This window comes from Thamnophis sirtalis, unplaced genomic scaffold (genome assembly GCF_051295495.1).
Source record: "Thamnophis sirtalis isolate CommonGarterSnake01/CBP01778 unplaced genomic scaffold, rThaSir2_p1.2 scaffold_16, whole genome shotgun sequence".
NCBI classification, from domain to species: Eukaryota; Metazoa; Chordata; class Lepidosauria; order Squamata; family Natricidae; genus Thamnophis; species Thamnophis sirtalis.
The window spans coordinates 6487346-6556075 of NW_028261396.1; the positions used below are offsets into that span (position 1 = coordinate 6487346).

At 41.5% G+C, this 68730-nt stretch overlaps 1 protein-coding gene across 1 annotated transcript; it reads right to left on the reverse strand.

The window, feature by feature from the left end:
* Nucleotides 1–4429: 4429 nt before the first annotated feature.
* On the reverse strand, nucleotides 4430–26647 carry TPO (thyroid peroxidase). Its single transcript, XM_087702799.1, has 7 exons — nucleotides 26569–26647; nucleotides 24347–24862; nucleotides 15257–15515; nucleotides 13074–13244; nucleotides 10658–10895; nucleotides 8894–9102; nucleotides 4430–4647 (listed from the first exon to the last, which is right to left on the reverse strand). Exons 2-6 carry the CDS (start codon nucleotides 24830–24832, stop codon nucleotides 8898–8900), a joined length of 1359 nt encoding a protein of 452 aa, XP_087558925.1. The 5' UTR covers nucleotides 24833–24862; nucleotides 26569–26647; the 3' UTR covers nucleotides 4430–4647; nucleotides 8894–8897.
* Nucleotides 26648–68730: the final 42083 nt, after the last annotated feature.

The window sequence follows — 68730 nt, forward strand, 5'->3', positions numbered from 1 at the left end:
TCTGTTCTACACCTTTAAATTATATCAAGAGATAGGAGAAATCTATCAAGTAAGATGTGTCTTTTTAGTGCAGACCTTGGAATGGACAAATTTAGTTTACATTTCCATTCACTAAATATATATCATATATATATGGCTTTGAATTGGCCACTGTGCTTCAACTAACCTTCTCGTAGACATTTATTTTCTCTCTGATAGACTTTAAGCTTAGAAAGCAATTGTCACTCAACTTTCTATAATCATAAAATACAAAATGTTAAAGACAATGAAAGTAAGCATTTGTAACTTGTGTGAAATTTCCAAGGAATTTTGTAGTGCAAAAGCAGTGGAGCCATCTTACCTCTACATATTCTGCTATCTTCTGGACCTTTGATGCTCTTGCATTTAGCCGAAGAGTGACATGAGAGATTGGCTCCATTGATGCCTGCAGTAAAATGTAACAATGTCATTATAAAAAGAAGTTGAAGTCTTGAAATTTTACCCCAAAATGCCTTGAAGAAGTCCCACCAGAAGGAGTGAGAGCAGTTGAATAGCAATAAGGGCAAGCTTCTCTTTGGCATGTTGCAGAGTTATGGAGAAGCAACTACTGGAATTCTTTAATATTGTAGTGGGAATTCTGGAAAGGCAACTGTAACATGCGGAGGAAGCCTACTATGGTTTGTAGTAGGGCATCTATAACCAGCAGTTCCTCTCACCCCCTTAGGGAATAGTCTCTCCCAGAGGCCAGACTCGGACATCTTTTCACAAAATAATCACAACAAAGATTCGATATTTTTTGTTGTATTCTGAGCCATCCAGGATTGTTTGGGGATAGGTAACACCTGAACTGAATACCTAAAATAAATTAAATATTGGTTGACATTGGTATGGGAATTAATTATGCTATGAAGCTTGCCCATGAACTTTCCTTTAATTGATTTTTTCCCAATTGCTATTTACTTTTCTTTTATTGTAGGTTGGTTTTGTATTTTATTGCAATGAACTGCCACAAGTCAACAAGTATAGGCCTTTCCCAAGTCAGTAAGAATGGAAAGAACCACTACTTTTTAGTTGTGTTTCCCCCCCTAAACTATTAGTCGTGATTCTGGGTAAGAATCAAAAGGCCACTTTGCTAATTTGAACAGTCTTAAATCAGTTGGGCCATCTTACTTATAGTTTTTTTTAATGACCCTGTAATCCTCTACTTAAGTGTGGGGTCGGGGTGGCTGAATGGAGCTGAGTATTTACTGGCTAGATGCCCTTCCTGATGCCTATGTGGAGTTCACAGTAGATATTTTCTCTTTGTGCCTTGATAAACATCTGTCGCTGACTATGATTGAACTCTCAATCTTCTGAGTGGGAAGCGAGCATCTTCACCTGTAGGTCACTGCGCTGATCAACTCATAGTTGCTAGGCTATAAATTAAGGATTTAGAAATGCAGATGGGGAAGATCATCTGGAGGCTCAGATTACTGGCTGAAGTCAATTTTAGGATGGAGAAGCAGGAATTTTGTGGTTGAGACTGGCAGGTTGGATAGACAGCTTACAAGAGCAGGCAGCTATACTGTGGTAAAGCTTCACTGAAGATTTCAAGCAGAAGCCAGATCAGTTTAGGCTCTTAGTTTTAGATGTCCTATTTTTCTTTAGCATAAGCAAGTCCATATTGTTAATGTTAATGCTGTTTGTGTTATAGGAATCATTCTGCAGACACTTTATTTTGTAATAAATTTAATAAATACATTTTTGTAATCAAGATAGTATTTCGTATTTTTGGGGACCCATCTGGGAAATGATATGCAGGAAGTTTCAAAGAGGTCCAAGCCTCCTCCCCTTCCTCCTCCTCCTCCTCCTCCTCCTCCTCCTCCTCCTCCTCCTCCTCCTCCTCCCCTTCTTCCTCCCCTCCCTCCCCTCCCTCTCCTCCTCCTCCTCCTCCTTCGAAAAGGAAGTGATAGAGTAGCAATATTGTTTGCCCTGCAACCTTTCCTTAAGCTTAAGTTTCATCCACATCCAACTGAGATTGATTTCTATTCTGTCCCAAAAAATTAAAAATGAATTTATGAAATCGAATGGACTTTTCAAAGCAACTAAAGCTTGTAAACTTTTACCTCAGAAGGAGGATTACAGCGGATGCTGTGGAGCTTCAGATTTTCAGGACGATTTATTTCAGTTTGGCCAATTCTGGCCCTGGTGTATCTAGTGGCTTATTTGGCATTGAATATTATTCCGCTACATCCATATCTTTCTATGTGACTTCTGAATATGAGGGGGGAACGAGAACATCTCCACAGAACAACATCCCAGGACAAAGTAACAGAGAAGGGATTGTTGGTTCCTCTGAGCTTCCTGTGACTTCAGCAAACATCTGCTCAACTCTTGTTTATTTCTTGATGTGCTTTTCATCTGCCTGGTTGTGTATGGAAGAGGGAGAACAGGCTGTGCAGGGAAGAAGTCAAGGCTTCCTACTGTATAAATTAAACTATGATCTTTACTGACAGCCTTTGATGGTTGTTTTCCTTCTTATTTTGTCAAGCCCCATTATGCGGCTTCATTTTCATACAGGAGACACACTGCGGCTTATTTTGGACGTAAACAACGTCTCGGAGAATAAATTACAGATTTATGCAACTTCCCATTCAGTGTGTTGTCAGAATATTACTCTGCTGAGAGGCAGGGAGAATGATATTATAGCACTATTAATGCTTCCGTATTTTGCCTGGCATATTGGTAGATAGAATTTAGGGGAATATAAACAATGGGAATAAAAGAGAAAGTCGCATCCCCCCCCCAAGATCCTCTAAATCCGTAAGCAAACGGATCAAGAGACCACAATATCCCATGTGTCACAAATTACATAATGAGGAGTGTGATGCCATTTGCTCCCTTTCCCTTTCCTGTTCTCTGAACCACTTTCTGCTCTCAGAAATGTTGATAAGGCGGCTTAAGAGAGAATCTACCAGCTGATGCATGCATGCATTCAGCATCTATCAAGGTATCTTCCTGAATGCTGTAGCTTATTAGAGAACAATGCAAAGCTCTGAGGACAAAGAAGCATGTACAGGATTGTCTTTTGCCAAGTGGAGGATAAGGCACCTGGCTAGAAACCAGGAGACTGTGAGTTCTAATCCCGCTTTAGGCAGAAAAGCCAGCTGCCTGATTTGGGGGCAGTTCCACCCTCTCACCCAACCTCAGAGGGTTTTTGTTGTGGGGAAAATAAGAGCGGGGAGGAGCATTCGGTGTGTTTTCTGCTTGAGTTATTTCTAAAATTAATAAAGGTGGGGGGAAATTAATTTTAAAAAATAAAATTAAATCAAGTATTGAGGAACAAGTACGGTCTGGACTAATAATCTCAGAACACAAAGGACATGAGACCAGCCCCTCTGGCTTTCTTGAGGAATGGATATGCAAATCCAAGTCCAACTCCTCCATCTTTGTTATGACCAAAAATCATAAAAGAATAAGGTCACCATCATGAACTTGGTCCAAACCATCCGTGGGATTCTTTCCTCCCTTTAAGGATGGGTAATCCCTCATCCCCACCCCGTGCATTCAAGGGAATCCTTCTCTCCAACAGAAATCATTCAGACGACATCTTGGCTAGGAACACCAGCCTGTAACTGTGTTTTCTGTTATTTTGAGTATGTCTGTTAATTATTTCAAGAAATTTGCTCCGATTCCTCTAGCAGAAGTTAATTTATTGCTTTGGTGTAATGCTGGCTGGGGAATTCTGGGAGTTGAAGTCCGGAATCTTCAAGTTGCCAAGGTTGAGAAACACTGAGCTAAGTCAATGAGGAAGCCAAATTCACTTAACAACCATGTTATTACCTTAACAACTGCACAGATTCACTTAACAATGGTGGCAGGAGTGATAGTAAAAGGGGACAAGAGTCCCTTAACAACTGTCTCACTTAGTATCTCTTAGCAACAGAAATTCTGGGCTCCATTGTGGTAGTGAGTTAAGAACTATCTACAATTAAATCTGCCAAAGATTTCTTAAAACTGAATTATATGCTCTCGAACAGACTTCACATGAATCTCATTGCAACCTTTGATTCACATTTATATTTATTTGTATAGTTTCTCACACCTTTTGCATCTTTTCATTAACTTTCCTTTACATATGTTCTTATGTTTTGCTTTTGTTCATATAATTTTTAAAATAAAAATATGTACCCTGTTTCCCTGAAAATAAGACCTCCCCAGATAATAAGCCCAATCGGGTTTTTGAGCACATGCGCTAAAATAAGCCCTCCCGTGAAAATATTGCAACACTGCAGCAGCCATGAAGTGATCATGTTCTCCGTCTCCTGCACCTCAAAAATAAAAAGACCTCCCTGAAAATAAGACCAAGTGCTTATTTCGGGAGTCAAAAAAAAACCCAAGGCTTTGCCTTATTTTTGGAGAAACACATTAGATAAAAACAAAAGGAATGACATTTATTAGGGCTATGTTGAAATATTTAATTGTGATGAAAATATCAGGTTTTAAAAAGAGAAGCATCTTGACAGAATGGCAGTTCTGAATTCCATTTCCCTTTCGAGCAGGATATTTTTTTTGGTCCAAGTAGCTTATATCTTTGTTGGCAGGAGTGGATCACTGAAGATTTTCCAGCTTTTAAGCAATGGATGAAGTCCTCATGTTCCTCTTTGACTGGAGAACCAGGTTGCAATTCTTAAAGTAAAAACAGAACATGAGGTGAAAACCAGGCACATGAATGTCCATGGATCAACTTTGGTTGATGGTGATGGCTTTAAATACTGAAATAGAAGCCTTATTCTCTGCTCCACTAAATTATTATTCTTATAATTTAAGGGACATTTAACTCATACTGACATACTCAGTTGTGAAAGCCAGATTTTTTGTATAACAGTGCATGCAGTTACGTACAAATACGTCTTTTTCCAAATTCATACCTTCATATTTTATAAAATCCAGAGAGCTTTTATTGCACTGATAACATTATGAAATTCTGCGACAAATGAGAAAAATTAAATGCACAATAATTACTGCAAGTAGCAAACTTAGGAACAGCCTTGTAATATCTTTGTTTTTTCTTTTGCCTTGATGTAATAATTTTCAAGGGTTCCTATTAATCAGCTTATTTGGCTGTTGAAGGAACAATTAATAAATATTTTGTATTGTTTATTCAGGCGACAGTGTTTCCATGAATCATAAGCAACTTTGTGCAGTGGTGGTATTCAGGTGGTTTGGACTGGTTTGGGTGAACCCATAGTGGTGACCTGTGGATGGGGCCACCCCATCCACCTGCCCTGGCGCTATGCCATCCTATTTAGCCACGTTTCTAAGTAAGCATTGTGTGAGCAAAGCGTATGCACGGAAGGCTGCACACATGCGCGGAAGGTGTGCACTCATATTTTCAGTGCGTGGCGATTCAGTGATAAAATTAGGTGAAACCCACCTCTGACTTTGTGGTGGAAAGGAATCAGAGGGGGGTTGCTCCCACTTTGGCCTGGATCGGACAAACCAGTAGTAACGGTGGCAGGAGGCATGTGTAGAAGCATCGTGCCCATGTGCACGTGTGTGTGTGAGCGAATCGGTGGTAAAAAATATGGAAACCTACCACTGAACGGAATACAGCCTGCATCACAAACTCTGTTCCTAAATACTTGCTAGTGACAGCAAAACTCACATCCTAAAGGACAGAACTTGCATTGCAGTGTTATAATGCCTGTTTACTTATTTTAGCACCATCATGGTTAGGAACAGAAACCTAGGATAGCCTTTTACAGCAATATATTTGCTGAATACAGAAGTCCCACATATACTGTACAATACAAAAAACAAAACAATATAGTGAGTTTAAAAAGACTTATTGCAACCTAATAATAATTTCTTTATTGCATATATAACAGGGATTATATATATGTACACACACAGAGAGAGACTGTTGTGGATTACTATAGTAGCCTTGGTGTTTCCAAAGCTGGGGTAGAAATATTTTTTCCGGTTTCCTAATGGTAGATGTAACTTGACACCGCTAACATGTAATCATGACTTAATACATTCAATCTAGCAGTCTTGACCTAATGTCAACTTTGATGGCTGGAATATTAAATGTGATTTATGTTGATGTTGTTGATTTTTTGATGTTGATTTTATTTATATGCTTTCTTGACTTTCATGCTTTCCTCTTAAAATTTTCACCACTTTTGGTAACCTCCTATGTCAAAGAGAATTCTGGAGAACCTGAAAATTTGCATAATTTTTTTACTATTTTATTTTGCCACAATTAATGCATTATTAATTGGTGGCACTGTGGTTAAGAATGCAGTATTACAGGCAAACTCTGCCCACAGTTTGGAATTCGATCCTGACTGCCTCATGTTGACTCAAGCCTTCCATCCTTCTGAGATTGGTAAAATGAGGACCCAGATTGTATGGGGCAATAGGTTGAGCGAGTGCTGTATTAAGCAATATGTAAGTCCAAGTGCTATTGCTATTATCTATCTTTATTTCTTTACCCTTAATCAATGTCAAACTGACCAACAGCTAGTAATTATTTTGTTATTTACCCACTGCCTAATAAATATAACATCTGATTTTATCTCCCAATGAACCTCCCACCATGATAATTTTTAAAAATGATAGGCAGCACTTTTCCAGGTTTAGTACACTTGCTACATATACCCCCAAATTACTCTTCACCATAAGTTTGGGCATTTCTTTTGCAATATGTGTTTTTGTACAGTTTGTATTTTCTTAAACTGTTGAAATACTGTTTTTCTTAATTGCCTCATTCAGTGCTTGCATAATGATACCTGACTTTACTTTATGAATGTCTTTTATGCAGACAACTTATAAAGCTGTTCTAAAGAAAGCCTTCTGTTGAGTTGTTATTCTAACCAAGTAATGACTCAACTTGGTGCTCACCATTGTCATTTAAATTTGCCAATATTTTTACAAGGAAAAAAAGCATACAAATATATTATCTTCTAGCTATATCCTTATAAGCTATTTGCTGCTTTGGAGCTTATACCAGAGAATGGATAAAGTCTTTTTTTTCTTTCTGAGCAAGGCCATAAGGAACTGCATTTTTTCCATAAAAGATCTCACAACCTCCAGGTAAGGAAATTTATATTTGTTAATAATATGAAGAAATCAACTTTTCATTCCCCTTGAACCCTAAAGGTATGCCTGTCGTGCCAGAGTACGTCTCTCAGAGAGATTACTTTGGTTAACACATTGGTACAAGCCATACAAAGTTTGTTTCATTTAAAGGCAGGGAGAAATCTGCTTCTCTGCTTTGTAAACCATGGTTATGACTTAACTTGTGTGAATCCAATTCTGATTTCTCAAATAAGCCATAATTAAACCAATTATGACCTACCGTGACTTATAACCCAACTCTGACTTATTTAGGGAGCCATATCATATTCTGTGTTGCAGCTGGAATAATAACTTCTGGAGGATTGTCATATATGGAGTCCTGTCTACTGCTATTTACCAACTGTCCAGAGTTCTGCATTTCAGATCCAGTAGCCTTGGTTTCTGCTGCAAAATCATGTATATTTAAGAGATGCTGAGGATGTTCCAGTAGCAATAACACTTAGACTTATATACCACTTCACAGTGCTTTACAGCCCTCTCTAAGCAGTTTACAGAGTCAGCCTATTGCCCCTAACAATCTGGCTCCTCATTTTACTGACCTCGGATGGATGGAAGGCTGAGTCAATCTTGAGCCTGGTGAGATTTGAACTGCCAAATTGCAGGCAGCCGGCAGTCAGCAGAAGTAGCCTGCAGTACTGCATTGTAACCCAGTGGTGGGATTCAAATTTTTTTACTACTGGTTCTGTGGGCGTGGCTTGGTGGGCGTGGCAGGGGAAGGATACTGTAAAATCTCCATTCCCTCCTCACTTCAGAGGAAGAATACTCCAAAATCCCCATTTCCTCCTGATCAGCTGGTACTCGGGAGGCAGAGAATAGATGGGGGTGGGGCCAGTCAGAGGTGATATTTACCGGTTCTCGGAACTACTCAAAATTTCCATTACTGGTTCTCCAGAAGTGGTCAAAACCTGTTGAATACCACCTCTGTTCTAACCACTGCACCACCACAGTTCCTGTAGCTGGTTGTCTGCATGAATATACATACAGCATGTTCTCCTTGCCAATATATTCAATCATTGAATTAATTGGATTTGATTCCATTGTATTACTCCTGATTTCTTTAAATTTGGCAGGTATATAAATGCTGCATTGGCAAGCTTTTGAGAGATTCAGCAACATAATTAAAAGGCAATTCTTGATTTTAATCTAATCCTGTTCCATGCCTATATGTGAAAGTAAATTCAATTTGCTAGGTGTAATTTAGATTCTTAATAAGGAAAGCTTCACAAAAGGTTAATTCTGTGCCAGTAGCATTTGTAGGGAATCCACAGTATCAGTGTGTGTACATTAACAAGGGTGGCACTCTGGTCAATAACACCAGAGCTACTGACACTATTGTGAGCAATATTTCATGCATATTTTCATAATCCTTTCATGCAGTGGTGAAATTCAATTTTTTTTACTACCGGTTCTGTGGGCGTGGCTTGGTGGGCATGGCAGGGAAAGGATACTGCAAAATCCCCATTCCCATCCCATTCTGGGGCCAGCCAAATTTGCAAGTTCTCCAAACTACTCAGAGTTTCTGCTACTGGTTCTCCAGAAACTGCCAGAACCAGTTGGATTTCACACCCTCCTTTCATGCAATGCAAGAAGTTCTACTTATAATTGCTGGCAGAAGAAATTAAGACATGTTGCTTCCAACCTTCAAAACATTCCATGTATTTTTTTTGTTTGCAAATATCCCTAACTAAAATTAAGGCAGCAATCCTGTGTTTTTCAACCTGGAAAATGAAATAGAATGTATTTATCAATAAACACTCGTAGATGAATCTGTTATTAGTTTTCAAGTTACCTGGTCAAAGGACTTCACGCCAAGGTCCTAAATTAATGCTAGGTAGATTTTCACATGACACAAAATCTTCAGGAAATTTCCCAAGTAGAAAAGGGTCAGGAGTTGCTTCCATCAAGCCTGTGTTATCACAGATAAGTCTGGATAAAGAATATTTTCCAAGCTCCTGCCTTTGAGCATCGGTAAAAATATTGATGTTCTCCCACCAAAATCTGCACGGAAGGAAGATCCCAATACAATGACAATCTATCAGTGTATATCCCGATTTCATAGAACTACATTTGCTGATATTGAAATATGAATCAGGACATGGCTAGAAATGGATTAAAATTTGGGTAGAGAGTGGAATATTACAAAATAGAATCTCATGAATGACTAAGGATTATACGTTGCATCAAAGGATATGGAATTATGGATTTAATGGTGTAGTAATAAGAATACTGAATGCAATTCTAGATCACCATCTGGGGGAAATGCAACTTTGTTCAGGCACAAAAGACACACAGCACTGAGCATGTCAGCGTTTGTCAAGGTTGCTCCAATGATATTTTTCTACTGGAAACGATGTGCTTTCAGCGTGAACACCAAGAAGATGTTTGTACTGTAATTGTTTGGCTTCCATCAATCAACAATTCCCTAGTAAAGCAGACTCCTGGCTCACATGGACAGCATTACAGGTAGAGTGGAACCTCAGGCCACGAACGCTTCTGACCATGACCTAATCGGGGGCCGACCCCAAAATCCCCAAATGTTCGACTCTGGTTGTGAAGACACACTCAGGTGGCAAACAAACACAGCCGAGGCAATTTCCCCTGCCATGCCATTTTTTATGCGCATGCGCAGTCAGTCTCACTTCCAGTCACAACCAAATTGGATTGTGATGAAAGTCCTGGATCGGATTACGGTCGTGACCGGAGGTTCCACTGTATATCTGTTTCTGACAGTCTTATCCACTGCAGATCTTTGCACTCCCCCCATCTTGTTCATGTCAGGGGTATCGTTTAAGGCACTTCCGGGTTGAAAAGATTAGCTAGTGACATCACCATTGTCCAGGGGCTGCCCAAGGGGGCTCCTATCATGTCCCCACCAAGGAGCTGGAGTGAATGACGGGAGCTCATCCCATCACACAGCAGCACTCGGGTCTCGAACGCAGACTTGCTTACCTCCAACCCATAGATCTTTGCACTGATATTTGAGTATCTGCAAAGAGATTCCTGGTGCTTATTGGCAGAGAATATTAGCTATGTGATGGGATATTGAGTCCTTGGGTGCTATTGGGTATCCTGAGTCCAATTCCATAAGTCACAGAGGGTTTATTATTCCTCCTTGGCAGAAGCTGTAACTTCCAGCTGCTAACATAATTCATGGTGGTGGTGTAATGATGATAGCAATGTGGTGATAGTAATAAGGAAGCAAGGAAGGAAGAAGGGAGGGAGAGGGAGGGAAGGGGAGGGAGAAGAGAGGAGGGAGAGAGAAAGCAAGGAAGGGAGGGAGGGAGGAAGGAAGGAGGGGGAGGAAATAGGGAAGGAAGGTAGAAGGGAGGGAGAGGGAGGGAAGGGGAGGGAGAAGAGAGGAGGGAGAGAGAAAGCAAGGAAGGGAGGGAGGGAGGAAGGAGGGAGGAAGGTGGGAGGAAGGGGAAGGAAGGAAGGAAGGGCTTCACTGGGCTGAAGATCACCAAATCTTTTGACTCCAGTTATCTAAATGGCTCACCTTGTCTGTTCTGTAACAGCAAGGGTAATCCAATAGTGCAGGTACAGTAAAGCTTACCTATCGCCATCTCTCAACGCTTTCATTTGCTTTCCAATGAGACATGCAAACAAGGGGCCGGTTCTGACATCAGGGTGAATAGTTTCTACGATTCCCCCCAGCCAGACATCGATATTTTCGGGGCTTCTGTAGAGTTCCATAATTCTTTGGACAACGGTTTTATTCTCTATTGCTGTCATCAACTCCTGTTCAGTCCTCAGCCTCGGCAAGTCACAGAATTCTCGCCAATCATTATAACCTGCAGATATTGCATACACAGTAAGATTCAAACCCATCTCTCTTTTCTAGCTCTACAAAAGTACCGTAACCATGTGGACCATCAGCTCTAAAAGACACGAACCCCTGCCTCCACGAAATCATAATTGTGGTACCAAAAGCTTTCTGTCGAGTGAGAATCCTTGGGACTATACGGATACAAGAGTGCAGTTTTCATGGCAATGCGATGCAAGTGATGTGGCAGCAGTACCAACATTCAATTTTCCTGTCAAGCCTACATACTGATATGTCCCAATCCATGTGTAAACTGAGCTTAGAGCAACTGTGGACTTTTTCTAGTATTAAAAAAAACAAATACTAGACAAAGTCATTGGCATAAAGAATGTATTTGTCATATTGGAATCCCATCTGCTTGTTCAAAAAATCACATTGGCTGTGTGGCCAACCTATCCGATGTAATTTTAGGGCCAAGCATTGAGTTTGGATTGAAACCGGCCCAAGAATCGGAGAGAAAAAGGCTTTGAGGGGGGATTTGAGTGACAGGAGGCCTTGCCAGTTCAAATCCGCAAGCCCATGCAAATGACGCTGTGGGACAGGAAATATTTTGCCTCGTCTTCATCTTACATTGTGCCAACACAGCCTTCAGCCTCCCTCTGATCCACCAGCATTGTCCGTAGAGGCATTTTTTCTGCAAAACATGTTTGTGGAAATGCTGACGGCTGTAACTGGATTTGTTAATAAGTCCTGCTTGGTCCTGCTTATCATGACGGCAAACCAATCTTTAATTTGATTTAGGGCTTTTCAGGAGTTTGCGGCTGAAAGGTGTCAAGCTCACTATTAACAGCTAATCTTCAGGGCCAGAGTGTTACAGTAGCTCTATTCTATTAATTAAAGCAGAGGGACTGGGATTGAGGTGAATTATATAAAACATTGGAAAGAGGATTGGAAATTGATGGTGGCGGATTGAAAAACGAGAGCCCTGAAACCGTGAATGGATCAGGCTTCGCCTGATATCAAAAGGTTTAGTTAAGTAGGAAAATGAATGCTATAGAAAAGAGAGAAACCTACCCAGAGCAGATTAGGCAATCTCTATAGATTTTAGGACATAGCATGTTTTTTGGACTATAAGACGGACCAAGATTTTGAAAAGATTTTTTTTTTTTTGAAAAAAAGGGTTTTATCTTCCCCGGCCCTCAGGAGCCTCTGCAGGCCTCCCACACCCTCTGCACACCATGTTGTTGTTGTTGTTGTTTGGGGTGGTGGTGCAAAAAATGGGGCATGCAGAGGGTGTGGGAGGCCTGCAGAGGGCTCCTGGGGGCCGAGGAGGGCAAAACACCCCCGTTTTGTGAAAAATGGGCCAATTTTCATTCACTTTTGTCCTCCCCAGCCCCTAGGAGCCCTCTGCAGGCCTCCCAAACCCTCTGCACATCCTTTTCTTTGAAAAATGGGGTGGGGTTTCAGGAGACCAAAAATGCTGCATTCACTGTATAAGATGCACCCAGATTTTCACCCTCTTTTTTTTTTCTTTTTTTCCTTTTTGAGGAAAATGGTTCATCTTATACTTTGAAAAATACAGCTTGGTGCACTCGACCGTGATGGAAAGGCAGAGCAGCCCTTGTCTGCAGCTCTTTAAAGTAACCACACTTTTTATGTGTTCCCACAGTTGCTCTCTGCACCCACCAGGTAAGCTTTTAAGAGTTACAGTCACATGACATACTTGCATACCTTAATGGAATCTATTCTGATTCTGGTGTAACTGCCTCAGCCAAGAACTCTCATCTTATGACTTCTTTGCAGCAGATCTATCAGTCAATTTATGGGGAAGGTGGATGGTAAACAAATGTTAAATCTTCCCCATTATGTCCTTTGATTATCTTCTGAATCAAAGAAGGCTGTTCCTCACAAACAGAGGCAGGGAAATTGTCATTTCTTGTACTTTTGGACCACAATTTCTCTGCTGTCACTGGCTGCTGGTAGCAAGCATTAGTAGCCCCACATACTTGATCCATCCCAAAGTTTGACCACTTCTGTGATAAAGCAAAACCAGCATTACATGAAACTCATTTTTCCAACCCCTTCAGGAAAAGAATAGCTTTGAATAATCATAACTGATATTCAGGTCAGAGAAGGAAATACCCAGCCTGTTTCATTCTAATGTTGACATAGAACATCTTTTTTTAAAAAAAGCACACCAATGTACCTGGGAGCCCATGATCACGCCCCCGTTGCAAATCAAGGGAGGATAAGTCCAAGGAAGCATTGTTGGACAACACGAAGAGCTTCTTCGTTAATTCTTCATTCAGCAGTTGGTCCTGGACCTGAAGTTTTGCCGCAGTTGTTAGTGTTCCTCTTAGCAAGGGATCCAAACCACCTTCGACCACAAAAATAAGTAGCATTTATAAGAAGCTATGTTAGTGGGGATGAGACTTTACATGAAAGATTTCATCAACTACCCAAGAAAAATAACTTACCTGTCATTACAACTATTTTTTAAAATATCATTAGGTCAGTTATACACATTTATGCATAAACTTTTCTTTATAAATTGTATGCTAAGCTCTTGATTTAACAGGCTAAGGGGGTGGGGGGAGGCTATGAGTTAAGACCAAAAGTTCACTGCATCCAAATGAATGTGTAAAATGGCAATTGGGAATTTATGCCTGCACAGAAGTGTCCCTTGCATTCAAAGTCTGCTAAGTGAACTTCCATTAAGCTGAGAATGTAATAGAATAATAGAGTTGGAAGGGATCTTGGAGGTCTTCTAGACAGGAAACCCTACACCACTTCAGACAAATGGTTATCCAACATCTTCTTAAAAACTTCCAGTGTTGGAGCATTCACAACTTCTGGAGGCAAGTTGTTCCATTGATTGATCGTTCTAACTCTCAGGAAATTTCTCCTTAGTTCTAAGTTGCTTCTCTCCTTGATTAGTTTACACCCATTGCTTCTTGTCCTGCTCTCATGTGCTTTGGAGAATAGCTTGACGCCTTCTTCTTTGTGGCAGCCCCTGAGATATTGGAAGACTGCTATCATGTCTCCCCTAGTCCTTCTTTTCATTAAACTAGACATCCCCAGTTCCTGCAACCGTTCTTCATATGTTTTAGCCTCCAGTCCCCTAATCATCTTTGTTGCTCTTCTCTGCACTCTTTCTAGAGTCTCCACATCTTTTTACATCATGGAGACCAAAATTGAATTCAGTATTCCAAGTGTGGCCTTACCAAGGCATTATAAATTGGTGTTAACACTTCATGGGATTTTGATTCTATCCCTCTTTTTATGCAGCCTAGAACTGTGTTGGCAGCTGTTGCACACTGCTGGCTCATATTTCAATGATTGTCCACCAGGATTCCAAGATCCCTCTCACAATTAGTACTATTACTACATAAGGAAGCAAAGGATGGTGGAGGCACCTATCCCACAGCCTTATACCCAGTGATGGGATTCAGCCAGTTCGCACCACTTTGGGAGAATGGGTTGTTAACTTTCTGAGCAGTTTGGTGAACTGGTTGTTGGAAGAAATCATTAGGGCAGAGAATTAGTTGTTAAATTATTTGAATTGAATTGAATTTGAATTGAATTTATTGCATTTATATGCTGCCCTTTTCCCCGAAGGGGACTCAGGGCGGCTCACAATTTGAATCCCACCTCTGTTTATGCCACCATATATGAAGGGTCCTTGGTTCTTGCAGACCTTTCATTACTAGCTAGCATCAACAGTGCTCCCTAGTTTCCTAGATTGAGTAATGAAACATCTGTAAGAAAACAAGCAAGCTCAGAGGGCATCAAGGACCCTTCATTTCAACTCTGAATTACAAATTTTCTTCTTTATCGATCACTATATCGACCTCTTCAGAAACAAGATATCCATAGTGAAGGCTTTCTGATCTCGCTGAGCTACTATCCAGAAAACCTGCACCGTTACTGGTTGGGTTTCCTGGAAGACATCCAGCAACCTCTGGAGGATTTTTTTTGTTTCCTATCCCTGCAATGTAAATTGGGATTTAGGTATTATTGATATTCTGTTTGTAATAGTGTAAAAATTAGTCTAGACCTTTGGAATAAACAAAAGTTATTGAAATAATTCAGAAAGTATGAGTTTTGATTACATTTCATATACACCTTGCAGTATGTACACACATATCCTTATTCCACCCTGGATTGTAACCCATTTGACAAGCCAAATTTATTCAAAAAGCCAACATAAATGAAAAGGGTGCGTAATTAATTCTACCAGCTAGAAGCAGGAAACCAAAATGTGTCAGCTAATGATTCAGCAGTCAGAACAATGTTGGGATGAAAACAAAACCTTTTCTTTGAAAGGAAATTTCAATTAGGAAGAATATTGTAGCCATGTTAGTGGATGTAACTGCATTACAGAAGCACCTTCTTTAATGAGTCTCCAGGGAGTGAAAAAGGCCTCATGCAAGTAAAGATTAGGAAGCGTTGGGTCTTCCTTATACCGCGGGTTGAGCCTCTTCACCAGTGGATGAATTGCAGCGTGAGCAAAGCGAAAGGCTGCGGTCGAAAATACGTTGGTGACTGTTGGGTTGATTGTGGGATCGTAGCCTTGATACGGACCAATGTATTGTTCGAAAGCATCCGGACCGATGATCTTGGGAATGTAATCCCTGATGGTAATAATCTGAAGGAATAAATAAGAAGGGAAATAAGGGAAACCCCCGACAGTGTTTTAGGAAGGACAAACTATTATCAAGAAACGTTGGGCTGCTTTTACCCAAATCCCAACATTCCCACAGAAAGTGACTCTTTGGACAATATCAGGCAGTAGAGATGATTTCATTGAATTCCATCGGAAACTCTGGCTTTGAGCAACTTGCTTTCAGGTTTATGGCCACTCACCTGGTTTTTGATGAAAGGCTTCTTTCCTGAATGAAATTGTGGGCAGATTTTATGATAAAGTGCTCCCAAAATCCATCTGATAAGGCCATTTACAATTATCCCCAGAAAACCCATAGCCATCCAAAGCCTCATATTGGGTTATAGAAATTCTTTAGCAAATGCTTCCATAATGCCATAGGTTTATTGATGAGTACCAGGCCACCCTCCCGGATCTCATTGTATGTGCTAGAAGTGTGAAGAGACATCCTTTCGGCTCAGCCTTTTGAGAGAAATCAAGCACATTCTCTCTGCAAGTACGGTATATGATGGCCTATCATGGTAATAAAGATTGATTGATCTATGAAAGTTTCTCCTATGCTGTCAAGAAAACCTTGCCTGCGGTCCTTAACTCACAACCACAACAGAACCTGCAATTGCAGTTGTAAGTCATTCCAGTCATTAAGCGGGTCATCACATGACCACACCTGATTTTTACGACCAGGACAGATGTTTCTCTTGCACCGGCATGATGGTCCTATGATAAATTCTGGCCCGGGAGTGGGAAAGCTCTTCAGATCTGCTTCGTGTGTCTTTTCTTAATCCTTAGAAGGCATCAATCAAAGAAATGCTCCTGAACGACAAAGCAATCGTGTGCTCCAAATGCTAAACCAATCATGTCCCACTAAATACTCCATTTAGGAAGGCGTTTTTCAGTCCTGGAGCCGAGATCTACGTCCGTTGCTGATTAATCGAAGGGTTTTTCATTTCAGCAGCCTTAGCAAGGTGTTAATTCAGAATTAGAAACTCTGTCATCTATCTTCCGCCCATACCTGTTCTACTGATGGGGGAGAGATTAAGAAATCAATCTTCTTGCAACAGTATATAATGCTGGCTCAGCAGAGGCCAAATTACCTTGCTGGAAGAGCCAACCTTTAAAAAAATTATATTATTGCTGCCTTTATATATTTCTCCTCTCTTCTCATTGCCCTGTGCGAACTCACAAACAGGTTACTACAGTTGATAGGATCAACCACACAAGGCACAAAAGTAATCATAATCCTACTTCCCAGTAGGACTTAGAAGATCTCATCTTTGAAAGGCCCAGCAACAACAACCAGCATTTCTGTTTAACCTGAGCAATCTGGAGAAACAAGGATTTAATAACTTCTCAGGGAAACCCCAGTGGTTTTCTTTGCCAAACACCGACAGCTGATTATTGGACTAACCAACTGCTGCAATCCCTGATCAGGGTCCGTGATGAAAAGGATTCGGAGTGGCTGCCGTGTAAAATATTTGGGGAATCTCGAGGTACTGAGCTGATACATCCTTATGTATTTATGCATTTATTTAAAATAATCCTTCAAAGCATATCATGGCAGGTTACACTTCTGAAAAAGAGAGTGTACTGTATGTAGAAAGTAATCCCAGATGGCATGGTGGTGCAGTGGTCAAAATTCAGCAGGCTAATTTTGCTGACTGCCCAACAGTTCGATTTTCACCAGCTCACAGTTGATTCAGCCCTCCATCCTTCCGAGGTGGGTAAAATGAGGACCCAGATTGTTGGGGACAATATTCTGATTCTGTAAACCGCTTAGAGAGGCCCGTAAAGCACTGTGAAGCAATATATAAGTCTAGGTGCCACTGCCATTGGCCAGGCCAACTGAAAGTCACATGAGCCTGAGGCTTCCCTTTGCCCTTTTACCAAGCTTTTTAATAATAAAAAGCTGGGCCTTGCTCTTGCAGCTAGTTTTGTGCCATTAGGGTTTCCTCTCTCCGCTCCGCCATCTTTGAATGTGGCTCTCATCATTACACATTTGTAAACAGCTCAGCGAGGGCTATAAAGCACTTTGACATGGCATATAAATCTAAGTGCTGTTGCTATAACATTTCTATGAGACCTTCAGAATTGGAACAGTAAGTCTTGCAGCAAACAGGCCCATAAGCGTGATGTGGGCATCTCTTTAAATCAGGATGTTTTCAGAAATCCCATCTGGGCCAGACTGTTCAAACTGAGCTCAACTCTGCCTTACATCACGGCAAAAGAAAAGAATAACAGCCGATAGTCTCCATTCAGTCAGCCTTTCTGGCAAGGAATGGTTCCTATTGTACTTCGGAGACACCCAGTCTTATTCAGGGGAAAATAAAGAAATAAAAGCCTTTATCTTTGCAATACAAGAGTGACCTAAATTGAGCGGAGCCCTCTGAAAGGAAAAGGAAAAAGGCAGAAGATATGGAAGGACTGCCGCCAGTGATGAGCATCAGCTTCGGTGTGGCTGCTTTGCAAAGGCCTTGGAAAATTAAAAAGGTATTTGGAGAAGAGCAAATGGAGGATTCTTTTGCCTTTTTCATTATAGGAATTAAATGAGAAACAGTGGAGCCGAGATTAGATCTTTAGCAGGCGGCCTTCCCAACGGAACGGGGTAAAAGAGAAATGAGCATTTGAGCTTCTTACAGAAATCGCTAAATTGCAAAATGGCAGGATCGGTATAATGTTCTAGCAAACGCCTAGATGCCATCTTCCACAGAATTCTACCGGGTATCGACTCTGGAGCAAAAATGCTGGCAGGGTTTTTTATTTTTAAATTTTTACACTTGAGTTGGCTCATAAAAATGTCAATTTAAACATGCATTTGGGCCCTTCACTAAGCCACGTGGTTGTTATGGCTAAATTCCCTTTCTATAATTTTGAACTCTGGTCCCTCAGGGAGACCTCATAGTTTATACTTGTTGCTTCAGGGGTCTCCAATCTTGGCAACTTTAAGACTTGTGGACTTCAACTGCCAGAGTTCTGGGCTCCCTGGTCTAGACCATCCATCGGAACCAGGAAAAAGTATAAGATCTTCTTCTGCCTCATTCGTATCAGTCGTATCCCTTCTAGACCCAGGAAAAGCAATATACTTGCCAAACATCTGTGGAGACCTTTACCTGAAGCTCTTGGCAGCTGCTGGGCTCCCTTATCAGCTTGAATGGCTACATGGTGAAGGTTTCCTCAATTAGAGGTCCAATCTTTTCTGTCAGATACTTTTGGACAGAAAGAGTAGCTTCTTCACTGGTCCCGAGTCAGAATCTCTCAGTCAGCAACTATGGCCTTCTCCAACAAAGGAACTCCACCTTTAAGTCAACTCTCACAGCAAATCTAACCAGAATGGCTAGGACAATTTTCTATCCCAAACAGATAGGAAAGAAACTTTTGTCTTCCTTAGTTGTTTCAGATGTTCACTGTGGTGTTAATCGGTTAGTAAATAGAAACAGTATACAGAAGAGAGAGAAAAAACCCCATATAAATGAAATTGTGAATGTATTGTGTTCTTACTGCGTTTTCAAGGTTGCCTGCCATTGAATATCTTTCTTACCCTACTTTTTCCTCTTAGTTTGATAAAACCCTTGATCTGCCTCCTCCATTTCTTCCAAGTGTAGTTATGTCACTGCTATCTCTTCCCCTCCCCTCCTCCTCCTCTCCTTGAAGTTATGATGATGCTGAAAATCAAGGCTTATGGCTAGTTCTGGAAACTACAGGCATTGTAGCAGCTTCCTGTAATGTGATTGCAATTTGCAATCAGCACACCTTTACAATGGTTGCAACGTCCCATAGTCATAGGACCACAATTTGCAACCTTCATCGTTGGGTTCTGACAAGCAGAGAGAATGGAGACGCCAGCAGGAAGTCACAAATCACGGTCATGTGATGGCACAATTAAGAGATGGCTGCTCTGATTAGTAAGAGTTGCCAGTCCCTATTGTAAGCGAGGACTACTTGCACTGAATCTACCAGAATCTGCTACCGAAGAACTGAGGATCAGCCGGCATATGTATGCCTTGAGTAAACAGTCATAACAAGAACAGGAGTGACTTCAGAAATAACCTGAAATTGCATGATACAATTTTTGCCCTCCGCTTCTTAACTTCAGATTCTCCTCGCGCAATGTCATTTCAACAGGATGGAAAGAGGTGACCTTGAGAGACCTACATTTGTACTGTCTTTCTACTTTAATTTCCCCAGTGATGTTATCTACGAATTCACTATGTTTTTATAATGAAGTGTTCACAATATTTTCCAAGCAGGGGGAAAAATCATTTTCCTTACTCTGTCATCCCACAAAGCAGCTAAATCTGTTCTTCTAATTTGTATAAATATTCTGTATTATGATTCAAAAAAAGTTGGTATTTATTTCTCAGCTTCCCTCTTTGCGCTATTAGGATGCTGTTCTTTCACTTACTTTCCCCAAGTTGTAGGGGAATATAGTTGCAGGAGTTCAATCAGAAAGTGCCACATTCGTAGTTGTTATGTTCAACTCTAGAAGCTGCTAGCGTTAAGTACCCATAACACAACTTCAGTTATGGATCTATGATCTACGTTACCAACTTGATGTTGGTATAGATGTAATAAGTGTCCCTGAAAATGACAAGAGTCTTTCTAAACTGTTTCTAATGTGCCAAAGACTGATCTCATTTACCTGCAATTCTCAGACAGATGATGAGTAGTACTTTAACATTGGGCTTCTGGGAAGGGGGGGGGGAAATAGGTATACAAAAAAAATACAATTCCTTGGTCTTCTTGTTGCTTTGACTTGGGTGGCTTGGGTGTTGGTGTGGCTTTCCAAGCAGCCTCATCTCTAAGCAGTTTATAGTAAAAATAATGAAAGGGGCATTAAAATCAAATACAACAATCCATTAAAAATATTGGAAAGATAAAAAGGAAAACCAAACTATTCCTCTGTCACATTCACACGGGGAAGGTTTACCGGAAGAAGTAGGTGTTTAACAGGCATCTGAAGACCAACCAACTGGTTTCTCACAAGGGAACCAAATTCCAAATAGCAGGGGCACAAGTAACTCTGAGATGGCCCCTATTGACTATGGCATTGCTGCAGAACTCACTCTGTTGAGGTTAATACTAACTGCCCAGGTCAGGTATCCTGATGTCAGTATCCACAAAGCAGCCAGTAGTGTTGGTTCAACACAGGTGTAACAATGGAGGGTCCTTGGTGCTCTCGGACCTTGTTATCTTGCAGATATTTCCTTATCCAAACTAGGCAACATCATTAGTGCTGGTAGGAAGCAGGGCTTGTTCTCTGTTTATATCAAGTGGCTTCCCTCTCAGTGTTGGTGGGGATGGTCTTGGAGGTTCTTCAGTTGGGTTGTTTACTTTTAGCTTGTTTGGCAGTTCCTTGATTGAGGCATTGTTTACTTCTTGATTTCCGCTTATCTGGATGCTGATGGGCAGGTGTTTTGATCTTTCCCCTCCCTTTGTGGATGTTGGTTGTCTCTTTTAAAAGGTATGTAGATGTTGTTTATATCTATGTTCCTGTTGATGGCTTATTAAAAAAAAGAGCCAGGTGGCGCAGTGGTTAAAATGCAGCACTGCAGGCTACTGCTAGATCAGCAGGTCAGCGGTTCAAATCTCACCGGCTCAGGGTTGACTCAGCCTTCCATCCTTCCGAGGTGGGTAAAATGAGGACCCAGATTGTTGGGGGCAATATGCTGACTCTCTGTAAACCGCTTAGAGAGGCCTGAAAGGCCTATGAAGCGGTATATAAGTCTACTGCTATTTGTCTGGGTGCCAGGCTTTTAGGAATTCCCTAGCATTTTTGGACATGGCTTGATTGAGATCATCACAATTTCCCAGTTGAAACTATGGTTAAGTTTCATAGGTTGTGAAATTAAGGAGGTTTTCATGTCTTCTGACTGCTAGTTTTCCTTTGTTGGACCAAGTATAACAAATGGCCAGATGGCCCACTCAGTCTGGTTCCCTAACTTTCCATTGCCTGCATTTTCCACTCCGAGAGCAACAATAATAGCCTGACACGGAATGCATTCCAATCATTTAACTGTGAGGTTACTAAGATGAGATCAAGCATTTAGATTTTCCCTGTCCAGGAAAGTACAAGATTGTTATTTAGGTATTCATTCAATGTATGTGGTTGCCCAAATGACTCTGGGCAGCTAGCAAGGATTTTAAGAAATCATAAGAAGAGCAATGAAATAATAATAAAAGACACTGCATTATCAGCAATATACAACCTCAGGTATTTGCCACAGTCTTATTACCTGGGTCAATTCCTGCAGGAAGAATCAGGAACTTTTCAGGACTTTTGTAAAGGCCAGTGGGGTTTTACCAGTCAGAGTTAATGAAATATACTCTGAGACCCAGAGGTTGCCTGGGAAGAGCCTAAAGCTTTCCACGGCCTCTTCCTGGGATTGCTCTCCCACTACAAAGTCTTTGTCTTGTTAGGATGGAGGCCCACCTGGCTATACCTTTCTTTCAGAACACGAAGCAGCAAACCTATCGATTCTGAAGCCGACAAGACAACCGGCCTTACTACAGATCCAGGCTGCACCACTTCTAAACTTGACGTGGGGGATTCTGATATGGAACTGGAGGCAAAGCCCTCCGGCGTTTGAGATTGCTGGCCGCAATGGATGGAGAACCCCAGGAACCAAGCAAGGGACTCCTTGCAGAAGAGGGTCCTTCATAGGAATTGGCTTCGCAGGAAATCTCAGCAATTCCGCTTCAGTTCTGGGTGGGGAATGAAGGATGCTTGAATATTTCAGGCCCTTTCAAGGGATGATCACACACAGACTTATCTTTATTACGGTTGCAGACCAGAAAGTCGGAGGACTGTCAACAACTTCCTTTGAAACTGTTTGGTGTGATTACTGCATGTTGTGCAATGGCAACAGCAATCAATTTCCCCTTGGAACTTGGCTGCTTATTTGCTGGCTACAGTTCTGACTCCCAAAATGATTCAGACACGGCTACCGCCTAACCCTTCCCAGATGAAAAATTAAAGCCCTCTTAGGTGAAGAAAATTGACTCCATTCACAGCGTCTCAGGCAGGAGCAATCATACGTAGATTTCCTGACTTGAGACAAACCTGCTTAATTTCTTCTAGACTCAAGTAAAAGGCTCACAATTTCGGGGGTGGCCTCTTAGGGAACCTCCCCACTTCCAGTTGAATTGTGCCAGGATTGAAGAGGTTTCACTCTGAATTGCTGTGTTTCAGAAGTGGATAAACACAGTCCTTGATTGCAAATGTGTGATGATGGGAGCCACATTCAAAGACGGCAGAGAGGGGAGAGGAAAACCTACAGGCACAAAACTAGCTGGAAGAGCAAAGCCCAGCTAGAAATGTATCCGCTGAACTTTTTTTATTTTCAAAGAGCTTGGTAAATCGGGCAAAGGAAGCCTCAGACTTCTGTGACTCTCAGTTGGCCTGGCCGATGGCAATGGCTCTTCATGAGAGCACGTAGACTTATATACCACTTCATAGTGCTTCACAACCCTCTCTAAGTGGTTTACAGAGTCAACATATGGCCCACAATAGTCTGGGTCCTCATTTTACTCATCTCAGAAGCTGAATCGACCTTGAGCCGGTCAGGATCGAACTCCTGACAGTGGAATGCAGAATTAGCCTGCAAGAGAATCCAGTTTCACTTAGGAAATCTGAATGGATATTGAAATCCACAGTGATCACACGGTGAATGATTGGGGAAACACACACGATTCCTTCTGGCAGCCTTGGGGAATGATGAAAACAGCTTGATATACTGAAATTCAAACAAAGATGACCTTGGTTGAGAAAGGGGAGGGAGAACACAGGCCCTCCGTGCAGTATATCCAGCTACACAGAAGGAGTTAAAGTGGGGATAGGTTGCTGCTGGAACAGCTGCTAAGGGCTCTTGACTCTGAGGGAGAAAACAATATTTCAGATGCAAGAGATAAAAGCACTCGGCCATCAAAAATACACGACAATAAAGCACTTTGAGCAACAAATATGTCCACTGAGTTCAATGGCAACTTACTTCGCACCAAGGCTGAATGCAACTTATCTCCACATAATTCTAATTCTACTTTTTCAAATGTTTGACCTTAAATAAAGGCGACTGAAGCACAAGGCAGCTTTGCTTGTGGCGGTGGCTGCTTACGTAAAAAAACGTAATGCGGGAAAAAGACATCTTGGAATTAAAGGAGGATTCTATTATTGCATTTTACCACTCGGCCTGTTGTACTGGGCAGGTAGTCCTCGACTTACAACAGTTCGTTTAGTGACCATTCAAAATTACAACGGCACTGAGGAAAGTGACTTATGGCCATTTTTCACACAACCATTGCAGCATTCCCGTGGTCACATGATCAAAATTCAGATGCTTGGCAACTGGTTCATATTTATGACGGTTGCAGTATCCCAAGGTCATGAGATCAGCTTCTTCGACCTTTGTTTGTTTGTTTGTTTGTTTGTCAACAAGTATAAAAACACGTGGCACAAATAAATGGATATAAATAAGCAAAACATAGCCATCAACACATTAAAAGAGGACATATAAATGGGACAGTAGGAGAGGGACGGTAGGCACGCTGGTGCGCTTATGCACGCCCCCTTCTGACATGCAAAGTCAACGGGGGATCCAGATTCACTTAACTGCAGCGATCCACTTAACAACTGTGGCAAGGAAGGTTGCAAAATGGGGCAAAATGTACTTAACCACCGTCTTGCGTAAAAACATAAATTTTGGGGCCCCATTAATCATATGTTGGAGTAAACACCCTGGCAATCCACCCAATTTCTCCGGATGAAATGGGCAGAAAGGAGAAACTGGGATCCGAAAGGAAGACATCGGCAAACGTTGACTGACCTGATGTAGGGCACCAACCACTTTGCGAGTCTCTTGATAGACGGTTTCGGAAGCCCAGTGGGGGTTCAGCTCCTTTAGGGCTTTGGCCAGGCGGTTGTGCTCTCGCAACCAGAGAGTGTGCAGAGCAGCCAAGGAAAGCACTTCACTCGACCTGGTATCTCCAGCCATGAAGCACTCGATCCTCTCTGCTTCGTCCTCCCTTGGGTCTTGGGCGCAAGGAGAAGGCACCTGGTCAACAAAAGGAAGGTATCCAAGCCCTTTGTCAAAATGCCGCAGGTTCATTCTAAGGAGGCCTCCATCGCTGGTCAGATTCCTTAGCTTGCTCTCCGCAGCAGCTGTGCTGCCGTAAACAGTCGAGGCATCCAGGAAGGAAGTAACTGTATTCATCTGTTGCCTTGGGGTTTCCGCCGATAGATTTCCTAACGCTTTCCCCCGTTGGCCAGTGGAGCATGAAGGCGTTGAACGATAAAAAGGGACGCAATCCATCCTTGTAGAGAATGTATCGTTGGAGAAGATCTGTGAATCAAATGAATTATTTTCATGAAAGAGCGCAGCCTTTTTAAAAGTCACAATGTGGATCAGATTTATTAAGTTATTTTAATTTAACTAATAAATTAAGTTAATTTATTAAGTTATAGGAGGTATAAAGCCACACATATCAATAGAAAGGTGTTTCCTACAGTAGAAGTAGGCCTTCTCCAGTACAACTTTATAATCCATGGTGCAACTTCGTTTTACAGCTCACCTCCATTTTTAAACAGTGTTTTGTAGTAAGGCAAACACCAGGGATCAGCACGCGTGAAAGGCCTCTATTGAATAGCAAGAGCATGTAGACTTATATACCGCTTCACAGGGCTTTTACAGCCCTGTCTAAAGTCAGCATGCTGCCCCCAACAGTCTGGGCCCCCATTTTATTGATCTCAGAAGGATGGAAGGATGAGTCAACCTTGAGCCCGAATGGGTGGGGTCAGTCCTGGAAGCCGTTTTTCCTTTTTTGGCCTTCAGGGCTGCTATCCTTTATATTATCCCACCTTTTCTGTTGTGGGAATATGGGAGAGGGGATTATACAGAGTTGGGTGATATGTAGCCATAACAAGATTCTTTCTAGGAAGTCAAAGTCATCCTTTCTCTGCACCTGGCCGGAACTGGGTGGATGGAAGCTGCCAGTGAGGGAGACATTTCTCTCTCTGGGCACAATGAGTAATTATCTGCTGCGAACTCTGCATTAGGCGACAGGAAGGGCATCCGGCCAGGAAACATTCAGCTCCATTCAGTTGCCCTGACTCCACCCCTGAAGTAAGGGATTACGGGGTCATTAAAAGACAAAAAAATGTTTCTTTTAATATCCAGCATACAACACACAGAGATATTTATACTTGTTTTGTTTATGAATTGGGGGAATCCTATCTGAGTTGAGCTGCAAAATTCTAGCTGCAGAAAACTCGGATCTTTTGCTGACATCCAGGGATTGTCCAGTTATTTCCAGCACACATTTGGGTAAGTTTAAGGTGCAGATTTAAAAACAAAATATGCAAAAATATTGATGGTGGTGGGGACTTATAGACCTAAATAAATCAACCAGGAGGAGGGGGCATAAAAGGAGAGGACTGAACTCTTTCCTTTGATCTGTGGTCTTAAAGAAAACCTCTCCAAATGTCATCTGCTTTGCTGCCTTTATCTCTCTTTCCGGAGGGGAATCACACTTACAGATTTCCAAGGGAGAAGCCTTTTGTGGCAGAGCAAGTTGTCATATGCCACAACTGGGAATGTCTTTTCTGTCGTGTTATGCATGAACAAGTTGAATTTCTTTTTTTCTTTTCTACTCCTTTGTGCAGTTGCTGGAGTTATGCAGAAAGGAAGGAGGAACAAGCACTTCGTGATCTCTACGCAGGAGAAACCATTCTGTATGGAGAGGGAATTCTTATACGGCAGTCCTCGACTTACAACACCATTTGACGTTACTGAAAAAAGTGGCCATCTTTCACACTGACCACCATTGCAGCCTCCCCGTGGTCATGTGATCAAAATCCAGCCGCTTGGCAAGTGACTCACATTTATGATGGTTGCAGTGCCCCGTTGGGGTCAGGTGTGTGATCGGATTATGCAACCTTCTCATAAGCAAAATCAGTGGGGAAGCCAGATTTACTGCACTGGTATTAACAACTGCAGTGATTCAATGAGCAGCTATGGCAAGAAAGGTTGTAAAATAGGGCAAAACTCACTTAACACATGTTTCACTTAGCAACATAAATTTTAGACTCAGTTGTGGTCGTGAGCAGAGGAGTACCTGTATTTGGCATCTGTAGAATATAAATTAAAATGCAGGAATTATGCAGTATTCAGAAGCCTTTCCCATTCTCCCTTTTTTGTCCCTGTGGAAATCACTTGGCCAACTCAGCTACGGTTGAATCCCCGAAAAGTTGTTGTACTTTCCCATTTTCAGTTACTTCGTGGAAGGAAGGTGTCACAAAGAAGTGTTGATTAAGTTACATATAACATTGCCATTCTTTGTCAGTGAAGTTACAGGAGAGAAATATGCTGACAATTCAAAGAAAGCAGTGTAGATTTCCCTATTTTGGTGGAGCTGAAAATATTCAGCTAAATACTTTTACACATTTGAAACTACCCTTAATATTATGTCATGAGGTTTTTTTTTTTATCATTGTGGCATCGGAATTAGTGGTGTTGCACAACGGTTTTTACACTGGATCATCTTAATTTTTTCATTTGGGGAAATTTCATTTGGGGCTGGCACGTAAGTATGGAATTCTGTCATAATTCCACTGTATGTTAAATACTAACAGAAGAATTCTTCTACTAATGATTTGAGGCTGCCTGTTCATAGGATGTTTGATCCTTAATCATTAGGAGAAAATATTTCTAGCTATTTAACTATATTTATCACAACAGCAATTTAAATAAAATATAATTACCATGCTGCTTTTAGAAAAATTAATTACTGTCAGGACATCAAATAGCTCCTAGCTATTAAAATCTATCTCAGAATTATAATTATCACACTCAAGAGGATTCTTCTGTTTTGAGGGAAGAAATTCATTCTTCGGAGGTACTTTTCTTAATCTTCAAAGAAATGATATATTAAATGGAGATTAAAGGGAGAAGAAAAATTTAGAGACCAATTGCATAAGAGGTGGGGGACTCACCTGCGCCTTCATTTATATTTCTTTCTTTCTTTATTATTATATTTTCACTTCCCCCACCTAAGTAGTATTCTTGACCATTGGGTTGATTAGACTGGCAAAAAGCTTGGAATCTGTGTTAGCATTTGAATTTGGAATACTTTTATTTCAATGTTGCATACTTTTAAGCTGTATATGTGTTTATGTTTAGGGTGCAGTAAACATGAACACAGTTTACTTCACAGTAAACCAAAATATGAAGTTGTGTAACTTTGACTCAGCATGTTATTACTACTTTATGTGAATTCAGCCAACTATGCCTTGTTTAACAAGCCATGGTTAATCAAATTAAAATATTTGAATACAGCCAAAGGGTTGTAATGGCTTGTCAGTTTGACAAGACATAAAAGAATGGAACAAATTGCTATAAAATACCTATTATGTCGCCTATGGAGGTTATGGAATAAATGAATATACTCCTCAATTATCTAGTACAAAGTCAAGATATCTAACCAAATTACCAAGTCCTGCCTGTGTCCTTCGTAGGGTAACATCTGTTTCCACTAGATTAAAACAAAATGGAGATATCTGGGATGGATTTCTTGAATGTAAAACATATCCTCAAACCCAGAGGGACAATTTTCATTACAGCTGGGCTGGATTTTCATTATAGCTGGTGGGTCCCTGAAGAAGGATTGATATTTCCTCAAAGGACTGCCTCGTTTTTAATAGCCATGCTGCACAGGATGGCGAGACTTCTGAATATGCTCACCACTGGAATTTCATGCGCCGAATACATTTGCTTGCACAGATACGCCCCAAAGGACGCCACTCGAAGCCCTTCGAGAGTGAAGTAGTTGAAGTACATACAGGCACAGATATGTAAAATATGCAATGACGGATGATTTGGTCACATCCAGGTGGGCGTCTGTGAATGGGACTCTTTTACAAAGAGTATTTAAAAGGAAATAAAATTTATTAAACTGTACCTGTATGGGGAAGCATGGATTTTGGTTTGCACAGGTCACTTGGCAGTTGAGGGCTCCCTGGAAGGAAGCTGGGTTCTCACTTTGAGGAGTGAAGGCCAGGTCGTGGTCGATATACTGGCCCCACACAGTGATCAGATCAGAATATGACTCATCTTCAGTGACAGCCTCGTTAGACGCCTCAATAATTTTTCTCGTCACTTCACGTACCTGGAAGACAACAAGTTAACAAGTCACCATGTTACACAGTATTTTTTTCCTAATGTTATCCCAGCCCTGAAAAAGCCCCCAACTCCAAATTGTTGACTTATTTCTCTACGTTTTGACAGACTGATGCTTGTATGCAGGTGTAGAAGTTGGACATCACAGAAGGTTGAATTACATATTTGCCAGCATGTTATTCATCCTTTTGGAAAATAAGAAACTTGCGACTGATATCTTGAGGGAGACTCACATAACTTGATTATTTGATAGCTACTAACTGGGCTCCTATACATGGCTACTCAGGTGGGACTTCCATTTAGTTCAAGGAGACTTATGTACAATTACACTCTAAGGGGTCTTACATAGCATCCTCAGTCATATAATGAGAGTACTTCGGTCCACCCAAAAAAGAAGATGGGAAAGACACTGAAAAAGCACAGCTTCTGGTGGGAAGGACTGCTTTCTAGCACCTGGATGACTTTCCAGGCAGAAATACAGAAGTTGTCTTGCCTGTGATGCAGTGAAAGATTTGCCCATTATGCATAAGAGATTGCTAATGGTTAAGATACTGGGCTTGTCGACCGGAAGGTCAACAACTCAAGAGCCAAAAACTGCACAAACACGGTGAGCTCCTGATCCAGCCCCAAATCTTGTCAACCTAGCAGTTTCATATCATGCAAATGCAAGTAGATAAATAGGTACCACACCAGTGGGAAGATAACAGTGTTCCGTGCACCTCACATATAGTCGTGCTGGTCATGTGATCACAAAAATATCTTCAGACAATGCTGGCTTCCTTGGCTAAAAAACGGAGTTGAACACTGTCCCCTACAGTCAAACATGACTGGACAAGAGAAACCTTTATCCTTTCAGTTTGCCGGCTCTAGCAGCGCAATGAAAGAAATACTGTGTTTTATTTGTTTTAGTATTGGTGCTGATCTTATACAGTATGTACAGACCTCCTTCCTACAATTTATGCATGCAACGTGTGGAAGTAGCAGTGCTCACAGATTTGAGGGGAGCAACTCTTATTCTAATATGTTCAAAAAATCTAAGATCAAATACATCTATCCAGCCCTTAATCATATCTCCCTTTTCCCATTCATTAGAAACAAGGCCTTAATTTCCCAGATATCTAATGTTCATGAATGAATAATTCCGTGTCAACATTTCCCCAATCAATGGGATCTTGGCTGGAAAAGAAGGGAAGCACCATCTAGAACCTTTTCTTTGTGAGCTTCCTAACCCTTACCCCATGCAGCCCACCTTCTATCACTCAAAGGCAGAGAATCTGTGTCTCTCCAGATAGTGATGAGGGCAACATCTTAGCAGGGTGGGAAAATATGAGGACTGCTGGGAATTTTAATTCACCAACATACAGAAGGCTGAAACTCATCCCTATAATCCTATAATCTGCGGATTAGAAGACAGTACACAAAGTTGCCCCCAGCATAGGGCTGATCGATCTGAAGGAATCAACGTGTCTTTCCATATCCTAAGCAATGTCAGGTTTTTCACTCTGCAAGTGGACACGAAGAGAGTGACAAAAATGAAAGATGTACAATGGCACTTTGGTACTCAACTGCTTTGATACTCATTGGATTTGGTACTCAATGCATTTTGACATGAACGTTTTGTCCCAGTACTCATCATTTGTTTGGTACTCGATGCACAAATTGGAAATTATCAGTGTCGGCTGCCTTGTGACTCACTACATTATATCTTATGATAAAAATGTGTTTGGTGCTCATCGTTTTTAGTATTCATCATACCTCCAGAAACCAATTAATGCTGAGTATCAAGGTACCACTGTAGTACCTAAGCTCTGTTTCTTGAACTTTTTATGTTGGCATGTGGTACATATCATCCTCATGAAGACTTTTCTGATCTTCATTATCTTTGGAACTGCTGAGTTTGATTACTGTTAATAGCTACCATTTGATTATGTTTGTTGGATTGAATCTTGTTGGATTATAGAAAGTTACTTCTCAGTGGGCTTCCTTATTTTTTTTCTTGCCTGAAAGCTTATGTTTCAGCACAGTATGGATGCCTTCTAAGGGACTTTATTTTGAGAAATGATTTCGTCCTGTACTGACCGAAGGCAATGGAAATCCATTATGTAAGAAACCAAGATTCCATCCTCTGGGCTGACTTAGTTCATCTTCATAAACCGGAGGAAGCCATCTAGCCAGAGCAGTGTTGGAAGCGCCCCAAGTAGGATGTTCCCTACGTAATTAAAATAATTAAAATAATTTATATCATTACAATCATTCATTATAACAGTCTATTCTATGCGTGATTTCCTTTCTATTCTTACAAGCAGTCCTCAGTTAATGGCAGCAATTGAAATTTCCATGACTAAAGTGTGAAGTGATGCCATGTGACTTCATCAGTGAAGTGATGACCGTCTCAGCAGTTCCCTTTGCCAGTGTCAAATGAGAATCATTTACAGGGTCCCCATTGTAATTTCCTATCAGGTTTCAGCAAGCAAAACCAATGGGAAATCTGCTGGGAAGTCACGAGTCCTGTAGGTTTGCAAGCAGGCTGGTGGGCAGGTAAGTGGTTGCTATGGGAGATGCTACAGACCAGAGTGAGTGCAGTTAGTGGCTGCTGATGACTGGAGCAAGCCAGTGAAGTGGCACAAGGTGTTCTGTAGCCTTGCAAGAGTTTCCAATCCTTGCATAGCGAGTAGCTGCCTTCCTCCCACTGCCTCATCAGCAGTGGGAGGAAGGAGATGGATCAGTCCCCGGGGCAACAGAAGCAGTAGAACAGTAGGGCAGATTGGAGAAAGTTGAAGCTCACCCTGTGACTGTAAATGTTGGCAGCTTGACGAGCACCCAAACTTTGATCATGTGATTCCCCAGAAGAACTGCAGTAAGTACCCCTCATTCAGTTCTCTGGTAACTTAGGCCACTGAACAAATGATTGCTAAGCAGAGTCTACCCGAATTTATTGTTTTATTACAGCCAAGCAAATCTCCTTATGCCTCTACATCTTGCAAGCGGGACGGAAAAGAGTCAGGACATTGGATAAAATGACCAGGTAAAGTTGGGATGCTTTATTTTAAAGGAAAACAAAGCTGATTGCAGCCACGTGTATCCTGGACATCCCCAAACAGATGTTGATACACCCAAAGTGACGGTAAAAGGAAGGAAGGAGCAACGTCTCCTCACCTGGGTAGGAATCCTAAAGCCCCGTTGCCTATAATTTTAATCAGGAGGAATCAAAGGAAAAGCCGGCATGGTTGCCCATAAAACTTAATGAAGAGTTGAAAACACCCACAGAGAGAAGAAGGAAGGTCAGGCCACGAAGGGCAAAGAGACAAGTAATCCTGAACTGAAGAACACGGGGAAAATGGGAGCAAAGAATGTGCTGACGTTAGAGAAAGAAAAGATGCGGCTAAAAACAAAAGGGGCTCCTTTAGATGTCTTCAAATGAAATCCCGAAGAAAAAGAATCAAGAGACCAACTGCCCAGGGAAGGCGGCAAAATGCTAGCAGGCAAGTGGTGAAGTAGGGGCAGATTTACTCAGCAGATATTATGAGGATCATTCTTCTTTAGCAAAGAATTATGGGCTCTTCTGGAAGTTATGGAAAGCAGGTGAAAGGCAGAGTTAAGGCTGGAGAGTGATAAGAAACATGGGTCAAAAAAGTATCAGATTCATATTTTAAGATTAGATTATTATTATTTTTGAGAGAGAAAGAGAGAGAGAAAGATATGATTAGATAGACAGACAGACAGACAGACAGATAGATATGGATGGATGGATGGATAGATAGATAGATGATAGATAGATAGATAAATAGACAGATAGACAGATAGACAGATAGATCAATCGATCGATCCTGAGGAACTGAAGTGTCAGATGACCGGAAGAGAGCCAATGCTGCTCTTTCTTTTCAAAATGGGGAATGAGGGATTCTAGAACAGATCATGAAGAGAAGCAGATTATGTCTAATCATCCCATTCTTAAAAATGATAGATTTACAAAGAGACAATCTTTCCAGGCTCATCTTAACTCTTTTTTTTAAAGGTAGCTGCTTTATTAGAGTATAGAAATGATCTAGGTATAGTACAGCTTGATTTTGGCAAAGCATTTGTAAGCCTCTTGCCACAACGATCAGTAGGATCATTAAAGTATAAGCTGATTGGCATCAAAATTAAGTGCTGTCAGTTTAGCCCAGATTGGCCGAACCGGTAGTAGCAGCGGTGGGAGGCTCTGCCTACCTGCCCAGATGCTTTTGCACGCGTGCGAGAGAGAGAGAGCGCCCGAACCAGTAATAAAAAAATTAGCAACCCACCTCTGATGCTGGTTGCCCTGGGTCCAAATTTTGATCTCATACCATGGAGAAAAGATTATTGGGACAGCTATGATAACCCTCTTTAAAGACCTGGAATGGAGTCCCGTATCAGGACCTGTTCCAGAATGCGGAAACTCAGAAGAATTGATTTCAATTAGAGGAAGGCGAACTACCATTCAGCTTTGGAAGAAGAACAAAACCTTCCCACAATAAGAATAGTAGAACCAATTATTCAGAGCGGTGGTGGCATCCCTTCACTGGAGGTTTTGAAGTGGCAGCTAGACTGACAACTGTCTGGGATATTTTAAGCTGGTCTCCTGCAAAGAGCAGGTAGGACTGATGTGGCTTCAAAATGGTCCCTATCGCCATCATGATTCTCTGTCCTGTTCGCTCCCTTCAGGCTCATCTGCTCTTCTTGATTATTCTCATCATAGCCATTATTGAGAGTGACTCTGGAGGATGACAAGAAAGAATCACGAAGAATGCTAGGCACGAACAATTCACACGTAAGAGAGGCCTGCCTATCTGTCTGTCTGTCTGTCTGTCTGTCTGTCTGTCTGTCTGTCTGTCTGTCTGTCTGTCTGTCTGTCTATCTATCTATCTATCTATCTATCTATCTATCTATCTATCTATCATCTCTCTATCTCTCTATCTCTCTATCTCTCTATCTCTCTATCATCTATCTATCTATCTATCTATCTATCTATCATCATCTATCATCTATCCATCTATCCATCTATCCATCTATCCATCTATCATCTATCATCTATCATCTATCATCTATCATCTATCTATCTATCTATCTATCTATCTATCTATCTATCTCTCTATCATCTATCTATCTATCTATCTATCTATCTATCTATCTATCTATCTATCATCTAATTTATCTCATAAACTATCTCATAAATGGCAACTCAATTAGGGCTAAAAAAAGCACAGCAGGAAAAGATTCCAAATATTCAAATCCACTCCACTTTAATGAACTCTCTACAAAAGTGGGGGCGACGTGGTGGGTCAGTGGCTAAGACACTGAGCTTGTCGATCAGAAAGATTGGCGGTTTAGTGGTTCAAATCCCTAGTGCCTCGTAATGGAGTGAGCTCCCGTTACTTGTCCCGGTTTCTGCCAATCTAGCCGTTCAAAAGCATGTAAAAATGCAAGTAGAAAAATAGGGGCCACCTTTGGCGGGAAGGTAACAGTGTTCTGTGTGCCTTTGGCGTTTAGCCATGCCAGCCACATGACCACAGAGACATCTTTGAAACAGAGATGAGTGCTGGCCCCTAGAGTCAGGAACGACTAGCACATACAGTATGTGTGAGGGGAACCTTTACCTTTAACAAAAGAGGGATATTGATAGCGGTTTCCAACTTTCAATACTTTATTGTGAAACCTTGCAGTAAACATCTGATCAAAATCTATGTAATCCGTACATCTTGATCATATCCTGCTTTGGGAGGGTTTTTCAATTATGTTTTATTTTCCTGTAGGAACTTCAGGTGAGACCACGAAGGAGCACTGGAATTTGCCACGCAGGCAGAGCTGAAGGGGATTGGGGGGGGTGGGTGCGGAGGAAATGGGCCCATGATTTCAGAATACAGAGACTCAAATAGATTAATCTGGGTCTCCAAAAAAGTAACAGGTTATAATAAAAAGAATAACAATTGGAAAGCAAACAAGTCCTAGCACTCACTTTAAAAGCATTATCTATAATCTGAATCTCCGAGAGAGGAAATGGGGGAGAAAAAAGCAAATCTGAAGACTGTTATTCATAGAAGGAGATATTTTTTCTGAGTGGACACTCAGTAGAGAACAATTATTTTATGAATACTTGATTGATCTTCAGTTTACCGAAGGGCTCAATTTGCAAAGCAGCGTGAGATGGTAATACATTTAATTAACTGTGATAATTCACACTTGAAGGTTGACATATGCCTTAATAAGGCATTCAGATTAGTTACAGTTGATTTGTCTTTATTGAAATGGCATAAAGATCGGCATATAGTGCTATTTCACTCAATTAAAAATAATGATATGTTAATTTAACAGCTTAGCCCGTTATTTTCTTCTTGATTGCTTTAATATTTTAGCAGACAACTGATGTTTCTGGGAGAAGAAGCTCTCCAATAGATTTCTGGGGAAGAAGAAGTGTGTAAATATTTTTTTTAAAATGATGATAGAACCCTTGGAAGCACTGTGGGCCAGAGAGTTCTGCTACTGTGCATAAAAGTCCTGTATTCATTTAAACTCTCTCAAGTGAAGGCAGTAAAAGCCAGTGATACAGTCCACAATCTGCCAAGTGGCAATCTGGGCATAAAAGACCTTTTGTTCATAAACTCCAAATAAATTTGTACCTGAACATAAATATGATTTATATGCTAGACTCCTCCATAAGATTGTATAATGCAGCTACAGTAACCTGACAACCTACAAATAGTCCAGGGTTTAAATGAAGCTGTATCCACGCAGGGAGATGCGTGTCTTCTGGATCTGCAAAAGGCCCATTATTTCACTGCCAAGGCTTCAACTTTTATACAAGAAAGCAAATCTATGTTTGCACATTGTCAAATGAACCAAACCTCAACAGTTGCAGAGAAAAAGCAAAGCAATATAAACCATGATCTAGTCTGTACACCATAACTAAACCATAATTTAATATCCTCCATCCAAAGGGGAATGAGCCTGGGGAAATGCCAAAGTCCACCGTCCATTTCTCTTTGAGGTCAGCAAATTCCTCATTTATCACTATGCTAAACCCTGAAGTGAGATTTAAAATAAACACTAATTTAGCAGACTAGAGTTTAGGTACTTTAAATTAGAAATGTAGATGTGGATACTAAGATTTACCTGTTGTTGCAGGCTCCAGTGATGCTTCTGTACTTATTGGTTGCCGAGTTGTTTTGACACTTAGGTGGTAGCATTTCAGGCACACATCCAGGTATATTGGAAACCACAAGGAAAACTTCACTAGGTAACTGATCTGGAATTTTTTTAAAAAGGGCCACAATTCTTTTCATCAATAATATTTTACGGATAGCAAACACTATCACAGAGTATGATAGATTGATTTAAGGATTTAATTTCAAAGACATAGTCCTACAAGCTCTAAATGACTTTAAAAAAAACCAAGGCAGGTGCAGGAGGCAATTTTGATATTTTGAAAACAACCCGTCTATTCTAAGCCACAAGCAAAACTATGAGCTGGTGCTTTCAACTTTATTCTTCTAAAATATCCAACTTTTCAAAATTTGAGTGCTTGGCTTGAGCAGTAGGACAGTTCCAAACAATGCAGACATTGTCAACTTCATGAAGAGACTGATAACACTTCACAAACTGAGATTTTTGCCATATCTTCCAGCTACTCTGAGCCGCTGTTTAGGCTTAAGAGAGCGTTGGCTCGTTCCTAGTTTCCCTTCAAATAATCTGTGATAGGAGCTCTGGAAAGGAAACCCCACAAGTGTCTCCATCTGAACTGGATATTACAGATTGTTTCTTCTGTAGAGATAAATTAGACAATCTGTCCTCATCTGCATATCTGTGTATCCATTTAGAATTCTGATTAATATAAGTACAACCCAAAGCACCAAGCCCAGTGATGTATCTGAGCCCTTGCTGTGAGAGAAATTCTTCTTTATGGACTGGATGTTGCCAGGAGTGGTTGATTATCAGGATCCACATCCTTTCTGTTCAAGTATTTGTTGAATTGCTTAACTCTGCAAACCAAACACAGCTGTTCCCTGTCTGCTTGCGCATAGTTCTTATGTACAGCTGTAAGGCAGCATTATGGGAAAGCAGCCTCTCACGACACATGAGAGAACGATGGCCGAATTAGTTGTGAGGAATCACATGCCAGCTTCACTGATTAAAGTGGGCTATAATATGGAAAGCATCATATAGGCTGCCACCATTCTTTGCTTCTCATGAAGCTCTTAATAACAAAAAAGATTCCCGATTCTTGTGAAGAGAAGACTTTTATAAACAGATTCATGAAAGAGAAAATAGATTAGGTACAGAAATCTTGATGGCTAGATACTTTCGCTTTTAGATCCCAGTGTATCTCTGAGTTGATGATACTAGGTGGAGACCAGAGGTAGGTTGCTCCTGGTTTGACCAAACCGCTAATGGAGGCGGCAAGAGGCTCCACCCACCCACCCGGATGCTTCTGTGCATTCCGCACGCGAGCACAAGTGAACTGGTAGTAAAGCGGTTAGCAACCCACCACTGGTGGAACAGTATTCATCTGGATCCCTGATAAGGAAAAACATGCAAGAGTTCCAAATATGTTTTCTCCTGGAACCCCCAAGTTGTGGGAAGATCATAACATCTCTTCTCAATGTTTCTCCACCATCATGTCCAACACAGTTCTAATAATGTATTCAAGGACTGATACATTAGCTTGATGGCTGAATTGTCAAGAATTGGTCATAATAATTAATGCATACTAAAAAGAATGATGGCTGTGACATATTTTAGGTCCTTCACAAGTATGTGATTTTTCACTGCACACTCCTGTAGGCCTTGTGCATCAATGGCATAACTCCCATTTGTTATACTAGCTTTGAAGATTTTGTGTTTGTTGTGTCATGCTCAAATACCATGTTCTCAGCAAAGCTGCCTTGAGATTAGGAAGATTCGCCTAGCAATTTTCTCCAATAATTGTGATGTCATTGAAATAGCTCTCGGCGCTTGGACAGCTTTAAAATACTTGGTCTGTTGCTTTCTGCAAAAGTATTGATGCTGATGCTACCCTTAAATCAAATGTTGCAGATCTATTGCCATTTCTGCATAGATTTCATGAGAAATATATAAAAACTTCATCCATTTCTATCTGTAAAAAAAATGCTTTAGGTGAAATATTGTTCCCCAATGTGATTAGCAAAAATATCCTCAACTCTTATTGTTTCACTAGTCATAATGATTTAATGTAACTTTAAAATATCGACAGGTATGACATATGCTCTGCTTAGCTTTGGAAACCACAGATGGAGAAGCATAATAAACTTTTCAAGAGATTCCTTCAAACTTTCTTCTGATTCCCTTCAGTTACCATTTTCCTGCATGTGCCTCTGTTTTCTCTTCGATGTCCTTAAGTGGGCCAATGCTATTTTTGAACACAGTGGTCTCTGTGACGGAAAGTATAGCAGGCTATGGAGGCTACTGATGGGGTCTTAAGAATCACAATCTATAGCGGTGGGCCCAGGGAGATGAGCAGCCATACAAGACCACAGCTCTGCTTGATTAACCTCTAACAGTGTAACCCAATACTGGATGCCAGTGCATAACAAGTTAGGCTCAGGGGAGTCTTTTCCTCTTCTTGCTTCGCCATAATTGTATGTACACACCAAGAGATTAGCCATTTCCGACAAAGCTGTCGCATTCCTAGCCTGTTGACTCACTGTGTAGGGAGCTGATGGTTGAAACTAGGCAAATGAATAATATAAGCACAAAAAGATTAAGTGCCAATTGCTAATTGGCATTTAGAGAAATAAAGAAAAATAAGTTTTAAAAACTCAAATTCTTGTTACTTTCCAAAACGTCCATATAGAAACCGAGCAACCCCTTTGTTTTTAATTAAACTATATGCAACCAACAACAGCAACTATTTAAATATCCTGAAAAAGAAATTACGTTCATCATCATAGATAGGATTCATGTGTCCTTGTTATTTGGCAAACTTGATTCCCCCTGTCCCCGAAACACAAATACAGTTTTATAAGAGGTTTTCTTCCCCCTCTCTTTCATTTTTTTTTTTTTTAAAAATTCAAACATTTAAAGTGTTTAGCTGGGACTTCAAGCTCTGCTATGAATTTAAGTCTGACCTAAGGCAATGGTTTTTTTTTTAAAAAAATAAGAATAAAATAGTACCGCTTTAATGTCAGAGACACAACCCTCTCAAGCAACCGCAGGGTCCCATTCCCAGTATTATCCTTATGTATTTATTCACCGTTCGGAGGCAGCCTGCGTTTATGCTTCTGGTGTTTCCCTTTCAAGTCTTGCGTGGAAGTTTCCCCTTTTTCAGCTGTTTGAGATAAAACCTCGGTCTGTCCTTCCGGGTGGTTGGGAAATGGTGCATAAGCCACTGTTTGACTTCTTTGGTGAATACTACAACATAATTTAAAAAAAATAATAATGAATAATAGCATTTTAATCACACTGGGTTTAGATGTGCACTAGATATTCCACTAATATCTACCTACTGATCATTTACTGAAATTTGATTTTCTTTTCTCTTCTGTCTATGAGTTTTTGGCATCCCTTTCAAAAACTTTTCCAGGATGGAAAAGTTGAAATGATCGAGATTACTACAAGTGGAAATTGTTTATGAAGGTAGATTGAAGCATTTGGCATGAAATGCGAGAGGGTTAAAAATGCACAGGCATACATCCATCTGAAACGGAGCCTGTACTGTACTAAAAGAAAACTCTTACCAAACTTTTCTATTCCATTCATCACTTCCAACGTCGATGATTGTAGAATAATTCACAATGCTCACTGACCTTCTGAAATATCATCTGCTTCTTTGGGGCATATAAATTGATTTTTCCACTTCTTTGAGTGCCATATGGCTCTTTTGTATCCTCATCGGGATACAAAGCAACAACGACAACAGCAACAACAATCAGTGGAGAGGATGAGATATAAAGAGACATTGTCTGCAGAAGCAGTTGCAGAATAATCATTTTTTTAGAAGTTTACTTCTGCTTTTGTCTCATAAGTACATTATTTAGTACTTGTAGGAGACGGGGGGGGGGGGTGAGGTGGGAATCTGAACAATCTTTCACCAACGTATAAAGGGACACATTTTGTGTGCAGTATATTTTATCAACTCTGATCGAAACCACGTTTTCAGTTGCTATAAGAACAAACTACTTGATGGGTCACATGGCTCACACCCAGCTGCTCCCCTATTGTTATTTTTCTTTATATTAGAGAAAGAACACAATGATTTGATCTAGTTTGGGACCCCCCCCCCCCATTTTACTTCAAAAATTTACTTCTATATAAGAATTTTTAAAATAATTATGAGAAGGAAGGAGAATTATAAAAAAAAAAAACCCTGAGGATAATATGCATTTAAAAAAAAACATCTGGTTGAAAGTATTTTATTCCATCCCCTGATACACGGAAGTTTCAATCCAAATTCAACCACAGAGATTTTGGGTTATAAAAAAATAGCGGAATGCTACGTTGTTGGAAATGGATAGTTCTCAACTTACAACAGTTCATTTAGTGACCAATCAAAGTTATATGAGGGGACTGAAAAAACGAACTTACTTAGGAGGGTTTTTCACAGTTTCGACTTTTTACAGCATCCCCGCAGCCGTGTGATCGAAACTCAGACGCTTGGCAACTGGTTCATATTTATGACCATTGCTCTGTCCCCAGGTCATGTGACCATCTTGTGGGACCTTCTCACAAACAAAGTCATTGGGAGAACCAGGTTTACCAAACAACCGGATTTCTAACTTCTCAATTGCAGTGATTCATTTAACAACAGTGGGAAGAAAGGTCGTAAAATGAGCCAAAACCCACTTAACAAATGTCTCACTTAACAACAGAAATTTGGACCTCGGTTACGGTAATGAGTGAAGGGGGTGTTTAATCGGCATCCTTTGTTTGGTCAAATACAATAGATCCCTCCAGCCATTCTAAAGGAATGAAGGATTAGCTTTTTCTCACTTTCCTCTACCTTGTTCTGTCTAGCAGGGTTTATAGAATGTACTTAATCAGGTCTGTTGAAGATCAAGCAATTGCACTAATTAATTCATTAAATTTATACGTCTGCCCATCTCACTTGCAGATGACCGCTTACAGTTAAAACAGAAATCATACTCTCCCACCGTTAAATGCAATTAAAAATTAAAAGCTACAATAAAAATACAATAAAAAGATAGAGGAGAGTTCACTCTACCTATATACAATATAACAATTTAATTGACTCCAGTCTGATGGCACATCCAATTGTTGAGTGCCTTCTAGAAAGACTGGGGAAATTTCACCTGGTGGGAGGGAATGATGTCCCAGAGGACAGACTCTGTTTCTGGATCCTACCTAACAATGCTCCTTAGCCAACGGCACCTGTCCCTTCTGTTGGATCTGATGGGAAGGCTAGATGCAATCAGGGAGAGAAATAATTGGGCTCTCTGCCGTGGAGGGCAATCACCAGCACCTTGAATTGGAGCTGGAAAGAACCAGAGAGCCAATGTAGTTTGTGAAGCAGAGATGTAACATGTGCAGTTCTTGAAACACACATAACTGCCCATGTCGCTGCATTTTGAAGCTTCCAGATAATCATCAAGGTGAGCTCAAAGTAAGGCATATTACTATAATCCATTTGGAAGGTTACTGGGGCATGATTAATTGAGAGTAGGACTTCCCAACCCAAGGATGGAGGCAAGGGATGTACATCATGAAATTGGGCAAAGACCCTCCTGACCCTAATTACTGTTGTTCAGTCCCCTGAGTCATGTTCAACTCTTCACAACCCATGGACCATAGCAAGCCAATCCCCCCCCACCCTCACCCCCAATCCTCTACTGTCTCCCTGAACTTGCCCAAATCCACGTTCATTGCATTGATGATATTATCTAACTATTTTGACCCAGCCTTCCATCCTTCCGAGGTGGGTAAAACGAGGACCCAGATTGCTGGGGGAAATATGATGGCTCTGGAAACTGCTTAGAGAGGGCGGTAGAACACTGTGAAGCGGTATATAAGTCTAAGGGCTAAGTGCTATTGTTATCGTCTCCTCTGAGGTTCACTTCTCTTTTTGCTTCCTTCCTTCCCCAACATCAGGGTCTTTGACCAGGAGTCCTCTCTTCTCATTAGGTGGCCAAAGTATTTCAGCTTCAGCTTCAGTATCTGTCCTTCCAAAGGACACTCAGGCTTGATTTCCTTTTAAAGAATTGACTGATTTGATCTCCTTGCAGTCCAAGTGACTCTCAATTGCCACTTGCTGTTTGAATCGTCAGCAAGGAGGCTGCTGATAGGCTACACTGTTGCCCAGGTCATCCGGCCCCTGGCCTTCAACCCGGCCCTTGACAGTGGGAGCCCTGGTGATCTACCACATATCTACCCATCTTATCTTACAGGCCGTACGCAAAGAGGCGACAGGCTGGATTTGGTCCAAGTATTCAAAGGCTAATACGTCTCTATTTTCTCTGGCAGAGTTTTAGAGAATTCAATTATTTCTGTATCGAAGTGAAAGCAGAGCCATTTCTGAATTAAGATGAACGTGCCCATTGATATTGGCAGCCTTTGTAATGATTTCAGCAAATAAATGCCATGTGCCATTCACAGACGCAGCATTGTGTTCGGGTTTTTAAAATGTAATTAACGAAATAGCTATGCTACAAAGTAAATCCATTTGGCCAACAGGGTCCTCCTTCAAGTTCAAATAAAATGAAATCAATTTTTGTTCACTTGGTGAAGTACTTTCAAGTCTTAGCTCATAAAAATCAGGCAACGTAACCCTGAGATCCTGTGTATAGAATTATTAAGAGTTTTTCAGGCTGTAACTAAATCAGAAACTGCCTCTTCAATTCAAGAGTCCTTTTCCACTCTCAAGGGTAGCATTGAAACTTACTGGCGTTGCACTGCTGCAGTCTTTCAAAGAGAAATCTAAACATTTGAGTTTTCACAGGGTTGAGAATGCTGTTGCTTTGTGATGATCCAATTTAAGACAATACATTGCCTTTCTTTCCTCCCCTGGAACACTTGGCATTCTCATAATACTTGAGACGTCAAATTTAAAAAATTCTCAACCTGGACAATACATATCTTAATTAAAGAACAAGTGTCTTCCAAAATCCTTTCAAGTCTTTCCAGATTTCCCCCCTCTGCCAGTTTCAAAAATTGCCTTTTCAAGTTACCTAAATGATATTTTATGGAAAATATGATTATTTAAAATAATTAGGCTATGGAAAGGAAACAGATTTGAAAGATCACTGAGTTGCATGAAAGCTCATAGTTACATTTCTAGACAATGATGTATAGGCTACCAAAGAAGATACAAATATAAATGTTTGGACTTAAGAGCCCATATGATTTTTTTAATCCAGTTTCTATGGAGAAGGCTAAAACCAAAACCCACGATGTTCAGAGTGACCATTTTATTCCTCATATTTTTGATACTTCTTTTGAATTGTTAAAAGGTATTAGAATGCCACTGAGTTGGGCTGGGCCTCTATGTTGTCTATACCACATGGACAATATCTACCCCAGGACCAATCCATACTTAACGGACTAGCAGAGTTGGAAGGGATCTTGGAGGTCTTCTAGTCCAATTCCCTGCTCAGTCAGGAGACGCTGCCTAGACCATATCAGACAAATGATTGTCCAATCTTTTCCTAAAAATCTCCAATGATGGCACACCCACAACTTCTGGAGGCAAGTCCTTCCACTGATTAATGGTTGGGTCAGGACATTTCTCCTTAGTTCCAGGTAAGTTTTCTCCTTGATTAGTTTCCATCCACTGCTTTTTGCCCTGCCTTCAGGTACTTTGGGGAATTGAACCCTTAGATATTGGAGGACTGTTATCATGTCACCGCTGGTCCTTTTTTAATTAAACTAGATATGCCCAACCATACTTCATATTTTTTATCCTCAAGTGGTCTTATCATCTTTCTTGCTGTTCTCTGCACACTTTCTTAGAGTCTCAATGTCTTTGTACACATCCTGTCCACCCATCTTATCTCTTGACTTTCCCAGGTCTAACCAAGCCCAGTTGCTTTCTCCAATCATCTTGTATCGCATGGACAAAGTCACCAGAGTATCCTGTCTTTAGTTGTCTAGGACTCATTGACTGGTTCTGTTTGTAGCCTATACTATTCTTAATAATAATCCCCAAATCCCCATTTCCTCTTTTCTGATTTTCTTTTATGCAGTCAATTTTTTACCATTGGAAAACCAAGAGCCAAGGTGGCGCAGTGGTTAAATGCAGCACTGCAGGCTACTGCTAGATCAGCAGTTCAGCGGTTCAAATCTCACCGGCTCAGGGTTGACTCAGCCTTCCATCCTTCCGAGGTGGGTAAAATGAGGACCCAGATTGTTGGGGGCAATATGCTGACTCTTTGTAAACCGCTTAGAGAGGGCTGAAAGCCCTATGAAGCGGTATATAAGTCTACTGCTATTGCTATTGCCTTGTCTAGCATTGTCACAGAAATACTCTTGCCTTTTTTTGATTTGGCAGATTCCATCTTCCCACTGCCTGTCCCTACCTATTTCTCATCCCCTTTACCACCTTCACAGCTATGTTATCAATGTTGCCAAGTGTGCTGGTTGACGTGACCTTTGAATCCTCTCCCTCCCAACCCATCTCCTGCCATATTTCATTTTCCCACTTTTACTCAAAATGATTTTACTTCAGGTAACAAGGTGACATCCCCTTTATAGTTCAATTTGTTGGCATATTCATTTCCAGTTTTGGTTCTGGTTGCTGCCTCTTCCAGTTCTGCCAAGTTTATAATATATTTGCTGTGCAAGTTAAACAGGGATGAGAACAAGAGCTATACTGTATTCCCACTCTAGTCTTCATACTCTTTTCTCTTGGCTTCTAAAAGTGTTTCTCAAAGGAAAATACAAGGGTCCTGGTATACCTCTTACTTGTCATAATGTATTTCATGTTCACAGTCGAAAGCCAAGCTTATAGTCAATAGAGCAAAGATTGTTTTTCCTAACTGTTCCAAAGGGGGGAAAATAATTGCGGACTACAGGAAACGATAGCACTACTCAGGTGATCCTGAGGACACAGATAAGCCTCCAAGTGCTTCAACAACCCTCTAAAAGGGTGCAAATGAGCAGCTGTCTGCTAGGAATATAAATCCTTCCATTCCCCACTATCCTGTCAGAGCTGAAGAAGCTTCTTGGATGAGAAGGGAAATGTCTTCAAAGGAAAAAAAAAACCCAAGAAAGTCCAGTTGCCTCCTGAAAAAAGCACCTCTGGGGCAACCTGGGTGACTGAGAACCTCTACAGAATTCTTTTCCTAAATTCTCTTCTTTCCATTTGCTTAGCTATGTGATTTCATCTGCCTTTTTTGATTCCATTCCGTTCCATTTAGCGTTTCTCTCTCTCTCTCTCTCTCTCTCTCTCTGTGGGGTTTCTACTCACCTTGTTAGAATTTTAAACAAATTGTTGCGTAAGTAAGGAATTAGCGCAAACGCCTGTTAAATCTGCACCTTCTGTTGCCTCTGTCGTCTTTGGTATAGGATCTGCCCCCCAATTGCCTGCTGCCTCTGGACCGCACTGGCTTGTTCCCCTGGACATGGAATCATTTGCAGATTAACTGCTTCTTCCGCAGCTTTAAATAACTCAGTTGGGTATTTTGATTGCCTCCGGTGCCTTTCTACTTGACAGCTGGATTATGGCTTCTTATGTGTAACTTTTTAGTGGAATTGGTTCTTCAATACATTCTCTGTATTCAGATGTTTCTGTCACTCCAGAATTCTGTTTGTGAAGGGTTTCAATATAACATTTCCGTCTTCTTTTAACCTCATTTGCCTCTCTGTTTTCTAGTAGACCTTCTCTATGATTATTCTTGAATATATTAGCAATAAATGTTCTTAGGAGCTTCTTAACAATAGTATCGTTTTGCTGTTGTTCTATTATTTTCTTCTATGTGTTGGCATTCTTGAAACCGAGATCTTTCTTTGTTGCTTGTTGCTGTTCATTGTCATTCTTTGCCTTTCTTGTTTTCCAAATTTTCCAATTTTTTTTGTCTTTGCTTGACTGGATAGCATATTCTGAAAGTCATCGGATTCCTTCCTCTTTAACAGTTTGAGAATGTTTCTTTCATTTCAGTTTTTACAGAGTTTCCTTTCTCTTCACTGGACTGTTTTGGTTTTGTTTCATATAAGGTAAGTGTTCTGAATCAGCTTGGGGTATATCTGAGTCACACAAATTCATCAAACAATTTAACGGCAGCAAAAGGTTAGATTTTTGCAACCCCGAAATGGTATCCCAACCACGTGTCATCCACATGAAATCATAAAACGAAAGGCAAATGGTTTTCCTGTCCAGAGCATGATGGTCATCTCTGTTTCTTGTCTGAGGGAACCAGCATTGTCCGAAGACAATTTCCATGGTCATGTGGTCAGCATGGTTATATGCCGAGGCGCATGGAATGCTGTTACCTCCCCACCAAAGTGGTGCCTATTTATCTACTTGCATTTGCATGCTTTAGAACTGCTAGGTGGGCAGGAGCTGGGACAAGTAACAGGAGCTCACCCCGTTGTACAGAGCTCAGGATTTGAACCTGGACTGTCAGTTTCCATCTGACAAGCTCAGAATCTTTAACTGCTGAGCCATCATGCCCTCCTGGGCCCTGGTGAAATTGTACCAACATAATTTTTTTTCACACTCAGCTCTTGGAAATCCTATAATTACTAAACTGCACTTCTTCATCTTCTGTTTCAAATATCAAATATTGACTTCATTGTTATCAACCGCATAATATTCCAATGTAAAATGTGTGTTTCAATGCTTGAAGCTGGTGTTTATCAAACATTTGTCTCACAACACTCTATTAACATAACAGTATATCCTGCATCACTGCATTTATTCAATCAAAATATTCTTACAATTCAGGCTGCTCATTTCTTCAGCATTAGTATTTCAATCACATAGCAGTGCACGATGTAATTCCCTGATGTTGATTTAACACTTTTTTGCAATTTGCCATAGAATTCCTTAATTTCTTCTATCCTTATGTCTGTAGTAAATGCCTAACTTTTATAATTTTTTTATAATGTAGATGTTACTGGATTTTCACTGATTCTAATAATTGTGATCTTATCTTTATTGTGCTATACCCAAGCAGATACTTCATAATGTCCTTTTTGAGTATGATAGCCACTCCATTCCTTTATATGATTACATGGATTGAATGTAATCATCTGATTAAAGTGATTCTGGCCACTTAACTTCATTTCTTCCTAAAAGATTTATTTTAGTATGCTTCACTTCACTTCAAAAATCTCAGGTTTTCATCAGACTTCGCTTCCCATCCAACTGTTTCTTCCTGTGAAGGATTCCAGAGAAAGAAGCAGATTTTTTTTTAAGTGCCTTGGATAAATTGAATCTGCTGCATGGTAGATCAGTGAGGAATCCTTCTTTCCATATTGGTATCATCAGTGACCAGAATGTTGTCAGTTTATCATGTGATTCCCTCCAGATCATCTTGTGAAAAGGAAAATGTTCTACCCTAATAATTAGAGGGATGTTTTTCAACCAAGGCATTGTATCATCCAGCACCCAAATTGTCAATTGAAAGACCAGGTCCACATGCTTGTTGATCAAGTCCAATTAAACTGATTTATGGCTTAAAAAGCCTATGTGTAGGAATCTTCTCAACTAATGGTTAGCAGTTGCTTGGAGTTGGATAAGAGTCAATGGAATTTAAGGGTGGTTGGACTTAGTTTGCTTGTGGCTACATAGAGATTCTAGGCTGATCCCTCTTTTAACTCCGCTCCTAGGTTCTGCAACTTCTTCCTTTACATAAACATAATAGTTCAGCCATAGCAAGGCTATATTTTGGCAACAATCAGATGGGGCTTACCCTTCTATTCTTCTAGCTTTGCTTTTATATTTTCCATTTGCTGTCATCCCTACAGCAGAGTACCCTTACCTTCTTCATTCCCTTTCTACATCACTGGCAGAAGTGACCCTTCCAGGATCTTCAACTATTTCTAACATCACAATGAGAGTCAATGGAGCTGCTAAACCATTCCACCATGTCAAGTTTGCCATCCCCTAAGCTAGGTTGAAGAAGACAGCTTTCTTCTACAGTACATTTTTTACAAATTGTACCATTCAAGAATGTTTTGATTTAAAAAAGAAACACTGATCCTTCCTTCCTTCCTTCCTTCCTTCCTTCCTTCCTTCCTTCCTTCCTTCCTTCCTTCCTTCCTTCCTTTCTTTCATTGCTCCTCTTTCCCATGTCATAGCTCTCACTTCCATTTTGTATTACTTTATCACATGCATAAGTGTTAATTATTAAGTTGTCCATTTTCTATCTTCCTTGTGTTTTCTGTGATGATCTCCACTGAATCTTTGATCACTTTTGCAGCTCTAATAGTGCTGTGCATTGGAATACACAGAAGGAATTCAGATCAGTTATTAAACTGTTTTTTAATTATTTAAAGTATATGATATAACCCCAGTGATTTATGTGGCTCTACGGCTCTAAGAGATCCATTAAGCCTCTACAGGCGTCACATGATATTTATCCTCAAAACTCCTTCTCAAATCCCAGAAATTTGAAAAGGGGGAAATATTTCATTCCCAGCTCCCTCTAGGGACATCACTTAAATTTAACTTAGGGGTGGAGAGGTCAACACAATCTCAAACATTTGTCTCTCCTTTCTTTCCACTCAGCACACTAAAGTAAGGGCCTTATTCTACTAGTGGTTGGACCAACCCTGCAACTACGCAGATATGATGGAATAAATGACTCCTTCCAGTTCTAAATTTCCAAGATATTTTACCTGCTTCTTCTTCCTTTTGGTTCCTCTTCTGCTCCTGGTGTTTCTTCCTTCCTAATTCCATTTTGTTTTATTTTTCTTATCCCTAGAAAAATGCATTTGACTCAGCAATTATATACCTTTTGTAAAAAATAATAGTAAAAAATACCTCAATATACGTCAACATGGTAGAAAGGATGGCACTCTACTACTATTCATTATGTGGGGTTTTCAGCAAAAAGTTTGCTCCTAATGACTGTTTCAGGAACTATGCTTTTGTGTTAATCACTAAATTCCAATTTGTTAAGAATTAGATGCACTTCAATGCTTCTGAATAAACCTCCTTTAGATTTGTGCTATGTACTTTTCCTGATACCTACAGAGAAATCAATCTTTATATCTTGTTCAGTATAGTTGTTACAGGAAAGTGTATCTAATCAGTCACTGTGATTTATGTATCACATGATGAACTGGAACAGACAGGGCACAAGAAGAAATCCAGACTTAAAAATACTGTCATTTACACAACCCTAAGCCTTTTAGAATAACTTATCCCACACTAAGTGCTGTGGTTAGTCAAAAACCCATGATGGATGATGCCCTTGAAAGATTGGTCTTATACTATAAGCTTTTTTAAAAGATGAAATCAATTAAACAATAAATAAAACAGTACAGGTGTCCCTTAGCACAAATCCAGGAGGTGGATTGGGTGCTAAAAAGGATGTGTCCCACACAAACCACCAGACTTCCCACATGACTCTTTGTTTCAACCGGGAATATTTTTCTCTCTGTCCCTTTTCCTAGGTGAGTGACCTTCCCAGCACAGCTGACTCCATTCATTCTCCACTACCATCCCCTCTTCCAATTGCAGCACATTGAGTACTAAACAAACTACAAGTACTTGGAAAACATGTTCTCATCAAAATATGTTGAGCACCAACTTCAATGGGTTTTGAAACAATCAAGTACCGAGGTACCACTATACGAGATATAGCTATTAAGACCAAAATATTATTATTTTGAAAAAAGTAGGTTCTAAATTTGGATTGATATATTTTTCCTAAAGTAGGAAATAATTTACTATATATAAAAAAACTCTCAACAATGTAAACTAAATTATTTCTCCTGAAAAAGATCTAAGCATCCCTTCACCATAATATTCATTTTCTCTGATTTGTGAACTATATTGGAAGACTTATACATCATCATCATCATCATCATCATCATCATCATCATCATCATCATCATCATCATCATCATCATCATCATCATCATCATCATCATCCCCTTTTTACTTACTTAACAAGTCATTCCTGCCGTTCTGGACAAAACCAACAAAAACAACCATGCTGGGAATTGTTAGTAAAATTATGAAGAAAATGAAGACTTTCATCTGAAAAATAGTTAAAACATTCCAAGGAATGGATGTTAAAATTACAATTTAGAAAAAGACCCATGAAAAATCTTTGTTAATAGTGTATAATATATGATTCCCTTTCAGTCTCACTAATCAAGCCAAACCTCCTTTTTGGCTTAAAGTGTTAGTGATGGAGGGAGTTAGGTGCAGAATAAACTCCAGTAACTAATGATTTTTTTAATGCTATGTTTAAAATAAGATGCCTCTTAATTTCATAAAAATCTTTTTTTTAATTGAAATATTACCTAATCAAATTTTATATGCCTTGAAATTACTTAAATCGCTTCAAATTAAACTCCACACAAGATACTGATAGTAGAAGCCCTCTATCAAAATCAGGGAATCTGTTCTAGACTAGAGCAAACTTATAAGATGCTGTGACGATAAATAAAAATAAAATGAAATATTTTATTCTTTACTTACCATCAGAGTATCTCATAGTTTATTGCTATACATCAATCACATTTTTAACCACACTCTTCTGAGGTAAAAGCAAAGGCCGGTTTGCAAGTGTCGATCATTATTTTCTGAATGTCACATCGAAGGTTGACCTAAGTGTGCAAATAAGATCGCCAGAGGGACGGTGGCGTTGGCACCATTTCCAAATTATGGACTTTGATGCTTTTCAGTGGAAATGACATTCAGCTACAAATTCTAAGCTGTCAGGAGTAACATTACCAACCTAAGCATTTCCTTTTATTACTGTAGTCAGCGGCTATATAAATATAAAGCTTATATTGCTACTGAATTGTTAATTATAAACCCAGGCACGCCAAGGCATATAATTCCTACACAAATTAGTGCCAGAAGCAGTTGGACACCTGAGCTGCTAGCCCATTATACTTGGCAAGCTAACATAATTACTTTCCTTCCCCCCCCCCCCGAAATTAAAAGAGAGTACTTTACGATCTCACCTTTTTTCTCTCCATGGAGGTAGGTGCTCATCTACAGCCCCGAGACTTCTGGGCTCAGAAGTTCTTCTAAAACATCCCACTGAAGTGCTTTTCAAGACTCTGGGTTTTAGTAGAAATCTGTTCTCTGCATGAATGCACATTCGAAAACCCTGCTGATGACCTAAATTTATTTTGACCTATGCTAAATAAATAAATAACCCAAATCTGCTTCACTGATAAAATGCAGCACTTTCTCAAAACTTTACCCTTCATTTCCTGTCCTCCTGTCATTCCAACTTGATCTGGTTCCAAAGTTCTGAAATTATGTAAAATGTCAGATATGGATCAATACTAATTCTCCAGCTATCTGATGCACCAACTTCCTTTTCTTTTCTTTTATTGCATCAGAGTCTCTTTAACACTAAAGGATTCATGGTAATTGTACCCATGAAGATTATCGCCATTCCATTTTATGCCACATTTATTTTCTTTGGTTAAAACATGGATTTGGGAAGATACAAAGGGACACTATAGTAGATGTGGTGCATAATATTTATTCTGTTTACTACCGTATTTCCCCAGAAATAAGACAGGGTCTTATTTTCTTTTGACCCCCGAAATACGTACTTGGCCTTGTTTTCGGGGAGGTCTTATTATTTTTGAGGTACAGAAGGTGGTGAGTGTGGTCACCTCATGGCTGCTGCTGTGTTGCAATATTTTCAGGGGAGGGCTATCTTGACATACCTGATATCCAATACTAAGATGTCTCATTTGCAATGGCCTTCAGAAACCATGGTCTACTATATAGAGAGCAACACCTCAGAATATATACCCTTAATAAATATATTTTGTGGACTTTTATACTTTAAAAATTCACAGGACACTTTAAGTGAGGTTTGTACAGATATGAATTTTCCCAGGTGATTCAAAAGTGAAAAAGGGGACTTCCTAGGACTGATGTTTATATTCCAGATATAGTCTGCTTTCCCCCATCACTCATGAGCTGCGATGGCACAATGGTTAGAGGGCAGTACTGCAGACTATTTCTGCTGCCTGCCGGCTGCCTGCAATTTGGCAGTTCAATTCCCACCAGGCTCAAGGATGACTCAGCCTTCCATCCTTCCAAGGTGGGTAAAATGGGGACCCAGATTGTTGGGGGGCAGTAGGCTGACTCTGTAAACTGCTTAGAGAGTAACGCTCAGTAAAGCAGTATATATAAAGATGCTTATTGCTATTGCTACTGTATACACATATATATTAACAATACATTGAATATTTGCTTAGGTGTTTAATGTCCACTCAACTGACAGAATTCAACAATATATATTTATTGCTTAAAATGGCATTCAAAGCAAAAAATTACTTAAGGGCAAATAAGAACAAGCCATAGTAAAAAAATAAAATAAAAAATCAGCATGGATTCAGCAAAAGTAATTTCAGTCTCACCAAACCTCTCCATTTTTTTGATCTTGACTTAGGGGTAAGCGGTGGGCTGACTGAGTTTGTAGATGATTATTTAGGATGATGAAAACCAAGATCAATTGTGAAAATTAATCCCATTTCATAAACTAAGGCCTTTAAAGTCACACAGTGAAAGATGCCAGTCGTCCTTGGAAGGGATGTTATCAATAATTTCTTACACCAAGAAATGATCCTCTTACCTTTAATATGAGTGGTGTTAATGTTCAACGGGACTTAAATATTTGGGAGTCTTCTTTCCAGTATTCAATGGGCTACCATGGTATTATTTTTCCTACCAGACCTCTTATGTTTACACCAGGAATCTAATTTTGTAAATTATCTAATTTAGAAGTGCATCTCTCCCAATAGCTTTGCATTAGAAACAGAGGAGGGTAAGAAAGAAAAATCGACAGACGTAATTACTTAACGATCCTGAGCCATGTCTTTTTTTAGCAAAAAGATTTCACCAATGAAGGCTGATTTCTCTTTCTCTGCTAATGACCCAATTTAGTGTGAAACTGTGTTTTTGCTTTTAATAACCAAGTCAGTTTTCTCTGCTCCTTGTGCTTTAATTGACAAACATTGATTCGAAAAGCACAAACTCCCACCGTTCTTTGTTCAGCGGAGAGTGGCAGACTGGTGAACGATCCTGAAACAGAGATTCACAGCAACATGGCATAGATTTTTTTCCCCCTTTCAAAACTAAAAACCTACTTATACTTCAGAAGGCAGGTATCAATATGATTTTTGTTCATCCTTCCAACATGATAATAGCGTTATTGTTTATACTTTAAAGGTGGAGAATTGAGGCTGGGAATAAAGTACTTATCTGGGGCGTCCTCGCCAAGCACCCACATGTCCATCCCATGGCTCAATCAGGCACCATCCCAACTGGAGATGCCTCCTAGTCATGCCCTTTCAGGTGCAGTGCAAGATGTCCTTGACTCTCTGAGAAATGAATGTTATTTTGACTATATATCTCCCATGCTCCATATAATCCCCTCTCCCGTTTTCCCACAGTATTAAATGTGGCAGGCCAGAAGGCCCAATGGAAAAGATGGCTTCCAGGCCTGACAAGTTGGTTCCCCCTTTGATTAGTTTCCATCCAGTGCTTCTTTCTTATCCTGCCTTCGGGTATTTTGGAAAATAGGTTGATCCTCCTTCTTTGTTGAAGCCCCTTAGATATTGGGACACTGCTATTGTATCACCCCGAGTCCTTCTTTTCCTTAAATTAGACAGGGCCAATTCCTGCAACCGTTCTTCATATGTTATCTTGAAAATCTAAACTAGGTGATACTTGGATGGTGTGAGACTGAGCTCGAGGTGCCATAACTAAAGATGAAGCAGGCCCATAAGCAGGGTGGATAAAGGGATCCTTGGTGCTCTCTGAGCTTGATTGGCAAGAAGTGAGGAACAGATCTTCACCCTAATGAATTGAACCAATTGTCTCCTGAAAACTCTTTGCTCTTCTTAATTCCTTATGGGAGGGGCCATTCATCTTCCACCTGTGGCCTTCCTCCCAAATCAACCCTTGTTCCTTAGCTGCTCCCTTCTTCTGGCAGCTCTGCGCATGCACACAGGCTCCAGCTGTTCCTGTGCCCCACTACTATCTGACTCCAAAGGTAGCTGACAACTGTCAGACGGCCCTGGCCCCATCTCTGCCTCCGACGCAGAGCCCTCCTCAGAGCCTTCCCCAGACTCCAGGACTGGCCCAGGTTCCTCCCCAACCTTCCTCACTGTCTGAATCTGCTCCGCTGGTCGCTGGCGGGACACAACACGATGGATGGATGGAAGATCTGCCTGGAAGGGGAGGCATCATTCAGTCCAGAGGTTCAAAGCAGGTTTCCAGCAGCTGGGAAGTCTCAGCTGTTTTTTGCTCCTCCTTGAGCTTTTTCTAAGATGTTCTGGACTCCTTTGTGTTTAATTTAGTTTATTTATGTCATAAATTTCTCTCTTGCCCCCAAGGGGCTCAAAGCTCTGCATTTGGTCCTTTGTCCTCTATCCTCACAACTCTGCGTGGCTCTTATTTAGCCGGGGACATTACAGCAGAATCTATTCCTCATTCTAAATGCATTCGGTGTGAGTGCCAGCTTCTTGTCTGGCCTTTTTCTATCCCTTTGTATAGTTTTTCTTTCTTCAGTGAAAGAGCGGTTGGAAAACTGCATTTCATGTCATTTGCAATTTTTCCTTATATATGTATTTTTACATGCACTGCTATTCCTGATAAATGGAGTTTTGTTCACAGCTCTCCCCAAGGACTGTAGTTTTATACCAGTACTGCTAAGAGTATATAATTCTTTTTTCTTTTTTAAGGGAAAGCAACCCAATATATTTTGTTTGGAAGCAGCTTTTCCAAATTTGCACGCTCTGCGTAGATTACTTTCCATTGTATAACCAGTACTTGGCAAAGACCTTTGAGCAGAGACGAAATAATGATACTGTTTGGAGTGGCTCCCATTTCACTTTCCCTGCAGCTGAGGCAGCTTTCTTTGATGCCCACTTCTACCCCTCTGTGGCAACGCTGGGGGGTGGGGAGCCCTGCCCGGTTGGTGGGTTGGCTGAGCTTTGCTTGGTGTTAATGGTCAAAATAGTCACGGGCTTCTTGAGGGATGAGTGAAAGGTCAAAGGAAGGAAGGAAGGAAGGAAGGAAGGAAGGAAGGAAGGAAGGAAGGAAGGAAGGAAGGAAGGAAGGAAGGAAGGAAGGAAGGAAGAGGAAGGATATTCAACTGGGACTGTTGGAATACTCGTGACTGGGAGAGACATGGGAACAAGGTCAGCCAATGAACAGGCATAGCAACTAAGTCAGCCAATTGGAGCGTAAACAGATCTGAGTCTGTGCTAAGAAATGAAACTGCATCTACTCTGTTTGTTCTGAGCTATAAACTAAAAACTCCTCTTGTACAGCTGCCTGTGTTTGCTTGTAACTCCTACTACATTGAGAGAATCTACTATTGGTATTGTACATTTATCCATCTGTTGTTAGGTATATAAAGACGTTAATGAATCCAGCTGAATCAGTTACAATGGCATGGAAATACACTGACTTATGACTATTTTTCACACAACTGCTACGGCATCCCCATGGTCACATGAGCAAAATTCGGACCCTTGGCAACTGGGTCATATTTATCATGGTTGCAGGGTCCTTTTGCAACCTACCGAGGAGCAAAGTCAATGGGGAATCTGGATTCATTTCCTAATCATGTTATGAACTTAACAACTACAGTGATTTACTTAACAACTGTGGCCAGAAAGGTCATAAAACAGGGCAAAACTCACTTAATGACTCTCTCAAAAACATACATTTTGGGCTCAATTGTGGTCGTAAGTCGAGGACTACCTGTACATCGAGATAAAATCAAACAAATAACAAAATGCAAATATAAAAACTTTTCTTCTGTTGCTTATTCAAAACAAAACTGAGCTGTTATTTAAAAATCCACTCTGAATCTCACCTGGAAAGCAGTTTAATTCCCAAAATACCTCCCAAAATTTCACTGCCTTCAAGTTATAAGTTCTGCATAATGAGATATTTTAAAAAGAGAGAAGAAATTATTCATCATGAAATCTTAGCTCTGCCCACTTCACTGTGTAATGAGGATGCAAAAACAATATCTAGAATCTTTATCCCGATGGGGGCTCCCCAAACCGTCTGGTCCTTTATCTACTTCAAGTGTAGAGTTTACTCTCTGAGAGTGAACTGGGGAAAGGCCAAAGCGATGGCTCTGGGAGTGTCTCACCTCAAAGAGAAACTTCCAAGATGTAGGAGACATTCTAGGAATGGACAAATCGGCCACACACAATTGCACAATTTCTTCTTTCTTCAGGCCTCACTTCCCTCCTTCCCATCACACGTTAGTAATGCTCTATTTAAAGCTGAATCCCATTGCTATCACACACAACTTCCCTCATCTTCAACTTTGGTGATTTATTTTTCATGCTCCCCTGCAGTTTCCTGGCTTATTTGTGCCATGCCCACATTTAGAGTTGTGGGGATGGTGATCTTGATTTCCCTCACTGGGTGGGTGTGTGAAATTTCCTTGGGATGGCTAAAAGCAACAGGACCATAGTATGAGGAATCCTTTTTATCTTTTAAAACCCTTGACCTCCCACCTCTCTACTCACTTGGGGTCTGATTCCTGCCTTTTTACTGTTGGACTGCACCTCTCTACCTGTCCTACTGTTGTGGCCTGCCAGAGAATCTGGCAGCAGATTCGGACAGTGAGCAGTTTGGGGAGGAACATGGGCCAGTCCTGGAGTCTGGGGAAGGCTCTGTGTCAGAGGCAGAGATGGAGCCAGGGCCATCTGACAGTTATCAGCTGCCTTCAGAGTCAGACATCAGTGGGGCAGAAGAACAGCTGGAGCCTGTTCCCAGTGTGCACATGTGCAGAGCTGCCAGGAGAAGGGAACAGCTAAGGAACAAGGGGCAACTTGGGAGTAAAACCACAGGTGGACGGTGAATGGCCCCTCCCGTAGGGAATAAAAGAGGACTGAAAGGGGAGGGGTGTTTGCAGGGGACAATTAGTTCATTCCAGCATTCTTGCCAAGTATTGCGGCGCCTGAAAAATATCGGCCTGGCCACTCTCCAAGCCTGGTAAAGGTTGGTAATTGTGAACTATCTGGAAAGACTGTGGGCCGGAAATTTTGCTGGATATGAATTCACTGTAAATTAAATAAAAGGGGTTTATTGGGACAAGGACTCGGCTTCATGCTGCTGGGGAAGCCTAGATCAGAAGATCTACAAAGCCAGGGACAGAACTTGAATGACAAAAGTTGTGCACTGCTGTGTGAGATGTTCTTCGGCCTCTGGATTTCAGATCCCACTTTTAAGGATGGAGCATCAAGAACATTCAAAGCATTTCAGTTTCTGGACCACCCATTAGAGCTAGTCGAATCTTGGATTTCATCCTGGGCTTCCGTTTCTTTCCCTTCGCTGCTTTCGTTCGGTGCAGCTTTGCATTCTGCTGCATATTAAGGAGCATCTTGAGCAAAAACGGGGCTCAGACAGAGGAGCCAACAGGCAGAACAATTATCATAACGGTGGGTAGAGTGGAGAAGAGTGGATTAGACACGGATAATAGAAATACGCACCCCATTTATAAATGGAAGCTTCAACCACCTTTTTTTATTGCCTATTTCGGTTCAAATTAAAGTGTGCCCTTGGCAACGGATATGCTTCCTCGCTCCCAGAGCCTTTCATCTGTTCGGCATGGTTTTTAATGCCACTCACTTGGCCTCAAAGACTCCTCCCCAACTACGCTGCAGTTTATACTTCTAGATACATTTTTTCCCCATTTTTCTGGCAAAGTTACTTTGCTTTTCCAGTTTTCATTCTGATGAAAGCCCTCATCCAGGTTATTTTTAAAGAACTGATTTTATAATTAGGAATGAGGGGAGGTCTCCTTTAGATTTAGCCTTGGTCGATGCTCGTGGCCCACTCCTCCTTTTACGAGAGGAAGAAAATATGTTGACAGGGCATTTATAATAGTTCGCAGAATGTTCTTCTCCTCGTGCGGAGCCTTTGTGTGAATCAGCCATTAAATATTAGGGGGGGGGGATGTAGTACCTCCAGCGGTGTCTGCATACCAGCAGAACAAACCTATTTAATCGCTCCCTTCCCCGTGAATAAATATGCACAGATTAATGAGGGACCCTCCGGAGGATAGGAAAGCACGTCTTATCATCTAAGAACAAATCATCGTGTGTTACTCTCCATGTCACCCTCAAAGTGCAGGGAGAAAGATGGAGAAAGGAAATCACTGGGAGTTGCCTAACTAGAAAACCACTATTTATGTGCCCCCCCCAACAAGGTACACTCTCCATACGACATTGACACAGCTGCTACGGCAATTTTGGTATATAAAATATAGAAAACTCGGGGCAGCCAAAAGGAAGGCGCTCAAGAAAGCCAGCATGGGAACTCCGACTGCTGACAGCCATTCTCAGCAGATATTGGGAATCACAAAAAACCCTCCCCTAGAGGAGAAAGAAGGGCAGCACCTAGGAACGGAGCGGTGGTGATATTCACCTACTTTCCCTACCAGTTTGCAATGTGTGTGTTTTCCACGCATGTGCTTTGATCGCACATGTGGCTTGCACACGTGCACATGGCTTGAAAACGTGCCTAAATAGGAGAGCAATTGAGCCAGGGTGGGTGGGCAGCCCCACCAGCCCCACCCGTGATTTCCACTACTGGTTCAGGTGAACTGGTCTGAACCGTCTGAATACACCTCTGGAGTGGAGTGCAAAGAGGGATCACCTTAGAATCCTTCCATTGCCACAACCAAACTGAGTCCAACCTCTCTGGAGTGCCAGTGACCCTTAGCTAACTCTAAGGTGCTGACCACTCGTTGAGAAGATTCCAGTGATGGCAAACCTTTTTAGCACTGAGTGCCGAAAAGCGAGTGTGCACTCATCTGGGAGGCCACCTGGAATAGGAGCTGCCCAGGGGACATGCACACAACGGAAAATGAACTTATGGCTTCCGGAGTGCACATGCACGCCAGCCAGCTAGTCTTCCAATTACTGGTGCGCATGCGTGCGTGACAGTCAGCTGGCTGGCACGCATGCTCACACTGGAAAATGGAAGTCCAGCTCTTCCAGTGTCTGGCACTGCCACATGTACGAAGGTCAGCTGACTGTCACATGTGCATGCACGCCAGCAACCCGAAAGAGGAACGGGCAATGCCACACATGCCAGGTGACATGGTTCTGCCTGCCACTTTGGGCACATGTGCCATAGGTCGCCATCACGGGCATAGGCTATAACAATAAATCAGTTTAATTGAATTTTCACATTGAACCTGTTTTTTTGGGTCGTGACACCCCAACACCAAATTAGTCTGTATGGTATCTATATGAGGTCTATGACTTACGTATTTATGCAAGAGTTTGGAAGCAGAAGACTCCAGTCGCATGTGGGCTCGCTGACATTATTGTGTGGTCTTCAAGACTCACTGATCATAGTTGCTGCAAATTAGTGGCAGATTTTCCTGGGGTTTGGAAATGAAAAAGAACAATCACAAACTCTAATGAAAACTTTTGCTTAGGTTGAATAGTTTTTAAAAAAACCTTGCTTAATCACTTTCCTCCGCCCCCTCCAAAAAAATAAATAAAGCTAGTGCCATCATTCTGCGTTCTTCCCTTACCTATTGAGTAACCCCAAATATGTCAAGTGCCGTCTCCAACCATCAAACAGCTGGTGTAATGAACATACTTGATTGATGTAGAATGACGTGCGAGAAAGAAATATTTGCTGGCTTGGATTCAGGATTGTCTTATGCAAGCAGAAAAGCAGAGCCAGAGAGTCTCTTTCGTTCTGCCTCAGCTTCTTCTGCCCTGTCTGATGCCACTCAAGAAGGTGGGTTTTGGAGAGGCAAAGGAATCGGAGTGGAAAATGTTGAGAGAGGTCCTGGCTGCGTGGTGCGCAATTCGATAAGAGGACAGGAAACCTAATTCACATCAGGATTCTCTGTCTTGTTCTTTAGAAAATGATCCATCTCGTATCATTTGAAGAAGGCGATCATGTGCGTGGTCTCAGATTTAATGTAAATAATTATTTTGTTTAATGTTGTTTAATAGTTGACTAACATTGGGAACTGCCCAATGGCATCCCTCCTCTCTTTTTCTCTCTCCAGCTAAATGTGAATCAGATTTTGTAGAAGGGCTATCATTGTGCTATACACAATGAGGTGTGGTTCAGAGGAGGGGTATCCAACCTTGGGGGCTTTAGGACTTGTGGACTTCAACTCCTAGAATTCTGGGAATTGAAGTCCACAAGTCTTGAAGTCGCCACGGTTGGATGCCCCTGTTTTAGAGCGAAGAAAAGGTCAGTTTTAGGATACAGTCTCAGCTCTTTGATGGCCCATAAAATACTATTGACAGCTGCACTTCAGCTTTTGGGAATTCTCTAAGAAATCCCAGTAGCCACACTGCCTTTTGCAACTGTCCCAATGAACACATGAAAGCATCTGACACCAAGTTTTTGAAGAACCAACCTGTATGGGGTAGGAAGAGATTTCAATTTTGCCTGATTCAGTTTGTCCAAGGAGAACATTAAAACTTAAGATGTATTAAGTTTATGATGGGGTGGCAGTATAGGACAGAAAGAGTTGTCCTATTTGGGAGTTAAACTACTGTGTCCATCATTCATCTCCTCTGACTGGCATAAGGTTTCTGGAGCATCATATCTTCTTAGATGAAATGTTTCTGAAAAGCGTCTTCTTCATTGGGATTCTCTTCCCCTTCCTTTTATTCCCAAAGTCTACTGGTCAATCAAGTGACCTCTAACTTTCAACCGAGGGCCCCAGCTTTGCCCCATTGTTGACAGCTTGGCTCTCGGACAGAGGGTGTAGGCCCAAAAGTTATTGTCACTTGGCTCTCATCTAAAACCCCCGTTTCCCTTTAATGGAGTTGACCACCTTTCTCCTCTCTCAGAGCTCTGACGTCCCTTGACCACTTCATTTTGTTTCCATTTATGATTGTTTTTGGTGGGAACGGTCTCTCAGTTTAAATTCCAAAAATCCATTGTCTCTGAAAACTCAGGAGTGGTGCATTTTCTTTGGAAAAGTCTTGCTATTTGGATCTCATACTCCCCCCTCCCCCTCCCCCTCCCCCTCCCTCCCCTCTCTTACAGACATTTTTGCAGGGATTCTGTGCTTCACCCACCCAACACTTTTGTTTTCTTTAATTATGACAGGCGATGAAGCCATGCAGTGACTCACCTTTTCTTTTCCACTTCAACAAATTTGTTAATCACATCTGCCTCCTGTTCAGCTCCTCTTTCCATTGTGCAGCCAAATAACAGAATTTGCCCTTTAAGAAATTTACCTTTTCCTTTATGCTGGGAGCTTCTGTGGGAGGATATTTATTCCAAGTTCTTTTCTCAAATAAAGGAACTGGGGACCCCGTCTAGCATATAATGTTATCTCTGGGGAAATTAACTGGAACATGCATTCTGCAGGCGTCCTTGGGGGTTCTCTGTAGATCTGGTCTCTATCCATGCTACTTTTCTGCTCTTCTGCTAATATGCTATGGCTGTGATCCAACCAGCACGTTTCTACCTATCCAGAAGAGTAGACTGTTTTACATTTCATTGGCAACAATAATTCTGCCATTTTGAAATGTTGGGTCTCTCTTGGATGGAGAAATACTGGGAAATCTCAAGGCAAATGGCAAATCACTTTAAGGTTTATTGCATTTATATGCCGCCCTATTCCCAGAGGGATTCAGGGCGGCTAACAAACCCAGAAGGGGGGGTAGAACAAACAAGGTAACACAACAAACAAGATACAGAGAGAATTTAAAAACAATCAACAGTCACACAATTCGAGGGGGGGAAGGGAACTCGTCATTCCCAGGCCTGCCGGCACAGCCAGGTTTTAACGGCTTTACGGAAAGCCTGGAGGGAGGTGAGGGTTCAAATCTCCATGGGGAGTTCATTCCAGAGGGCCGGAGCAGCCACAGAGAAGGCCCTCCTCCGGGTAGTAGCCAGGTGACATTGGCCAGTAGATGGAATCTGGAGGGGGCCTAATCTGTGGGATCTAATTGGTCTTTGGGAGGTAATTGGCAGCAGGTGGTCTCTCAAGTACCCAGGTCCAATACCATGAAGGGCTTCCTTTTGGTAGGAAAACTATTTACCTACCTGTGTCTGTAAGTTGATCTTTAGTCAAATTAGTAGTTGATCTCCATTCCAAGGAAATTTTACAGATCTACAGGAATGTTTGCCCAGGCTGTTGAATTCTCTGTAGGCATTGTGCTGTTTCTATTAGGAAAAAAAATAACAGAAGCCCACCTCCTTCAAAATCTCTAGTATATAATTATTAATTCTTCTTGGCCAATTATCTGAAAATACACATTATTCTCTTCCCTTCCTTGGTCTTTTTTTGAAAGAGGTACAATGATAATAAGAATGCTGACAATACATTTTATTGTTAGGGTTCCTTTGAAATGGATGACATTTCTTCCTTAAAGGAGTATTACTGCCGTACCTCTTAGTTCTCCTCTTTCCATTCAATAGCACTGACTGAAGCATAAAATCTCCCCTTTTCCAGCAGTGAAAGTGTGCCGTAACCATCTGCTCTAATGAGCCTTGGTGGTGCATGGTACAAATGCAGTAGTACTGCAGGCTACTTCTGCTAACTGCCGGCTGCCAGCAGTTCGATTCTGATCAGCTCAAGGTTGACTCAGCTTTCCATCCTCCCGAGGTCAGAAAAATGAGGACCAAGATTGTTGGGGGCAAGAGGCTGACTCTGTAAACTGCTTAGAGAGGGCTAAGCACCCTCTCTAAGCACCGTGAAGCGGTATATAAGGGTAAGTGCTATTGCTGTTGCTCTTCGGCAGTTATCGCTCTACATGGAGAGCCACCAACCCACTTGCAATTCATCTTCCTCACCAGTACCACATTCTGGTCTCTACTCTTTTCTTTTTTCAGACTGAAACAAATCCCACTCCTGCTTCCTCTGAAAACAGCTAAAAAACCTCTTGTCCGAGAACTGGGGAGGGACAATCAGAAAACCTTCTCACAGGTTGCTTAAAAGGTTTCTCTCGAAGGCAGGTCTTTTGGTCAAGTGGGACAGCAGTTAAAGAGACTCTAGAACAGGGATGCTAACCTTTTTTGTGTGCCGCCTGCCCAAAGCGTGCCTGCACCCGTGCGAATGTGCACGCGCAACCGCAAAATGCAATGCGATAGCCCCTGAGCATTTGTCCCCATGCACGCGTGCCCCCGCATATGTACGCCACCCCCTTGCCCATTTTGGCTTCCAGGTTGGTGCAGGAGGCCTTCCAGTTCCAAAATGGGCTTCACACGTGCACGAACCCCACAAATGCAATGAAAGCATCCCCGCATTCTCCCCACCCCCGCACATGCATGGCAGAGACCCAAAGACCAGCTGGCCAGTGGGAGATGCGTGCACATGTGCGGTGGAGCTGGGTTCGGGTGACAACTGGTGTCCCCACAGAGAGGTCTCTGCGTGCCCCCTGTAGCATGCATGCCATAGGTTCTCCATCACGGCTCTAGAACATTCCTTCCTTCTGAGGCTGCAATGTTGTCGTCTTCTAATGGCCTCCTGTTTATGTCCCCCCCCCATCTGCTTTGGAGCACACCTGCTCTTGGTGTGAATGATTGAAAGGACCTACCCTGTCCCGTTATTTTTCTCGTTAGCTCTAGGTGCCTGATCTCACAAACCTTGGCTTTGATTAGGGCCAACTAATTCTGCTGTGAAATGGCTCTTCTACAGAAGAAGGCTAGCTAGGATTCTGCCTTCTTGAACATCAGCTGATTCCTCGACAGGCTTGGCCTTGTCAAGAACTTGACCAAGCACTTTTGTTTCCAGCCTTGCTGACCGAGACCCTTGGACTGTAGGTGCCGAAGTTGGAATCCTGGACGTGCTCTACACCAGTGTTTGTCAACCTTGTCAACTTGAAGATGTCTGGACTTCAACTCCCAGAATTCCCCAGCCAGCGAATGCTGGCTGGGGAATTCTGGGAGTTGAAGTCCAGACATCTTCAAGTTGACAAGGTTGACAAACACTGCTCTACACAACGTGTACACGGAATGCTCTGCTCGTTGTTAGGCTGGAGCTTTCCCTGCTAGGCAGACACTCACCAAGAACGATTCCACTTCTCTTCCCGATGATGTTCCCGCACGCTTGACAAACCATCCTGCGCCCACTGCAATTTTGCAAAGTTAATTGTACGATAATAGTATAATTTAGGATCCGTTAGGATTTGTACTTTACGCCGTTGTTTGCCTTCAGCAGGATTTGGGTCTGTATTTTGTCATGAAAGATTAATCAGTTCCTCTAGAACAAGAATCGAATTGCCCTTATACAACAATCCTCCTTCTGTTCCCTCGTCCATTGCTACAAGGAGCTGCGCTGAAGTGGAGAATAAATGATGCAAGCCCTTGCAAATCAGATGGCAGTGTAATCCTTGGGGCCAGATTGGGTCCCCCCCCCAAAAAAGTTGCAAGCCTTGCTCTGTGTGCTAAATGCAGACTCCACTTATAGCATCATTACGTGGCCGGCGGACTGTTGTGATTAAGAATCAATCGGTCACTCAAAATTTCTCGTACCAGGCATTTCCCCTTGATTGCTACCCAGTGCTCTCTATTAGGGAGGCTGCAGACTTGAACCCTCCCTCAGCTGCCATTATCTAGACTTCAGCTCTGGCAAGTAACAGTTTTATTCCAGGAGGGTGATTTAATCATTCATGCAAACAATTGCCCTCCTGCAGACTGAATTTTAATAGTCTCCTCTAATAATCAAGAAATAGATCCCACAGATACGTTGTAGGCAGGGAAGTTTAAGACTCTGGGCATGGTGTAACAAAAATTGAAGTCAGACACCTGTGGCCTTTCTTCCTCCCCCCCCCTCCATCCCTCCTTCTTTTCTCCATCTTCTTCCTTCCTTCCCTCCCTCCCTCCCTCCTTCCTTCCCTCCTTCTTTTCTCCTTCTTTCTTCCCTCCCTCCTTCCTTCCTCCTTCCTTCCTTCCTTCCTTCCCGCCTTCCTTCTTTTCTCCATCTCCTTCCTTCCTTCCCCCCTCCTTTTCTCCTCTTTCCTTCCTTCCTTCCTTCCCTCCTTCCCTCCCTCCTTCCTTCCCTCCTTCTTTTCTCCTTCTTCTTCCTTCCCTCCCGCCTTCCTTCTTTTCTCCATCTCCTTCCTTCCTTCCTTCCTTCCTTCCTTCCTTCCTTCCTTCCTTCCTTCCTTCCTTCCTTCCTTCCTTCCTTTTCTCTCTCTCTAAATTTGACAGGATTCTAACACTTTTACACACGAGTGAAGCGTACAGGTAGCCCCCAACCTATGACCATAATTGAGCCCAAGGTTTATGCTGCTAAGTGACAAATTTGTTAAGTGAGTTTTTCCCCATTTTACTTTTCTTGCCACATTTGTTAAGTGAATTACTGCAGTTGTTAAATTAATGACCCAATTGTTAAGTGGCTTCCCCATTGACTTTGCCCACTGAAGGTGGCAAAAGGGGATCGCGTGACTCCAGGACCCTGCAACCATCGGAAATGTCAGTCAGCTGTCAAGCCTCATCCGAATGTCAATGAGGTGACCGTGAGGATGTCGCTAAAGTCATAAGCATGGGAAATGGTCATCAGTCACTTTTTTTAGTGCCATTGTAACTTCAAACAGCCATTAAGTGAAGGGATGTAAGTCGAGGACCACCGGTATTGTAACAGGCTCTGTCCACAGGAGACCGTTGCAGGAAACCAGAATTGGAAAGTGCTTTGTATATTCTTTTACCACCATTTACCTCAAAACTTTTCCTATCTGCCAAATATCTAGAAGATCCCCAAAGTCAGTTCATACTTTTTAGATATTCAGCAAATCAGTTGGCAAATTAAAAAGAAATGCATCAAATGTGGATTGGAGAGAAAAGATAAAAAAATATATACACAAGGATGCTAGTTAGGGAAAAAATATTTATTCGTTAATTTGACTTAATCATTCATGGAGTTGGATGCAACCCCAATCACAAGAAGAAAATGCTTTTCAAAGAAGGCCAAGAGGATGGCCTACAGAAATCGGATGATTTCCCCCACAATTTCTAAACAGAGCCGCAGGATAGATGTGGCCGGGTGTGTGGGAGAGAAGTTTGCAGAAAGAGAAATGGGTTGAACTGCTCTTTCCTTTCGGCTTGTTTTCCCAGCTGAGGCCAAGCTACGGAGGAGAAGGAGGAGAACCCGCGCAATCACTTTAATCTGGGACACATGTAGGAAGGGAATGGACTGTGCCCGACATTGAAGCACATCTTTACTTTTAAGGGAGGTGATTTATTATTCAGTTGTTCTAACATAATTAAATACGTACACAGAGTTGGAAAACTGGTCTCGTCATGGATCTTCAGCATACCAGATCAGCAGAATAACCTACTTATCCTTTATGAATAGAGCCAAGGTGGCGCAGTGGTTAAATGCAGCACTGCAGGCTACTGCTAGATCAGCAGTTCAGCGGTTCAAATCTCACCGGCTCAGGGTTGACTCAGCCTTCCATCCTTCCGAGGTGGGTAAAATGAGGACCCAGATTGTTGGGGGCAATATGCTGACTCTCTGTAAACCGCTTAGAGAGGCCTGAAAGCCCTATGAAGCGGTATATAAGTCTAACTGCTATTGCTATTGCTATTGAATGGCCTTCTGGGGCTGCTGGTGATTCGCACGGGTTTGGGCAATCCTCTAGCTAGGATTCTGCCCAGTAACCCCCAAACACCATCCCTGGCTGGTTCTGTCCACCCCACCCCACCCCACCCCTCCCCTCCTCTCCCCTCCCCTCCCCTCTCAAGAGTCTCCATGTGGCCCGTTCATCATGCAAGCTAAGTGGAGTGCCTGTGTGGAGGCTCGGGGAGCGTGAAAAACGGGCCTACTGGAGGTTCTAGAAGTCCAGAAATGGGCCTGTTTCCGGCCTCCGGGGGGCCTCTGGAGCCCAGGGGAAGCAGTTTTCGTCCTTCTGGAGCCTTGAGGAAAGCCTCCTGATCCTGGGGAGGGCAAAAAATGCCCCCCACTACACCGTGGTGCAGGACACTGATAAGGCCATGTACACCGTGGCCACGCCCACCCAGCAACGGGTCAGCGAACCCTTTGCTGAAACTTTTGACGCCCATCCCTGAATATGCACGTTGTTTCCCAACCTTGCAAATTTCCAGGAGTGTGAACTTCAACTCCCAGAAATCTCAGCAATGGTCATTCTGGCTGTGAAATAGTGGGAGCCGAGGTTCACACTTCTGGAAATTCCCAAGTTTGGAAAATACTGTTCTGGAAGGAGGGCTCTTGTCTCCTTCTGTGAGGATTGGAAGTGGAAGTGTTCCAGATAAATGGACTTCTCTGACTGAATCTAGGTATTCTGGCACAGCGCTGAAAAGCCTTCAGACGAATTTGAATCAAGAAGATTCAGATGAACCAGATATTCTCTAAAAAGACTCTGCTCTTGTTTGTTTGTTTGTTTGTAGTTTATTTATAGGCCGCCCTTTTCCCTGAGGGGACTCAGGGCGGCTTACAATCAAAAAAGGAAGGGGAGTGTAGGACAATACAAAAAAAAGAAATGTGCACAAAGTAAATTAAACTATAAAACTCAACATTCACTCAGCATTCGGGAGGGGCAAAATAAGATTATCTTGCTCAATTATGAGTGCCTTATTTTTGCTCTAAATTCTCAGTCTCTCTGTCTTTGCTCAGGATGTTTGCTAGCTTTGTTATGCAGATTTTGGCCTCAAATTCTTTCTTTACTGCCTTTATTCCAATAAAATATTTTGTTCCTAGTAATTAGAGTCATTTTACCTGAGGGAATCATCAAACCCAGGCATGGGGAAGAGGGTAGAGGGTTGACTTTCCAGAGAGGCATCTGGCAAGTTGTGTCGGTGTTTTTCGAAAGGTGTCACCCCCCCCCCCCGCCACCACCACTTTTCTTTGCTACAATGGAGTAGTTCACAATGAGATACCACATTTGAACAGTATTTTTTGTATACAGAAGACTTTTGTTATTATTACAGAAAATGTTACAAGACTTTTCTATAAATTCTGAGAAGACAGTAAACAGAATCAGTATTTTGATTAATATGATTAAGGAAAATTAGATACTATTTTAAAGAGACAAATACAGGGGAAAAGTTGGGTTTTTTGCAGTCATGAGACAGTATTTGAATGAAGCAGAATATTAAAAAGTGCTGCATCTACTGGCATGGAAATGCTTGCATGCAACAGAAGACTTCAAAAACTGCCTTTTTAGGTGGTGGGCAGGGAAGCTGTCAGCAGGCGACCATCTCTGTGGTGAGGTTGGTGAGTTTTAGCCTTTTGATGTTCCTCCTCTTTCAACTTGCTTTCTTCCATGTTGGATAAATGAACATCTAGCTGCCCTTAAGTCATCTCCAAAGGCTAAGCAGTGTTGGACCTTATTCCACATAAAGTGGAAATCCTCTACCAGAAATAGAGACTACCCTGGAAGGAAGGAAGGAAGGAAGGAAGGAAGGAAGGAAGGAAGGAAGGAAGGAAGGAAGGAATCTCTCAAAAGACATTAACCTATTGTGCTACTGCCATAAGTAATTCCTGGATGTGTGCATATAATTTGTAGGAACTCAGGGACACTTTAATCCTCTTTCTAAATTATGATGAATGTATTATTTCTGGGATATTTCTCATGCCTTCTTATTTATTTCACATAAATCCAACTGGAGCTGATGTTAGTCTCATGGTTGGTTGCTCTCTCTCTCCCCCCATCTCTCACCCTCCCTCCCTCTCTCTCCAATCTTTTTTTTCCCCTCTGCATTTCCTAATTGGAAAGAGTGCAGGACATAATAATTTAAGTCATTTTTTTCACTGATAGGAAAACATATCGGGATGGTAACAGGAGTTTGATGAGGAGGTAAGTGCTCCCTTCCCTGGAAGTATTTAAGTGGAGTTTAGACAAGCATGTTTTGAGGATGCTTCGCTTTGGACTCTTGCACATAGGAGAGGGTTGAGCTCCTCTTAGGAATCCATGAAGCGGGTCTCTGCGTACAGGCACAAAATGCATGTTACAGGGCAACTCATGCT

What these genes read in the sequence shown, in the direction of transcription:
- TPO (XM_087702799.1), bottom strand. Translation starts at nt 24,832, where the DNA reads ATGGATTGCGTCCCTTTTTATCGTTCAACGCCTTCATGCTCCACTGGC. An exon ending in TGGTTGGTGCCCTACATCAG is followed by an intron (nt 15,516 to 24,346) that starts GTCAGTCAACGT and finishes TTATTCCTTCAG; the next exon opens with ATTATTACCATCAGGGATTA. An exon ending in GCGTGATCATGGGCTCCCAG is followed by an intron (nt 10,896 to 13,073) that starts GTACATTGGTGT and finishes CAATATCTGCAG; the next exon opens with GTTATAATGATTGGCGAGAA.